This window comes from Camellia sinensis, chromosome 3 (genome assembly GCF_055761805.1).
Source record: "Camellia sinensis isolate YWXY chromosome 3, ASM5576180v1, whole genome shotgun sequence".
Taxonomy (NCBI): Eukaryota; Viridiplantae; Streptophyta; class Magnoliopsida; order Ericales; family Theaceae; genus Camellia; species Camellia sinensis.
The window spans coordinates 170024031-170096119 of NC_138963.1; the positions used below are offsets into that span (position 1 = coordinate 170024031).

General features: G+C 37.7%; 2 protein-coding genes across 3 annotated transcripts; one reads left to right on the forward strand and one right to left on the reverse strand.

Moving 5' to 3' along the window:
* Window positions 1-2745: 2745 nt before the first annotated feature.
* LOC114259170 (putative disease resistance RPP13-like protein 1) lies at window positions 2746-29615 on the forward strand. 2 transcript variants are annotated; one of them, XM_082921380.1, is made up of 7 exons: window positions 2746-3808; window positions 3901-3961; window positions 4077-4154; window positions 4258-4293; window positions 5612-5739; window positions 8677-11333; window positions 28220-29615. In XM_082921380.1, the coding sequence occupies exons 6-7, from the start codon at window positions 8742-8744 to the stop codon at window positions 29585-29587; spliced, it is 3960 nt and encodes a 1319-aa protein (XP_082777506.1). In that variant the 5' UTR covers window positions 2746-3808; window positions 3901-3961; window positions 4077-4154; window positions 4258-4293; window positions 5612-5739; window positions 8677-8741; the 3' UTR covers window positions 29588-29615. The 2 variants fall into 2 exon arrangements, with proteins under 2 accessions (XP_082777506.1, XP_082777505.1); XM_082921379.1 differs by having other exon boundaries at window positions 2746-3961.
* LOC114282737 (uncharacterized) lies at window positions 18446-22017 on the reverse strand. Its single transcript, XM_082921381.1, has 2 exons — window positions 19884-22017; window positions 18446-19795 (listed from the first exon to the last, which is right to left on the reverse strand). The coding sequence occupies exons 1-2, from the start codon at window positions 21054-21056 to the stop codon at window positions 19274-19276; spliced, it is 1695 nt and encodes a 564-aa protein (XP_082777507.1). The 5' UTR covers window positions 21057-22017; the 3' UTR covers window positions 18446-19273.
* Window positions 29616-72089: the final 42474 nt, after the last annotated feature.

Genomic DNA, 72089 nt, shown 5'->3' on the forward strand with positions numbered 1-72089 from the left:
AAAGTGAGGGAGGAATTATAATAAATATAAATCTCAAAGGGTGTCAGTGTAATTTATCCATATATATATATATATATATATATATATATTCTATTATTAAAAGCCAACACCAACTTTGGTGTCACGAAGCCTAGCTTAGAAGTGAGGCTTGAATTTGGTCTATTAAAGCCTCTATCATATGCTGCCATGTGGAATTTAAGTAATTTGAAAAAAAAAAAAATAGATCCCACGTTTTCCACTTTCTTCTATTCTATTATTAAAAGCTAACACCAACTTTGGTGTCACGAAGCCTAGCTTAGAAGTGAGGCTTGAATTTGGTCTATTGAAGCCTCTATCATATACTGCCACGTGGAATTTAAGTAATTTGAAAAAAAAAAAAATAGATCCCACGTTTTCCACTTTCTTCCTTAATCAACTACCCAATACTCAATTGGTGAGAAACGGTTTTGATTTCCGTCTCTCTCTCATACACAAAAACACAAACACATCAGCGATCTCTCTCTCCGTTTCTTCTTCATTTGTTTTCGTCTGCACTTTCTGTTTGTTTCTTAGCAAAATTTGTCGACTGTTTCGTTCCTTCTGGGTGTTCTTTGATGGTTGTTGTTCTACATATTTGACTCTCTCTCTTCCATTACTCTCATTTGTGGGTATACAAAGAGAGTTTTAGAGAGAGAGAGAGAGAGAGAGATATGAAGATAGAGAAATATGGACGCGAATAAGCAAATGGGTTCTCCTTCATCTTCCTCATTCACTTCTGATCTTTTCAGTTCCAAGGAGTCCTCTGCTTCATCATCTTTTGGAATTTTTGGGTCTATCTTTGAGCCTTCTTCCAAGGTATTCATTCCCTTTTCCCACCACTTTGAATTGTGGACATTTGGCGAGTTCTTTGCATTTTCTTTGAATTATTTGATTCAATTTTAGTTTTTATGGTATTGGGTTTTGTGCATTTTTCTCTGAGTTTTGTTAATGGCATCAGTTATTGTGGTTCTGTTCTTCTGTGGATTTGTTGTTTTGAAACTTTTTGAAGACTTTGAAGGTTGTGTGTCAGGTTCTTGTATATATATATTTCTGCACTTGTTTCAATTTCTCTATTTCTTTATTAATTTTGATACACAAGACATGTTTTACCAAAAATATTTTTATTTATCTATTTTTGAAAGTATTTTATAATAGAGCAATAATAATACATCCATATAATAAGACACAATAGGTTTTGAAAATATATAAAATGTATGTGAGATACATTTGATATTAACGGTACAGATCTTTTCAAACAAAAATAAATGGCTGAGATGAATTTTTTTCCCGCCCGTCTCTCTGTCTCCCCTCTTTCATCTCTGCCCCCCTCTTTCATCCATCCTCTTTCATACGCTCCTCTCTCTCTACCTCTCTTCTCTGCCTCTCCTCCCACGACGACACTGCCACTCACCGACTACCGACCACCTCTCCTCGCCTCTTGCTGTCCTTTCTTCTCTCGACCACCAACTCTCTTTTCTCACCCTTCTCCTTCCCTGACGCCCTGTCCCGTCGCCGCCGACAACGAAGCTGTTCTTCATAAGGTAAAAAGCCCCAATAATAGATTTGAAGAAAGTTAGAAGGTTGTTAACAAGTTGAATTTGTTAAATTTTTCAACAAATTTGTTGAATTTGTTAAAAAGCCCCAATAATAGATTTAATATAATTTTGATGTTTTTCATGGTAGTGTTTTGATCAACGTGAAATTTTTAGTTGAAGTTTTTGTGCATGTGGATTTTTCTGTGATGAGTTGTGTGATGTAAATTTTTTAGTCAGTGAGTTCTTAGTTATGTGATTAGATTGGTTCATGTTGGAAAGTAGAGGGTTATATTTGTTTCTTTTATGCTGTGTTTGGATCATATATGTAGTTGGGTAGGGTTTTGGAAAGGGAAAGATAAATTTGGAAAGACAATATGAATAAAATATTTTTTTTTATTTTCCTCTCCCTCCACTCAAATCCATGATTCAAGTATTTTTCTCATTTAGTCTTTTGGATTTTTAATTTGTATTGTTGTGTGCCCGAATTGATTTTTGACAAAAGATTGTAATAGTAGAGAGATAGTTACATTATTTTTTGGGTAATGCTACTCATACTATCTTTTTTCTACTCTACGTTTGTAAAATACACGAGTATACATGGTAATCCAAATGTGTTATAAAAGTGTGTTGTAGGGTAAATTACAAATACATTCCCTATTTTTGACTCACTCAAATTTTGGAAAATACATTCTACTTCTTAAGATTTCAAATCACATAACAACAATTAGTGAACTATTAACGAATTTTGCTAATGACAATTGTTAATTTTATTTTTTATTTTTTTAAATTTCAATTTAACCCTCAATAGAACACATAGTCCTCTATGTATATTTTTATATCCACAAACCAACTACCACCAACTCTCCCTCTCTCTTATTGATGTCGGCAACTGGGGGTGGCATTAAGTCAATTTGCTTTTAATCCATGTACTACCTCATCCTGTGGAGCCAATTTGTTTGTCCTCACTGGAATCTCTCATTGTGTTTACTTCTCTCTCTCTCTCTGTGATTTGCAAATGTGTTTGGATGGGCTGGGTGGGAGAGGGGTGGTGGGTTGGCGGTTGAGGGTGGGTAAGGAATACAAATATTTAGACATGAGAATTAGATAAGTCGAACGCTTAAGACACATACTCACATCTAACTCCTTTCTTCAAGTCCATGTAACGTAGGTAATACTACTAAATGCATTCAGTTGTTAGTACTTTATTGTGTTTAAAACAAGCCTAAATATGCATTTTTGTAAATTATTTGTGAAACTAATGGCTAGATGCTTTGGGGTTTTTTTGACATCACACATGTTGAAGATCCATCACGATTTGGTTTATTGAGGGAGTTGTTTCTTCAAGAATTTGTGTAAAATGGTGCATTTGGAACAATTTGTTGCAGGTTGATGTATTTGATTAATAGTAACACTAACAAGCATGCATATGACATACAACATGAAATAATTGAAATTTTGCAATGTTTTGAATGTTTGTTATCAAGTTTTGAAAATTTCTAGTTGTTTGAATATATAATATTAGTGATTTTGTTGAATCATTGATAGAATTTAGGGTGTTGAATGTTTTAATATGTTATTTTTATAGTAAGTTTTGGGGCGAAGTTGACATTGTTTGTAATCTGAAAATTGCAGCTGCTAATGCACTTGAGATTTTAAATTTCACACAAATCAATGGAAAGCCAATTAGAATAATGTTTTCTCACCGAGATCCTACCATTCGCAAAAGTGGATTAGCGAATGTTTTCATCAAGAATTTGGATGCATCCATAGACAACAAAGGATTGCATGAAACTTTTGCCGCTTTTGGTAGTGTGTTGTCTTGCAAGGTAGCCATTGATGCCAATGGTCAATCAAAAGGCTATGGGTTTATGCAGTTTGACCAGGAAAAAGCTGCACAAAATGCAATCAAACGGTTAAATGGCATGTTGATGAATGATAAACAAGTTTATGTTGGCCTTTTTGTCCGTCGCCAGGAAAGAAAGTGAATGGATCACCAAAGTTCACTAATATTTATGTGAAAATTTTTTCTGAGACTACTACTGATGAGGACCTTATGAAAATTTTTGGGCAAGTATGGTCCGATCACCAGTGTAGTTGTTACGAGGGATGCAAATGGAAAGTCCAGATGTTTTGGTTTTGTAAATTTCCAGAACCCAGATGATGCTGCTGCTGCAGTAGAGAACTTGAATGGGTCCTCTTTAAATGATGACAAAGTTTTGTTTGCGGGGAAGGCTCAAAGGAAAGCAGAAAGAGAGGTAGAATTGAAAGCCAAATTTGAATAGGAAAGAAACGGTAGATTTGAAAAATTACAAGGTGCTAATTTATATCTCAAAAATCTTGATGACAGCGTTACTGATAAAAAACTGAAGGAGTTATTCTCCAAGTTTGGAACCATAACATCGTGCAAGGTATATTTGGTTCAAGTGAAATTCATGTTGGTCTGTTTGGTGTACTATTCTCTTTATTTATTTATTTTTCCCCTATTTTATTTATTATTTATTTAATTTGTGATTTGTGAATCAGATCATGCTTGATCCACAAGGGGTGAGTAAGGGTTCTGGTTTTGTGGCCTTCTCAACCTCCGTGGAAGCTACAAGAGCTGTAAGACTGCCTTCTCTTTTTGAACTTCAGACCTCTCTTTCCTATCATTTAACCATAGAGTTTGTCTAATTCATTGTGTTGATTGTTATCCATGATTGGACAGAAACCTTTATATGTTGAAAGGAGGGCACAATTGCAGGTGATTTTCTTCATTGCATCATTTCTTAGTAATGTAATGTAATATAGTCTCTCTCTCTCTCTCTCTCGTGTGTGGGAGAGGGTCATGTATGTTGTCTATGCTTATGTCATTGATAGATATGATGATAAAAATGGTAATAAGTTCATCATTTTTATGGTTTCTGTTCATCATTTTTCAACGAATTTGCTAAATTTTTTTTTTTTTTTGGTTGTGTTCTTCAATTTTTATGTAGCTTTTAGCTTAATGTATTGGGCTTTTTGACCCAGTGATGGTACAGTTAACAATGATTTAATATTTCTGTTATTTTTCTTGGTTTGTATGACTTTAATTCCTGGTTTTCTGCTTGAAAGCTAGGTAAAAACTGTGCATTGCTGCCATATTGTTTTCTGCTTCAAGATCCATATTGTTAAAATTAAATGGGTAGCCTTGGATTGAACAATTGGAATAAGGTGCAACGGTTAGGCATTACAGAACCAATCTCTTGGAGTGGACCCACGGAATAAGGTGCAACATCCATACGTGTTCACTAACATGGATGAAAAGCTTATTGTCAACCAAAGCTTTAGTTTATCTGTGACTGGCATATCCCCTGAGGACATCTTATTGCGAGTTTTGTATGCTATTTGATGAATTTCCATGGTGATCAGATTTATCAGTTCTATGACAATGTTTTTTTTTATTTTTTTATTTTTTGGCTTTGTTTTCTTAAGCTTGATAAATATTTCTTTAGTTCTATGTTAATTTTGCTACGATCTTCTGTGCTGATGGACTGAATGAAATTCAATGATGCAATCATCTTCCTATTATGGTGTCAACATCTATCCACCGAGAATGATAAATTGGCGTTATTTAATTTAGGGTGAGCAACAGTTTGAGTTCTTTACTGGTTGCTTGTGGTCATATATGTCCACGCATATTGGCAAATATGTTGTTTCATTCCTATTTTACTTCTTCAAAATCTTTGATGCATCAATATTGAAGTACCGATAAAGGATTCTACAAACAGTTCCTCATGCAAATATGTCTCTGTCTCTGTCCGTCTGTTGTCTGTTCTCTCTCGCTCTCTCTCAATGATTGAGTAAATGGATTCTTTTATAAAAAAAAATGTTTCTGGTGGTTGTATAAGTATTCACCCATTTGCTTGTGATCAATTTAAATACTGCATCGGTTCAGGAGTTTTTGTTGATGTTGTATGGCGACTGTGGTTTTAGTAATTGAAGGAATTTATACTTCTTTGCAATGTTTATAGTTCTATTCGAAAAGTGAGAGTGCAGAAGACTGAGTCTAACATTGTGCTTAATTTGTCACCTGAAAACAGTCATAATGGAAAGTTCAGCTATGGTTATGCAAGCTCCCTTGGAAAAAGGTCTACAATGGAATATTTTTATGAGACAAGAATTGATGGTGTGGATGGAGAGATAGTTGGTCTCTTTGGAGTTTTTGATGGTGGGTATTTCTCTCTCTCTTTGCCATCCACATAACCTTTGGTTTCCTTGAAGAAATAATGTTATTGATGCATAGTAGACTATGTTTGCTAAATGTGAATAATTATAAGTTATATTTGTTTTTCAACATGAATGATTATGGCTTCATCATAGAAAGGTCAATTTTTGCACTTTTAATAGCCATTCATTTATTATTTGTTTTGTGTAGATGTTTCTCCAGTTTCATTTTGTCGAAGTATTATAATAGCAATTAGTTTGCTTTATCCATCTGAACATAGGTTTCATTGATTTTTTATTTTGTAGAGATAGATGACTTCCTTTAGGTAGTTGTGTACCTTTATTTAGTTTTTATTCTAACGTTTCACGAAAATCTGGAATCGATGTCTTTTATATGCTAATAAACACATTATGACTTCCTTCAAGCTTGAAAAGGTTTTCTTTCATTTGTCTATACACCAATCTTCTATTGCTTGCATTAGTTGAGTGGATACTAAATTGACAAGTTGGGTATTCAGTATTTGGCAGTTGTGGGATTGTATGAGAGCCAAGAGGAAGCAGTTAGTACAGAGGAAGTTAATAAATTTATTTTAACAAGTTGAATTTGTTGAATTTGAATTTGTAGTTTAACTTTGTAATTTGAATTTGAATTTGTTAAAAGTTAAATTACAAGAAGTTAAATTACAGAAAGTTAGAAAGTTAATAAAGTTAGAAAGTTAGAAGGTTGTTAACTGCTAAATTAACGAAGAAAGAAAGTTTGAAGAAAGTTAGAAGGTTGTCGCAGGGAGAAACACCATATGTTGTTAACTGCTAAATTACAGAGAGAAGGTTGAGAAGCATTTGGTTCCATGTGGGAAAAATATGAAACTTAGAGGAAATGGGTTATATTGGCATTCTGGAATTATTAGGAGTAATTTTAAACTTTATGACTTTAGAGATTTGAGTAAAAACTCAGGTAGTCCTCCAAAATTATAACTCACATACCCTTAGTTAGTTTCCTTTTATTTAATTTGTTCTTTATTACTTTCTAATTTTTCCTTGATACATTAAATTCATTTATAGAGTTCCAAAATACATTACTTTTTGAATTAAAAGTAAGTATATACTTCTCTTCCAGCTTTAAAGTTAAGTGATTAGATAAGACTGACGCTTTGCTTAAAATACCTATAGAATGTAATCTAAATGTAGACCAAGACTAAGATTAGGTTAATTTCCAAACATGCTATTCCAGGTTTGGTCTTACAATGCTCAATTTGGGTCTAAAGTGCTTCTCTAATAGTTATATCTTATACTTGAGATTGCATAAAACTTTCTTCATAAGGTAACATAGATTTGAAATAAAAAGCCCCAATTTAGATTCAGTTTAAATGGGCTTCATTTTTTAAATGAGTGTTTATTTCAGTTTGATTCCTGACATGGTTTTGATTTATGAAATGTTTGATTCTTTTATGGGAAATGGGTGCCAATTCATGAAATGGGTCCTAAATACTTTTGAGCTTCCTAAATACTGATTCTTTTTGTGTTTTTCTGTTCTTTTTTTCTTTATTTGGGAGTGGGAACTGGTAAGCTATGATAAAAAATAAATATAGTTTCAGCATTGCCTATTACTTTTTTAAGACCCTGTAAATAATTGTCCCCTTACTGTATGTTGTTCATTTGTTGTTTTATCCATTGAATTTTATCCCATACTATGGTATAATATATTATAAAATATCTATACTATATAATTTTAATCTATGGTATAATGGTATAATATGTTATAAAATATCCCGTACTATGGTATAATTTTAATCTATCTATACTATATACTTATAGATAAAATTTTATTTACGAGAGATTAAATATAAAAAAAATAAATATAATTATCATATTTTTAATTATTGAGAGGTAGACATTTGGAGGTGTTTGCTATTTAGATTTTGATTAAGAACACCATTTTCATATTGGCATGAGGTACTCTAAAGGGAGAACACCATTTTGTTGTTCCTCTTATTTTGAAGTTGTGTTTATAATAAAGGGAATCCTCTTGTTCAAATGTATGCTATCTATTTATTTTTTGTGTCCTGGGATAACAAAACTTTAGGTATACTTGATTCTCAATATTGCTAACTTAAACATTATTTAAATAAAACATTAACAACACACCACTTTGACAGCAAAAACTCCACCCATTTCCTGCAATAGCCTCCTTTAAAGGTTGATGTTGCTTTTGAAAAAAGTTCGAATAATTGTAATTTTTAACGAGCTTTTACTTTTTCTTAAAAACAAAAAACAAAAAAAAAAAAGAAAACTTAAAAAGCTAATAAAATTTTACAGATAAATTACATTCATCTATTCTGAAGTTTATATATAAAAATAAAAATCTTATAATTTTAATATAATTAAAGAAGTTGAAGTTCGAATAATTGTAATTTTCAACTAGCTTTACTTTTTCTTAAAAAAAAAAAAAAAAAAAACAAAACAAAACAAAAAAGAAAAAGTAAAACTTAAAAAGCTAATAAAAATTTACGGATAAATTACACTCATCTATCCTAAAGTTAAAAAAAAAAAATTATAATTTTGATATAATTATACTAATATTTATTTTAGTAAAATTAAAGTTTGGCATCATTAAAAACAATTAAAAAATTAAAAATTTATTATTCTATTTAAATCATATCACCTTATTTAAGTCACATCACATCTCTACCACATTATTTCAAACCTAACTTATATTTCATAAAATAATTAAAAAAAACACTTGTTTAAAACATTTAAAACAATCTTCAAATTGATCAAAATTAATGTAAATGGTACGAGTACACAAAAAATAAACAACGTCAAGAATTATTTCCCTTTTATTTATAGCTTTACAGCTGTGCTTGCGCATCCTATGTGATGGGAATTCACTTTCCTCTCTCATTCCTCAGTCTTGAAAGAAAGGTTGGAAATTAAATTGCAGAGGCCTCTGTTTTCCTTCCTCTTCGATCATAACCTCTTCACCACTGACTTTTCAAAGAAAAGAACATGGCCGACGCGTTGGTTGGGGGAGCATTTCTGTCTGCTACCCTTCAAGTGTTGTTTGATCGGTTGGCCTCTCGCGAGGTCATCAACGTCTTCCGGGGCCGAAAGGATGGCGATAGACTCCTCAAGAAGCTCAACCTATCATTGCTGGAACTTCGTGCTGTGCTGAATGATGCTGAGAACAAGCAAATCACTAACCCAGCTGTGAAAGAGTGGGCGGAAGAGCTTAAAGATGTCATCTACCACGCAGATGATTTAGTAGATGAAATTGCTACCGAGGCTTTGCGCTCCAAGTCCGAAGCCGACTACCAAAGCAGCAGCAGCACTAGCAGCCACAGCCGCCTAAGCCAGGTACTAAGTTTAATCCCTCTGACCTTGACATCCTCTGTCTCTACTACTGCTAGTTTCTTTGATGCGGGGATAGAGTCCAGGCTAGAGAAGATCATTGATGACTTGGAATATTTTGCACAAAAGAAAGATGTCCTCGGTTTGAGAGAAGTTCCTGGACATAATAACTGGTTTGTCAAGTCCCAAACCTCTTCTTTTGTCGATGAATCTGGTGTTTATGGAAGGGATTTTGACAAGGAGGATGTAATGAAGGTGCTGCTCTCCGGTGATGACGCAAGTGGTAGTAATGATAATCAGATAGGTGTGATTGCAATAGTGGGGATGGGTGGGGTTGGCAAGACCACCCTTGCTCAACTTTTATATAATGATGATAGAGTGGTTGATCGCTTCAAAATGAAAGCATGGGTTTGTGTCTCTGAAGAATTTGATGTTCTAAGCGTTACCAGATCAATTCTTGAGGCAGTTACTGGACAGGCTTGTGATGCCAAGAACCTAGATATGATTCAAGTCAAGCTGAAGGAGTTGTTGAGTGGGAAGAAATTTCTTGTCGTCCTGGACGATGTTTGGAATGAGAACTATGGTCACTGGGAAAGCTTGAGTCAGCCTTTTAGATATGGCGCACATGGGAGTAGGATTATTGTTACAACACGCAAAGACAGAGTTGCATCTGTCATGAAAACCGTTCATATTCATCGTTTGCAGAAATTACCATTTGAAGATTGCTGGAAATTGTTTGCCAAATATGCATTTGAGAAGGGAGATTCCAATTCACATCCAAACCTTGAAAATATTGGCAAAGAGATCGTGAAAAAATGTAAAGGTTTGCCTTTAGCTGCAAAAACATTGGCGGGTCTTTTGCGCTCTAAACGGGATGCTGAGGATTGGAATAATGTATTGAAAAGTGCCATATGGGATTTGCCAGAGGATAACATTCTTCCAGCATTAAGATTGAGCTATCATTATCTCCCTGCACATTTAAAGAGATGTTTTGCTTATTGTTCCATATTTCCCAAAGATTATGAATTTGAAATGAGGGAATTAGTTCTATTATGGATTGCAGAAGGTTTTGTGAAGCCAAGAAGTAACACAACAATGGAAGAAGTAGGTTATGAATGCTTCAATGAATTGCTGTCAGTATCATTATTTCAGCAAAGTGCTAGAGCATCTTGTTTTGTCATGCATGATCTTGTTAATGATTTAGCTCAATCTGTGTCTGGAAATTTTTGTTTGCGGTTAGAGAATGACAAGCCACATATTATTGCTGACAAAGTACGCCATTTCTCATATACTAGAGGCAGGTTTGACGACTTTCAAAGATTCAAGGTAATCAATGAGGCTAAGTTTTTAAGGACGTTCCTACCTTTAGGAAGTAAATATGGTTGGAGCTGGTTGAGTAAAATGGTTGTAGATGTTATTTTGTTGAGACTAATTTGCTCAAGGGTGCTGTGTTTGTCACATTATCGGATTTTTGAATTGCCTCATTCAATTAGCAATTTGATACATCTACGCTATTTGGATCTCTCTTACACAAAAATCCAACAATTGCCAGAATCTGTTTGTGACCTGTATAATTTACAAACATTGCTGCTGATTGAGTGCCATAATCTTACTACCTTGCCAACAGAGATTGGAAAATTAATTTTCTTGCGTCATCTTGATATCAGTGGAACTCGTAAGTTAAGGGAGATGCCAATGCAAATGAGTCGATTAAAAGATCTCCAAACATTAACTGCCTTCGTAGTGGGAAAGTGTAGCGGGTCAGGTATTAATGAGTTGAAGGAGTTTTATCATCTTCGTGGAAGCCTCTCCATTTCATGTTTGCAAAATATAATGAGTTGCATGGATGCAATGGAAGCAAAGCTGAAGGAGAAAAAGTTCCTAGAAACATTGGTGCTGAGCTGGGATAGTGGAAATCCTAATGATTCAGAAAGTGAAAGAGATGTACTTGACAAACTACAACCTCATACAAACTTGAAACACCTACAGGTAAACAGGTACCGAGGCACAAGATTTCCGGAATGGTTGGGAGATCAATCATTCTGTAATATGGTGTCTTTATCTCTGCATAATTGTGAGGATTGCTTTTTCTTGCCGTCGCTTGGTCAACTGCCCTCTTTGAAACATCTTACCATTTCAGGGATGCCAAGCATAACAAAGGTGGGCCCTGAATTCTACGGAGATTGTTCTTTAAGCAAACCATTTCAATCTCTTGAGAGACTTAGTTTTTCAGAAATGTTGGATTGGGAGGTGTGGGTACTTGTATCAAGCTCAATACGTGGCAAGCCCTACAGGTGCCACATCACCAAAACCCCACCCACGTGGCAGACCAATAAGGCACCACGTCGGGCATGTCGTATGTTTACTACATGGCGAGCCCTACGGGCGTCATGTGCCAAGGCAACCAAAACTATATGCTTAGCCTAAGCGGGAACATATATACAAGCCCAAATATATCTAGATATGAAGAGCCCTGCAACAGGCAGCACCATGGCCCCGCAGGGCCCATGGTCCTTCATACCTAGCTCCAAGGCCAAACAACAATACAATTAGCCCCCGGCTCACTTGTACTTGGATTGATAAACAATGGCTCTGCTAAACATTGAGATAGGCCTGCGGCCCATTCTCTTACTTGATCGCTCAGAAGCAAGCCCCTCTCTTAAACATTGAGCTAAGCCCGCGGCCCATTCTCCTACTTGGTCACTTGGAAGCGAGCCCTTGGCTCTCTTAAACACTAAGGTGGGCCCTGGCCCATTTATCTACTTGGATGCCTGGGTTGGGAGCAGGACCCAGGCACTACTGCTCGGGATCATCAGATGATACTGGACTGGCGGCTGAGGTCATGGGATCGTCGAGATAGTTGTCTTCTTGCTAAGACAACTCTATCTTGACCAGGCTTGGAGAAGAGGCAACAATGACCTTACGTTCATGTCATCCGATGCATATACGAAACGTTACTTTCTGCCTGCCACGAAACGTTGCTCTCCGCCTCCCGACAAGCCACAGACGGCAGAAGGGCTTATATCACTTCTGGCAGAGTTGAGGAGAACGAGCCACCTGTCCAACAGTTTGCTTGGGCTCCAATACTCCTGCGGCCTATATAACGTATCGTATATGCAGCGAGACACAACAACAACAATACAACCAAGTCTCATGCTAAAACACTCTCTCATACTTTACATTAGTGTTCAAAGGTCTATCACTGCCAACCTCTCCCTCTCCAAGCTTGCCTTGACCTCCTCCTCTCCACCTCCGGTGATCCTAAGCCATTGAAGTGCCCGCCATCTTCCCGGACTACATCTAACCACACCTCTCACCCACATTATACTCTGCTGGGGAAGAGTGGTGCTCGCTTCGCATGGCACCCAAAAAGAACACTGGAACTGGAGTAGCGACGTCCCAAGGTGGCGGTAGGGAGATCCTGGTGGAGACCTCGGAACATAACTCCGGTGGCTCTCCGGAAGAACAATCCTCCCAACCGGTTATAACAAATCAGCTACGTATATTGACTGAGAGCGTCACCTCCCTTCAACAGAACCAACAACTCTTAATGGACGCCATGCTGGCCTTACAAAGGGCACCTACGCTCCCATCATCATCTAACCCTCCTACATCATCTCAAAATGGCGTTCTGCCATTACCCGAAAATGGCTCAGAAGCCAACCTCGCTACGCAAAACGACTCGCGAACCCAAGTGAGAGGACAAACAGCCCCCCCGCTCCCTCCATTAGCTCCCAGCCAGACACCCCCACCACATGTTGGGTCCATTAGTGGAGCTCCCATCGCAGTGGCTTCGACTGGCTCTCCAGCTCTTCCGGCAAATCAGAACCCGTCCCAACCATTAACATTGGAGGTCGTAAAAGAGCACATACATAGCCTACTTCAGACAAACAAAGGTCATATCCCTGCCTCCCCAGAATTGGATCTCCGTCCTCCTTACCCTATTCACATCGCAAGTCTTCCATATCCGGCGGGATATACAGTACCCAAGTTTGTTCGCTTCGACGGACGAAAAGGGAACGCCAGGGAGCATGTTTCACGCTTTCTTGATGCCCTTGGAGCTCACCGAGAAGATCGAAACCTCCGCATGAGAGAATTCTCCAAATCTCTCACAGATCGAGCATTCTCGTGGTATGCTAACCTCGCTGCTGGCTCTATTTCTTCATGGGAAGACTTGGTAAAAAAGTTTTATATCAAGTTCTTCTATGTTGAAGAGAGGTTAACCACCCTTCATCTTATGAGGGAAACACAACGACTTGGGGAGGACATCCTCGTTTACGTCCGCCGTTTCAGGGAAAAAGCAGTAGACATTCAAGACCCAATGGAAGAACACCAACTGGTATCATTGTGCATTGAAGGAATGATCACGACTTATAAACTCCAGCTGGTCAACCACCACTTCCCTGACTTTTCCGCTTTATGCGCTGCGGCCCGAAACATAAGTGAAACAGTAAGATCAGGGGCACGAATGACAGCACCGCAACCCCACTCATGGCGACCAACAGCACCTCAACCTTCCTCATGGAGGCCTAACCGACGCAACCACGCTGTGTATGCAGCCAAGGGCTCCTCTTGGGGAAGAGAAGACCCGCAGGCAAAAAAGAGAAAGTTCGATCAAATTCCCCCGCCATTACCTATCTCAGTGAATGAGGCACAGGCACTCCTCAACGCCTGGGTAGAAGATGGAAAAGTTCACCTTCCTGAGCCAAGGCAACCTGTTAACAAAAAGGATCAAGCGCGGACAGACTATTGCATATACCATCGTTCCGTTAAACATCCTACTACGGAATGTTGGGCACTCAGATCCTTAGTTTGAAAGATGATGTCTGAAGATGCTTTGGAGTTACCTCGCCAAACAGAAGATGTCTTGAAAGATCCTCTCCCGCGCCATAAGGATAATGGCAAGACGGTCATGATGCTTTCCCATTATGACGAGATGGAAGAGCCAATGGTGTGCGAGCTCTCTGAACTCCCAGCTCCCACTTGTCCGGACTTTGAGACTAGACGCGTGATAGCACTTAAGAAATCGACAAAGTTCAAATGGTTCTTCGACCAATTCGGCCTGTCTGAAGCAACACGCTTTGAAGCCACCAAGGCCTTTTTAAGACTTGCAGAGCAGAATGGTGAAACGTGCATGAGCGTAAGCGGATCAGTAAGGAAAGTATTTCGAGATAACTCCTTGGCAATAACCTTTACCAAGGCCGACAAACAAGTACCATTTCCACATAACCGTCCCCTCTACGTCCCAGTATTCATCAATGGGATAGAGTTTCAAAGAGGATTCATGGATGGAGGAGCTTCACTCAATGTGATGCCTTATTCTACTTTCCAGGCGGCGGGGATCCCACAAAAGCACTTAGTCAGACAACCCATCTCCATCACCGGTTTTGGAAGCCAAAAAATTAAAACCATAGGTCATGTCCAGTTAGACTTAGCAGTGGGGCCAATTCGCTCTACTACTAAGTTTCATGTTATAGAAGCAGAGACGACCTATCAGGCTCTCTTAGGAAGAACTTGGCTTCACAGATATGTTGTGATTCCGTCCACCTACCATCAATGTGTCAAAGCAATCTACAACAATGAAGTAGTAGCCGTAGCTGGCTCTCAAAAGCCTTTTCGAGTAGATGAAGCTTACATGGCAGATGCAGTATTTTATAATCATGTCGACGAAGACGAACCTCCCCTGCCACTTCGAGGAACTCCTGTACCTGACTGGGATGACCTCTCTAAAGAAGGTTCATCACCACCTCGTAGAAAGACGTTCGCCAAATCAGAGCCCTCAAGAAAGCTCCCTAAAGTCACCAGGTTTCAAACAAAAGATGGTAGAGTGGTATATCGTTTATGACGGTACGAGGGGTTGGCAAATGTTACCAATGCCGACCCCCAGCTAGACGACGTAGCAATTGCCCACCGTGAACTAAGTGGAGAAGATCACTGTTGCTACACCTTGTCTGCGCTGGCCCAACGCTCGCCAATGGCAAAGAACAAAAAAAGTAGAGACAAGAAGAGCAGAAAGAGAAGAAAAGCTGTGGCTTTTCCAGCAACAGATAAACACTCCGACAAATCCTATTGTCCCGCGGTAACTCATTTGGATGGAGCCGAAGGCTCAAAAGCTAAACTCCTCAAGGCAGCCACTTCATCTCTTAACCAAGTCCCTGCCAAGCAAGATGGATTGCAAGAAGTCCGACCGGCTCCGGAGTGTTTACAAGACGGCCCTAGGCCCCAAAAACAAGAACTGGAAGAAAACAACATAGCCTCTGAAGGAGAACCCAGGCGTCCTATCTTCATTTGCAAAGATCTTCCAGCAGATCAAAGGGGGCCCCTCATCGAGTTGATCAGGAAATATTCGGACGTTTTCGCATGGACATATGAAGAAATGCCAGGATTAGATAAAGATGTTACCATGCACCGGTTGAACATCATCCCCCTGGCTCGACCAGTCAAGCACGGAGTAAGATTTTATAAGCCCGAGGTGGAGCTCAACATCAAGGACGAAGTGGTGAAGCTGCTTGGAGCAGGGTTTATCAAACCCATCCAACATCCCACCTGGCTTTCTAGTATCGTCCCAGTTATCAAAAAGAATGGTCAAATTCGAGTGTGCGTCGATTTCAGAGATCTAAACAAATCTTGCCCCAAAGATGAGTTCCCACTCCCAAACATAGACACCTTAATTGATTCAGCGGCGGGTCACCATATGTTCTCATTCATGGATGGCTTCAGCGGCTACAACCAGATCAAGATGGCTCCAGAGGATGCCCCAAAGACAGCATTTCGCACTCCTATAGGCAACTTTTTCTATACTGTAATGCCTTTTGGGTTGAAAAATGCGGGAGCAACATACCAGAGAGCTATGACAGCCATTTTTCATGATATGTTGCACAAGTCCTTAGAATGTTACATTGATGATTTGGTGGTAAAATCCAAAGAGGAGACTAGTCACCTCAAAGACCTCCAAAGAGTTTTTGAACGTTGTAAGAAATACAGACTCAGAATGAACCCGCTTAAGTGCGCATTCGGAGTCACTGCCGGCAAGTTCCTTGGCTGTATCGTTCATCGCCATGGGATAGACCCTGACCCAGCAAAGGTCGCCGCCATCAAAAATATGCCACGACCAACCAGTCTAGACGAGTTGAGAACCTTCCTTGGTCGGGCATCTTACTTGAGACGGTTTATCCCAGCTATGGCCGAAATAACACAACCCTTCAATTCATTACTAAAAAAGGATGTCAGGTTCATTTGGAATGAGGAACACCAACAAGCATTCGAAGGAGTGAAATCAGCTTTAACATCCCCTCTCTCCATGACTCCTCCTCAGCCGGCGAGGCCCTTACTCCTCTACATCTTTTCCACGCCGAAATCAGTCGGCGCTCTACTCGCTCAGGAAATTGACGGACTTGAACGGCCCGTATACTACATAAGCAGAGTCATCCAAGGGGCTGAGGTCCGATATTCCCCCATTGAACGACACTGCCTCGCCCTAGTATTCGCAGCCAAAAAGCTCCGCCATTACCTTCTTTCTTATCCCATCCATCTCATGACCAGGAGTGATCCTATCCGCTTTCTCCTCACTAGACCAGCGCTCTATGGCAGGCCAGCTCGTTGGCTCCTATCATTAGCAGAATACGACATCACTTGCAAAGCTCCCAAGGCCATCAAGAGTCAAGCGCTTACCGACCTCTTAGCTCACTTCCCTAGTGGAGAACATGAACCGCCTTCGGATGAATTGCCAGGTGATGAGTTCCAAGCAGCTGAAGTAAACACCGAAGGAGAATGGAGTTTGAGTTTCGATGGATCGTCCACCTCTAAAGAGGGAGGAGCTGGAATAGTCCTTATTTCCCCAAATCAAACTGAAGTCAATTTGTCATACAAACTGGATTTTAAATGCTCTAATAACGAGGCTGAATACGAAGCCCTGATATTAGGGCTTATGGCAGCACTCCACCTGGGAGTAAGTCTCCTATGCATCAAAGGCGACTCTAATTTGGTGGTCAAGCATACCAATGGAGACTATGCTATCAAAGAGCCCCCTTTAGCCTCATACAGAACCATTGTCCAAAGGTTGACAGACAAATTTGACACGGTAAGGATAGAACACGCCCCTCGCTCCAACAATCGACACCCAGACGCCCTTGCTACCTTGGCTTCTAAAGTAGAATTCGCCGAAGAATCAACTAAGATAGAAGTTCTGAAGCGCTCCATGCCGTGCTCGGTAACAACTATTTTTCCTGAAAAAGAACCCGCCGACTGGAGAGCCCCAATCATCGATGAGCTTCGCACCCCCTCAGGTAAACTACCTTTGTGCGAAATCAAACACTTCACGATTTACCAGGGAGTCCTTTATTACAGAGGGCCTGGGGGTCTGCTAGCACGATGCATCGACTTTACCGAAGCCAAGTCTAAGCTAGAAGGGGTTCACAATCGTTCTTGCGGAACAGGAGACGTGAGCCTCTACAGGAGGCTACAACGACAGGGATATTATTGGCCTACTATGGCCAAAGAAGCAAACGACCTTCAGGGAAAGTGCACCAAATGCCAGGAATTCCCTCCAAAAGCTGAATGTAATTTCACAGAAATCACCTCCGACTGGCGACAGGTGTATATAGACTACCTCAAAGAAGCATCATTGCCGCCAGATCGTTCTGCAGCAGCAATAATCAAGAAGCGAGCTTCGAAATTCTTTTTGCACGAAGGGCAACTTTTCAGGCGTGGCTTTGACGGGAAGCCTTTACGCTGCTTATTGGGAGCAGAAATCCATAAAGTTTTAGAACTTGCTCATGGGTCGGAGCACCAAGGCGAAGCCAAGCTATTCCAACATCTTTTGCATATAGGTTATTATTGGCCCACCATGGAAGCGGACGCCAAAATATATGCCAAACGCTGCAAACCTTGTCAAGTCCATGGTAACCTTATTCACGCACCAGCCACTGATCTGCATAGTTTGAGCTCACCATGGCCTTTCCACACATGGGCTATGGATCTTATTGGCCCCATCTCTCCACCGTCAAAGGGACACATATGGATCGTAGCGGCCACAGAGACTTACACTAAGTGGGTAGAAGCCATCCCCCTGAAGAAGGCAACAGGAGCCGCTGTCTCCCTCCAATTTCATTCGAGAATTCATTATATGTCGTTTTGGCATTCCTTGAGTAATCCTGTCGGATAATGGGACCCCTTTTGTCAACCGCCAAGTGGGAAAACTCTTAGCCTCCTACGATATCACACACCATAAATCAACGCCTTACTATCCCCAGGGGAATGGACAAGCTGAAGCAACCAACAAAACACTCCTTAGAATCCTTTCAAGGACTCTCAAGGATTATCAAAGGGACTGGGCACATGTGCTTTAACTCGAAAGATGACGCTTTAACTCGAAAGTCAAATTCATTAAGTAGTCGAAGATTTTCAATTACAAAAAAAAAGGGAGGCCCAAATCTCCAACATACAAAAAAGTTTTAGGCTATAAAGCTATCATATGCTATAAAGTTATCATATGCTACAAAACTATGATCCAACTAGTCAAGACTCTAGAAGCTTGATCTGCTTCTTCTTCTCCCGCCAATCTTGCTTCAAGAATCGCTTTCTTTTCTCTCAAGCTAGAAGACGCCAATTCTGCTTCATTCAAAGCTTTCTGTGCTCGTTCAAAAGATAGCTTACATTCCTCCTCCACTCGTACAGCAACAACCAAAGCCTTGTCTACCTCGCCTAGCTCAGCCTCAATCATCCTCCTCCTGACCTTGGATTCAAGAAGGGATAACCAATCATCCAACCAACCCACCCACCTCCAATCTGTTAATCCGGCCATCTCGAAATTCGCCCAAAACAGCACGTTGGACCAACACCTCATCAAAAAAAGCTGTCTCTGGGGATAACTTTTAAAGCTCCTTAAGGAATTCTCCAAAACCATCCAAAAAATAAGTCCGGAGATAAGAGCTACCCAAGTGCATGAAAGTGGTCGGTTTATAATGAAGAACAAAGAGCAGTCGAGGAAGTAACTCTGCTTTGACCCCGGCAAACAACACAGCTGGATCTAGTAGCTTTTCCTTCCCATCGATCCCCTTAAGAACCACACTGCCACGGGGAAGATGAATAGGAGAAAAATCTCCATCAGTAGCATGAATGAGGGAATAATCTCCATCAATAGCTGGCAGTGATGGTCTTTGAAGGCTACCCCCAATATCACTAGCACCTTTCTAAATGAAGCCAAACAACTCGCGTACGAGCACACCACCCAAGTTTGCACCAACTGAAACAATAGGCGAGTTGATTCCAACTTCGGAGCTCGAAGGAATGGTGGGCACATTACTCTCTAGGCCCGCAGAGGTCGTAGAAGCATGTAAAGAAATGGGCGCAGAAGAGCCTATGCCGCATGACAAGCTCACGGATGTACTGGCACCTCCAACTCGTGAGCTAAGCACATCGCTATGTGAAAAATTACAACCACCTTCAAACAAGCGAGCAATAGGGACACCACCTCCAATCTTGTCCCGCAAAGGAACCAATGCATCCCTAGAACTTGATGTATCTAACAAAGAAGGCCTAGCACTAACCATATCACATCCAACATCGTCTTCAACATCATCTCTTGCCCCCATAACCTCAAGACTCTGATCCGAACCCTCTTCATCATCATCTGAATTTTCTACATCGTCCTCAGCACCTATGGGCAAGACTTTATGCTGTACCAATTTTATTTGACACGCGCCAGCCGACCCCTGCAAACAACACAAGTATTTTAATACAAACGTATTGGAAACGCCACAAACTCATAAATAATTCCAAAAGTACAAGATATGAGTTTACCTGTGACGAATCAATGGTGTCAGTCGAGCAACCCCTCGCTTGGCGGGCAATCCTAGTTTTAGTAGGCGGACCTATACATCTAATCTGTGGAGGTACTCTCCCAGGCACTGGAACAAGAACGGAGGAAGGGGGTGGCCTTTTACGCTTGGCACTAGATGGTCGGTCAGGAGAAACTATCTGGGATTGTTCCAAAGCAATAGTCACCTTAGATAAACGAGCCAATGGGCTGAGTTCCCCCCTATCTGCAGCTGACAAGCCCCGATCTCCGCGAGCCATACATAACTCAGGGTCATCAGACGGAATGAGCTCAACATGGACAGGATCAAGATCACTACTCAAAAAAGCCCGAAATAATGCAAGATTGCATCTCCAATACTTCTTCCAACTAGGGGTGGTTCCGCCAATTCTACCCTTACTTGCTAGCACAACTCGCCCCCGACGCCTTAATTCTTCTGAAAGAAAAGAGTATACATATAATTGCATACAGTCGGCGGCCGAAGGCGCAGGAGAAGGAAGATGTTGAGGAACCCCTTGGTCCAAACCAAACTGTCGAGCAACCCTCAAAGGATGATAGGCCACCACACCGTATGTGCCATCCAGAAAATAACGTAAATACCCAGAAACGGTGCTAAGAACCATCGCTGAATCCGCATCCCCCAAATAAGACACACCCGGCTCGAGAACAAGCTCGCAATCATCTAGGCGATAGGCAACGGTGGAAGATACTCCACAAACTGGCATAACATAAGGACGAGCAACAAACTTGTCCTCAAAATCAAAAATGCTGGCCAAACTCCCCTGTACACATCCCTCAGCCCACCTAGCTGAACGCGGCTCACTTTCTTCAATGGAAAACACCTTTGGCATAGGGGCCAAGCTGGGAAATCTCTCATACAAAAACAACTGTAGAAAGGTAGTAGGAAGGAAGCTGGTAACATCGTATCGTCCTTTGGAACGATCAACACCCTCCTGATACATATCTAACCTCCTATACAGTCCCCCCAAAAATAAAGGAGCCAACGGAATCGGACGGCTGGAAGCAAGAATGGCAGCAAGAGGAAAGAGCGCATGGCAAATACCGTCTTGGGGTCTACCCATCGAGACATACCGCGACAACCAATATGTAATGAAAGCAGCTAAATGCTCAATACTCCCCCACTTGTCCCCTTCCATCCCTGGACCTATGAATCCATCCTCCGCATTTCCTTGCACCTGATGGCTAAGATCTCAAAACCAGTACCGAAGCCATCCCCCGAAAGTGTTTTTTGGACGTTTTCGTGATCGAGATGTTACTAACACTTTATTTTGATAACGACTTAATAACTTCCCTGCCGGTGCCACGGCCTCCTCCAATCTCCCAACAATAGCCATCTGGCTAAGGGACAAACATCCTACGCTAGGGTTCGCCGATCCAAGATGCTCTAGCCCCGTCAAAACAACTACATCCTCTAGAGTAGGGGTCGTCTCGGCCCACTGTGCAATAAAAGTATGAGAACTTGAACTCCAACGTGACAATGCGAACTCCAGCCAAGATGGCTCCCGTCTAATTCGCATGCACTGAGAAATAGCAGTAGCAATCTTAGCTCCAACAAGCACCTCACAATATGAGGGATGACGGAAGATAGCTGCGCTCCAGATATCAAAGTCATCTTTAGGCCCTATATAATCCTCAAAAGCTGGAAAAGAATACGGATAAGTGCCCCTCTCCACATGAAAACGTACGATAGACTCTGGAGGAACAAAAGCTTCAACCCCTTTTTCTGGCTCAACCCCACCAAGAAGGAAATCAGTCGAATCAGTCGGGACACCGCCATTGTCATCAAATAAATCCACCCTCGCCCAAAACAAATCCATGGCACCAAAGAAAGGTGCCCTACACCAATATTCCACTGGAGGGACGTTTGGAGGATCCGTGTCTTTCTTGGCGTTAAAAAGATTCTTCTTGGATTTACCCTCTTTTGACTTGGAAATGCCAGAAGAACCTACTAGTGATTGTTGCGGGCTGCGACTGGACACAACACTTCCCCCTTTTACTTTAGCCATATCACAAAAGCTCGCCTTTCCTGCATCAACACAAGATTCACAAATCCGAAATGTCATTTATTTTTGAGGTGCATTTAAAAAAAAAAAAAAAAGAAGTTCGGCCTCTTCCCCTCGCACCACTTCTCCCTCGCTTCAATTTTCTTTATTTCACCAAAAATTCTTTTGTTTAAAAAAAAAATAAAATAAAATAATAAAAAAAAATTGAGTTAAACACAAAACTCATATTTTGAAAATAATCCCCTCCCCTCGCATCACAAAACTCATATTTTGCATCACTCCTTTCTCTCGCATAACCAAACCCATATGTTGGATAGCTCCTTCCCCTCGCATAACCCTTCCCAAAAAAAATCAAATTTTTGAAATAGCCTCTCTCCCTCGCATAACCAAACCCATATGTTGGTTAGCCCCTTCCCCTCGCATAACTCTTCCATCAAAAAAAAAAAAAAAAAAAATCAAAATTTTGAGATAGCCTCTCTCCCTCGCATAACCAAACTCATATGTTGGTTAGCCCCTTCCCCTCGCATAACTCTTCCATCAAAAAAAAAAAAAAAAAAAAAATCAAATTTTTGAGATAGCCTCTCTCCCTCGCATAACCAAACCCATATGTTGGTTAGCCCCTTCCCCTCGCATAACTCTTCCATTCCAAAAAAAAAAAAATCAAATTTTTGAGATAGTTTCTCTCCCTCGCATAACCAAACCCATATGTTGGTTAGCCCCTTCCCCTCGCATAACTCTTCCATCCCCAAAAAAAAAAAAAAAAAATCAAATTTTTGAGATAGCCTCTCTCTCTCGCATAACCAAACCCATATGTTGGTTAGCCCCTTCCCCTCGCATAACTCTTCCATCAAAAAAAAAAAAAAAAAAAAAAATCAAAATTTTGAGATAGCCTCTCTCCCTCGCATAACCAAACTCATATGTTAGTTAGCCCCTTCCCCTCGCATAACTCTTCCATCCAAAAAAAAAAAAAAAAAAAAAATCAAATTTTTGAGATAGCCTCTCTCCCTCGCATAACCAAACCCATATGTTGGTTAGCCCCTTCCCCTCGCATAACTCTTCCATTCCAAAAAAAAAAAAAATCAAATTTTTGAGATAGCCTCTCTCCCTCGCATAACCAAACCCATATGTTGGTTAGCCCCTTCCCCTCGCATAACTCTTCCATCCCCCAAAAAAAAAAAATCAAATTTTTGAGATAGCCTCTCTCCCTCGCATAACCAAACCCATATGTTGGTTAGCCTCTTCCCCTCGCATAACTCTTCCATCAAAAAAAAAAAAAAAAAAAAATCAAAATTTTGAGATAGCCTCTCTCCCTCGCATAACCAAACTCATATGTTGGTTAGCCCCTTCCCCTCGCATAACTCTTCCATCCAAAAAAAAAAAAAAAAAAAAAAATCAAATTTTTGAGATAGCCTCTCTCCCTCGCATAACCAAACCCATATGTTGGTTAGCCCCTTCCCCTCGCATAACTCTTCCATCCAAAAAAAAAAAAAAACAAATCAAATTTTTGGGATAGCCTCTTTCTCTCGCATAACCAAATCCCCCCTCACTTCATCTTTCTTTCACGAAATTCTTTAAAAAAAAAAAAAAATAATTTATTTAATTACTTTTTTTTTTCCTCCCTCGTCTCATTTTCTTATACTTCCCGAATTTGTTTCATGGGCTTCATCTTTATAGCTCCCTTTTATTTACAGTCCTCTATTACCTCATCAATTTAAAAAAATAAATAAAAATAAAAAAAATAATAAAAAAACAAAAAATAAAATAAAATTAAATTAAATAAAATTAAATTAAATCTCCCCTTCATCATTTCATTTATTTACCTTATTTTTATATTTCTCCAAATTCTTTTAGAGTTTCCCTCGGCTCAGCTTTTCTGTTTACAACCTATAAATCATAAAACAATACAACTCCATAACTCGCAATACAATACTAAAATTTTGCCAAATAGCTCTCCGATATTTATTCTAACAGTTCTTTTCTTATTCAGCATACACTTCTCCATTTATTCGTTATTAATTACTTTCCAACATTTTCTCTTTTTATTAACATTTTATTATAGACCTCTACAATTCTCCAAAACACAACTTTTTTTTTTGATCTGCCTCATGCTAAATTAAAAAAAAAAAAAAAAAACCAAACAATATTTTTATTGCGTGGCTCACCTCTGTTTTTCACAAAACCTCCTATTTTCTACAAAATAACACCATATATATATATATATATATGAATCTATACATGAGAACATAATTCAAATCAACTATGCACAGACCCATACCTTTACAACCTTAGGAAGCCCCAATCGCGACGAGCGTCTGCCGTTCTTCTTCCTTTCCCTTCCCGCAGCTCTTCTTTTTTTTCCTTCCTGGTTTGTTTCCTGTTTCGTTGCTCCTCTCAGAATCCACCCATAGAAACCCAACTTTACCGAATCAAACAGATCGAAACCCAACCTTGCTGCCGATGGCTCACGCACAGGTCCTTCAATCAAGACCCAAACAGAACCCAGCCCTAGCAACCGCACCAGAATCAGAATTCAACTCCCAACAGCCCAACCGATCGCCCCACAACACCCCTGCGGCTCACCTAACGGCGCCTTCTGTGACTTGCAACACTCTTCTTCCCTCCTTTCTCTCTCTGCCCAACTCGTCTCTCTCCCCCTTTCGCGACTTCAAGGTTCGATTCACCACCCTCAAACAAACAACACAAAAATCTAGCCCCTCACCATTCGATCCCGTAACAACAGTGTGAGAAAAGCCGTGATGCCTTCAGGCGCTGTCAGACCTCACTTTGGCGCTCGTCGACGGCAACCCTTTTCCTCCTTCGTAGCTGTCAACCTTCCTCTCCCCACTGTCAACCCTTAGAAACCCAACTTTACCGAATCAAACAGATCGAAACCCAACCTTGCTACCGATGGCTCACGCACAGGTCCTTCAATCAAGACCCAAACAGAACCCAGCCCTAGCAACCGCACCAGAATCAAAATTCAACTCCCAACAGCCCAACCGATCGCCCCACAGCACCCCTGCGGCTCACCTAACGGCGCCTTCTGTGACTTGCAACACTCTTCTTCCCTCCTTTCTCTCTCTGCCCAACTCGTCTCTCTCCCCCTTTCGCGACTTCGAGGTTCGATTCACCACCCTCAAACAAACAACACAAAAATCTAGCCCCTCACCATTCGATCCCGTAACAACGGTGTGAGAAAAGCCGTGATGCCTTCAGGCGCTGTCGGACCTCACTTTGGCGCTCGTCGACGGCAACCCTTTTCCTCCTTCGTAGCTGTCAACCTTCCTCTCCCCACTGTATTCTGGATTCTCTAGTCTTTCCCACTAAGTTGAATTCTAGATTTTCAGAAAGAGAATAGAAAAGTCTACCCAAACACAAACTTGCCTAGCCCCTCCCTTAATGGTATAAGAAACCCAGCTACGGGTAACCAAGTCCATAACCCACCCTTCTGTACAATGGGTAAAAGGAACAAACAGAGATCTTGATTCAAAAAAAAATATATATATATATATATATCTCTATATATATCTGTATATATATAAAGTCCTTGTTTCTCTAAAACGGCAAGCTCACTTTTGGAATGATTCGAACAAGTTCAAGTTATACTTAGAATATACACAATCTTTTATGTGGCAGTAAAGCAACGTTCAAGCAGGACGAGAAGTTCCCAAAAAAAAAAAAAGATTAAATAAATTTATGTACACATTGAGGCTGTACCTTCCCAAGGGAAATTCTTAAACCAATCAAAAAATTCTCTTTGCTTGTTACAAATATTAAAAGCAGACTGCAACAACCTTAGACTCTTCAAAAAAAAAAAAAAAAAAAAAAATCGCTCAAGCTATCGTACGCTACCTAGTAGCTCCAAATCAGTTACTATTAGTAGTCTGCTCTAAACCTATAAGTCTAATTGATGAGTCTCCATAGATCGCTCTCTCCCAACAAAAAGCTGCAAAAGTCAATGAATTCACCCCCTCTTCCCCGTCTTTATAAGAGAGCACAAATGCAGGATAACAACAGACAAAAAAAAAAAAAAACGCGAGCAAATTCATATCTAATTGCTAACACTCTCCTTTCAACCCATCCTCTCTAAATGGCTTCCGGCGGCCAGAGGCACCGAGATAACACCGTTTGGCGGCCGGTGAACAAGGCTCCAAACCCAAGAGGCCCAAGCTATAGAGCTTCAAGCTCCAGCTCTAAAGTTTCGAGCTCCACTCCTACTCACCGCCGCCCTGTGTGTGAGTTTTTTCGAAAGATGCTCTCCATGCCTCCATGGCAATTCGAAGATCAACTATTCGAATCCCCTTGGATCCAACACCCAATATCTGCTCATACAGTAGTAGAGGTGCCGGAAGAATTCCGGGGTAAAATAAGAGGATGGTACAAGGCACTAACCATTCCAGAACTTTACACAATACCACTGTTCCACACTTGGTTTTTGCTAAACCAAGAAATCAACCTCACTCTCCAGGGATCCACCTGCCAAGCAAATCAGGTTTTAGTCCCACATTTCGAGAGGATCCGTATCAACATCCTCTCACAAAGACCGACAGAGAGAGATCTAGACCACCACATCTCCATCATGTCAGCGCCATTGGTAAACCCAGATGAAGATTTGGGACTTGGATGGGACATAGAGAGCCTTGCAGATCTCGACATAGGAGAAAAAAGCGTTTTCCGTAGTGCCCGGCCAAACATCCCACTCAACATTCCACTTAACATCCTCTTCTTCAACACTGAGGGTGTCGCTCGCCCCAACTTCCTCCAACACTACATGCACCTACACTCTAGCAGACGCTTCCACCTCGTCATCATCACAAACACAAAAAAAGAAGGAAGCGAGGCCCAGTTCATGAGCCAAATCATGGGCTTTCCTAACACCAAGACCATTGCCCCCCCTCCTAGCGGTATGGAAAGGGTGAGAGGCGGAATCTGGTGCCTATGGAATGAAGCCGAAATCTCCTGTGAAGTAGTGGAAATTCCCCGGAATCAAGCCATCGCCCAACAAGCCCACATCTTTATCCGGCCGGCTCACACCGGATGAAATTTAAAATGTAAACTCTCCATGAGCAATCCAAATGCCCCCATTATATCAAAAGCTTAATTTTAGACGGCTTTATCTGAATACTTGTCTGCATGAGTTAATATTTTCCAAAACTTTTTAACATAGTCATGCACAAATACTCTCATCAGCTATAAGAGTATCTGTACAGGGGGGCATTATTGTGGGTACTTGTATCAAGCTCAATACGTGGCAAGCCCTACAGGTGCCACATCACCAAAACCCCACCCACGTGGCAGACCAATAAGGCACCACGTCGGGCATGTCGTATGTTTACTACATGGCGAGCCCTACGGGCGTCATGTGCCAAGGAAACCAAAACTATATGCTTAGCCTAAGCGGGAGCATATATACAAGCCTAAATATATCTAGATATGAAGAGCCCTGCAACAGGCAGCACCATGGCCCCGCAGGGCCCATGGTCCTTCATACCTAGCTCCAAGGCCAAACAACAATACAATTAGCCCCCGGCTCACTTGTACTTGGATTGATAAACAATGGCTCTGCTAAACATTGAGATAGGCCTGCGGCCCATTCTCTTACTTGATCGCTCAGAAGCAAGCCCCTCTCTTAAACATTGAGCTAAGCCCGCGGCCCATTCTCCTACTTGGTCACTTGGAAGCGAGCCCTTGGCTCTCTTAAACACTAAGGTGGGCCCTGGCCCATTTATCTACTTGGATGCCTGGGTTGGGAGCAGGACCCAGGCACTACTGCTCGGGATCATCAGATGATACTGGACTGGCGGCTGAGGTCATGGGATCGTCGAGATAGTTGTCTTCTTGCTAAGACAACTCTATCTTGACCAGGCTTGGAGAAGAGGCAACAATGACCTTACGTTCATGTCATCCGATGCATATACGAAACGTTACTTTCTGCCTGCCACGAAACGTTGCTCTCCGTCTCCCGACAAGCCACAGACGGCAGAAGGGCTTATATCACTTCTGGCAGAGTTGAGGAGAACGAGCCACCTGTCCAACAGTTTGCTTGGGCTCCAATACTCCTGCGGCCTATATAACGTATCGTATATGCAGCGAGACACAACAACAACAATACAACCAAGTCTCATGCTAAAACACTCTCTCATACTTTACATTAGTGTTCAAAGGTCTATCACTGCCAACCTCTCCCTCTCCAAGCTTGCCTTGACCTCCTCCTCTCCACCTCCGGTGATCCTAAGCCATTGAAGTGCCCGCCATCTTCCCGGACTACATCTAACCACACCTCTCACCCACAGGAGGAATGGTATATATTGGATGATGGAGAGTTCTCTCGTCTTCAAGAGCTTCGGGTAACCAACTGTCCGAAGCTGATTGGAGGCTTACCTAAACACATTCCATCTTGGGTGAGAGTTGAGATTAGGGACTGCCCAGGGCTTATGGCTTCACTTCCTAGGACATGCGCTGCAAATCAATTAGAATTGCAGGGATGCGATAGTGTAAAATTGGGATGGCAAGGTTTGTCTTCTCTCGTAAAGTTGGAAATTTCATCTGCAAGTTTGAAGGAACTGACACCTGAACTATATACCTTAATAAATCTGAAGAAATTGTGGATAGAGCGATGTCCAGACCTATTGTTATTTCCAGACACAACGTTGCCGCCCATGCTTACAGACCTTACAATCAGTGATTGTAGGGCTATACGTTGTTTGCCGGAGAGAGTGATGTGTCTCAACAGTTGCCTTAAACGTTTGTATGTTCACGCCTGTCCGAAACTAGTTTTCCCACTATCTGAGGAGATGGAGAACTGCTACACATCCTTGGAATCTTTGCTCTTTTTAACCTGTGATTCTCTCCCTTCCCTGCCACTAGAATTGTTTCCGAAGCTTCAATCTCTAACAATCGAAGACTCTGGAAATTTTGAGACTCTTTTGACTCTAAACAAGCTTGGATTCCACAATTTCGCATCACTCGAACTGCTTTACTTGGATGGGTGCTCTAATATGGAATCTTTTTCCCAACAAGTAGTAATCGCTCCCAATCTGAAAACGTTTGAACTCCGGAACTGCAAGAAACTCAAGTCGTTACCCGATCGAATGCATAGCCTCACATCTCTTCAATCATTGATGATAGGGAACGGCCCAGGAATCGAGTCATTTCCGGAAGGGAGCCTGCCCTCCAGCTTACATAGTCTTCAAATCAGGAATTGTGCGAAACTTGTGGCTCGGAGGAGAGAGTGGGGTTTGCAAAGACTCCCTTCTCTTACACGCCTTTCAATCGCAGGTGAATATGTAGAAGATGTGCTAGAGTCGTTTCCGGAGGAGGGTCTGTTGCCCTCGACTCTCGTATGGCTCGAGATCAGCGACTTATCAAATCTCAAATCGCTGAACAACAGGGGCCTTCAACATCTTGGCTCTCTCAAATACATGAGGATTGCGGAGTGCCCTCATCTCCAATCCTTGCCGGAAGAAGGGCTTCCAACATCCCTCTTTCTGCTGGAAATCTTGGAGTGTCCATTGTTGAAACCTCGTTGCCTAAGGGAGGAAGGACAAGACTGGCATAAGATTGCTCGCATCCCCTTACTACATACGGATTCTGAACTCAGCTTTGATCAACGCACTCTCGCTCCAACACAACATTACTCTCTGTATTCCGAAAGCAGTTGGTAGTCAGAAATCTTCTCAACGTTCTAGTCAGGTATTTGCTAACATGCTATAAAATATTTTCAACAATTAAATAATAGAAAATGTTATATATAATTTTATTTGTCATCTTTTCTTTTTTTTCTTTTTTTCCCCTCACTTCTAGATCCAACTTAATGATTCTCACGTGCAGTTATTGATGTGAGCCCCGATTATTTTTATGTTTTAGAATGAAAAGAAAATGACGTAGGAAATGAGATTATTTGTAGCATTGCTGGTAAATAATTAATCTGCCAATAATTCATTTAGGCCTTGTTTGGTTAGTGGTAATTTTAACTAAAAAATCAAAAACTCACTAAAAAAAATTAAAAGTCAACAATTTATACTAAAAAGTTAAAGATTTTATTTTCTTTTTACTTTTTGCACATCTTTTCATAAAAAACTAAAAAGTCATTCTAAATATACTAGTTTTTTTTTACATCATATTTTAATTAAAAAGTCAAAAAATTACTAAAAAAACCTATTCCTAAATGAGGCCTTAATTCCTTCCATTTGGAAAAAGGTTCTCCTCTAACTCATTTAAATCTGTTCATTTGCCACCTCTAAATCCAAGTAGAATAATATTAGGGATCATGAAAAAAATATCATGAAAATTTTTCATCCCTTGACTAATGTGTAGTGTTTTCTTGTACGACCCCGCTACGTAGCTCGAAATTTGGTGGCCCGAATTTGGCTCGACAGTCGTTTTGGTGTTTTTGTTTTTTTTTTTCTTTTTTTTTCTTTTTTTTTCCTGTGTTTTTTGTTGCAAAAGAAAGAAGAAGAAGAAGGGTGGAGAAGAAGAGAAGGAGAAGAGAAGGAAGGAGGAGGACTGGAGGGGGCATAATCACAGGGGAAGGAGGAGGCGGAGACGGGGCCGAAGTGTCTCACTCCATCTTCGATGTGCCTTCCTTTCTTCTTTCTCAAATCTGCAATTCATCACCCTCAAAACTCCTTTCTCTCTCCAAACAATTCCAACTCCAATCATTCTGATTTCTAAAATCCGAAACTCCAGATCGGTGAAGCTCGATCCGCCATGGACGGAGAGGGAAGCTTGATCCGCCATGGACGGAGAGGACGAAGCTTGATCCGCCATTTCTCTCTTTCTCTCTGTTTGTTTGGGTTTGGAGTGGAAGGGAAAGAAAGAAAGCAAGAAAGAAAAGTAAAGAAAAAGTCAAACGACGTCGTTTCCGAAATCGAGCCATTCGGGGCAAATGAATTTCGAGTTACGAAACATTTTCCTTTCTTATATGTATAATCTAATGATGGAAAATCTTTCATGATTATTTTCATGATATTTTTTTATAATACCTAGCATTGGAATCCTAATTATTTTAGATGACTTGTTTATCTTTTTTTGTAATTGTTTTTTTTTTTTTTTTTTAACTTTCAAATTGTTCACAATAGTATTGTACCATTAGTACCAGCTTAAAATTTACATACATTAAACAACATTGTGTGCCGTAGAATTTTGTTAAAAAAATTAGTTTATTTGGTTTAATTTTTATAAAATATGTTTTGAGTTTTTTTTATCTCATTATTATTATTTTTTTTTGTCTTTAGAAACTTTTTGATATTTTAGTCAAATTTAAAAAAAAAAAAAAAAAAATTTAGATGCACCTAAAAATTAAAATATTTGTGAAAAAATCTACAAATAAAAAATAATTTTTTTTACTAAAAACAAATAAAAAAATAAAACAAAAAAATGATTTTTTTATTATATATATATCTTTAGGGAATTTATCCAATATTTCTACGTCAAACAATATTGCCAAACATATGTAAATTTTTAATTGGTACTAATTGTGCAATACAATTGTGAAACAATTTAATCATGCAAAAAAATATATATATATGGATCGTTCAAAAATTGACAAAATTATATTATATATTTTTAAACAAACATTTAATTTTTAAAAAGTACACAAGTTATCTAAAATAATTAAGTTTTCAAATACATGGTTAATCTCTTAGTCAATCATAGAGTGACATTACCTGAGTTGTAAAAATTCCCATATCCTAGATTGGTGGAAAATCTCTTTCATTCCATTCACCTCTATTTATTAAGGGTGATGCTATTTAGGCATCAAAATTAAACCTATTTTTTAAATTTAATAATATGACAATTTATTAGAATATTTAAGACAATTCTTTTTTTCATATTTTCTTTAATTATCAGTCAATTATTTGACTTATACATCATTGAGTATAGAAAATGAGTTGTATATCATTTTTCATTCCATTCACCTTTATTTATTAATAATTTTCACTCAACCGCTTCTCTCTCTCTTTGCTTGATAGAAAAAAAGGTCAAGTGTTTGAATATTTTGTGTATCAATAACAAGGTTGCTGCCTCCTCACTCAATCAGGTACGCGCTTCCGCTTTCATTTCATATGGTCTTAATTTATTTATTAATTCTTTTTTATGCCCAAAACATCATCCTTAAATTTATCCACATGTGGTAGGAGGTTAGATCTTAATTGATTGATTTCTGGGACTATATTTGGATTAAGAATTTGGAGAGGAATTTATAAAAGGAAATGAAATAGAAAGGACTAAAAGTAAAATGAAATAGAAACTAATTTTGTTGTCCCATTTTCATTTTCCTTTTCAAATTCCTCATCAAATCATTGATCCAAACACAACTTAAAATAAATCAACTTCTTATAATAACAATCATTGATCTTAACATTTTTTTTTCCACGAAGCCTCTATGTTTTTTATTTTTTTATTTTTATCAAAAAAGGTGAAATTTTATTGATGTGGCAAAAGATAACAAACTTATATCAATAAAAAGCTAAGCTCATTAGCATCATTGGAACATACCACCTGCCAATCACAATGACCAAGGCCTAGAGAACAAACAAAAGCAAGTTGGCATGACACCAACTAAAACTCCCTCTTTAAAACACAAAATCCCCAAGATAATACTAACTAAACAAACACCCCCAGTACACAGCAGCCCAAAATAAACAGGAAACAGCTCCTCTAGATATTCAACAACTATAAAGCTGTTGGAAGAAAAACACTACTGTTTGTGTGTTGTTGTAATGTTTAAAACAAAATTAAAACAAATCAGAAATCCAACTGTGTTTTGTATAAACCAGAAACCAAAACACAGGAACTCTTTGAAGCAGAAAACTGAAAACCAAAATCTGTATTAGAAAGAAAAACACACACAGTATTTTGTGATTCTATGACAGTGTTGAAACAGAACAGAAACAAATATCCAAAAAACAACTCTGTATAAATCAAACGGAAACAAGAAAATCTGACAGTTTGTATGAATGCAAAAAATCAGGTTGATCAAAACTTAGTGTTTGGCACTATGTACAAAATTTTGTCCCTTGCATTGGTTCTCACGAACTTCTTGGACGCATCAACTTGGCATGCAATATGTCGCCGGCCGTAACTGAAGATTTCTGCTGCAAGTAGAAGAAAAGATGTTCTGGTGCAGTATAAGTTCCTTTTTTGTGACATATAGTTTGATTGCAAGCAGCCTCTTCCAGTAATAAAAAAGATTGTAAGTGGTTCTGATCACTATTACAAGCTTACTTGTAAAATTCATTGAGGGTACTGTAAATTTTCCCTAGTACTCTATTTTTTAAATGAGCACACTGACATATGTAAATTCTAATTTGTGCAGCTTTGTGGATTGTGTTCTTGTTCTATCGAATTGCTATTCAGATTTTCTTCATGACTATTTATGTCTTGATGTTTCCTACCAGCAATTGTTTCGATTACAGAAGAATTAGATATCATAAGCTTTTCCTTGTTCACTCTTTTAAAACTGTGCAGTTTATTATTGAAGTTGGTGCTAATTGCGCAGTTTGCCTCTAAAATGTTCTTGCAATATTGAAATACTCTACTTTTGTTCTTCATTTTTTGGAACTCTTGGCTTGTTTAGATTTTTGCTAGTTGAAATACTATTACTGGTTCCTATTACAAGTTAGATTTTTGCTTCATTGTTGTACATCCATTTGGCTGAACACTTTTTTTTCACTTTTCTTAAGCAATATTTGCTTTCATCAATCTAAAACTTGTTATGTTCAAGAAAGTATGATTATCGTTGTTTTGGCAATAGGCAATAAGCAATAGTCAAGAAGCCACAAAGGCAACTCTTCTCTTTACTTATTCACCCAAAAAAAAAAAAACTCTTCTCTTTACTTTTTTGTATGTTTTCATAAAAGTCAAAAAAATAACTAAAATAGTCAATTTCCAAAGTCATATTTTTTTCATTCAATTTCTGATGGTTTGTATAGCGCTTGATTATGCCTCCTAGAAGTTGAATTCTTCCTCAAAGTCATGTAGTTTGATTCATTGATTTTTATTTTTTTTCTATGTTTGCTGTATTATTGCATTTCACTTGGTGATCTGATGAGTTACAAGAATTCTGGATTTGTTATAGAATTCACTCGAATTTGGCACCAACCAAACACTATTTTGACTTTTAGTCTTGAGTACCTATTTGGTTGAGTTTTCAGAATCTATTTATGAAATTTTTTCAAAAATATTACAAATTAATTTCACAAAAATAAACACAAAAAAACTTATGAGTTTTTTTTTTTTTTTGTATATTTTTTCTTTTCCCTAAACTAGTTTTTGAAAAGTTTTCAAAAACAGATTATGCAAACTTAACCGCCATGACATAACATTGTACTATCATGTATAGATTTTGTGTAGCATTGTAAAAGTAAAGTCTTCTATTACAGGTCAATAAAAACATTGAATGTGAAAATTTTGCGAGGTCTTTGGCTTTCTATGAGCCGGAAGTGAAAAAACTACTTATTAAAAAAAATAATTAAATAAAGTGAAAAAACTATTTATGAAAAGGCAGGTTTCAAGTTAGAAAGGGCAAAACAATAATCTCTTTTATTTATTAGAATTGATAGAAATCTTTTCATCAAATTTGATTTAGTAGATTGCTCAATGCTAAAAAGGTTAGGCTTAGGTTGCTTAACCTAGGGTCATAAATGAACTGAGTCGAGTCGAGTTTTGTGGGGCTCAAGCTTAGCTCGATAATTAGTCCAGCTAGAGTTCCAATCGAAACTTGATAATGAAATTTTTTAATAGTATTTAATATAATTATCCTATTATTTATACACATTTTTATATTATTTGATATATAAATAATATATTTATCTTATTATATAAATCTAGTACTATTATAGAAGTGTGAAAAACATGCCATATTTTCTATTTTTTTTTAAAATTTCAATTTTACCTTCTCAAATCTACTATATTTTTCTAAAAGTTATGAAGAGTTCTAGATAAACTAACTATTTTTTTATTTTTGGAGTTGAACACTCAAAAATAATATATCTGTTTCCAAAAGTCCTATATAAATATTTTCTAAAAGTGTGAACAACCTGCCATGTTTTCTATTTTCTTTTTTAAATTTCAATTTTATCTTATCAAATCTACTATATTTTCTAAAATTTATGAAGAGTCTTATATAAACTTATTATCTCTTTATTTTTGGAGTTGAATACTCAAAAATGATATATCTGCTTCCAAAAATCTTATATAAATATGAACAAACTGTCTCCTTATCCAAAAAAAAGAAAGTATTCTCCTTATTTTTTACATTGGCAATGATTGAAGAACAAAAAATAATTACTCTTTCTTATTTCCTGTATCTGCTTCTATATTGATGTACAAAATATTTACAATTGTCCATCATGGATCAAATCACTGTGAATAATTTTGGTTAAATCTTGAAATTGTATGCATTCGTTCGAATCTAAACAAAGGAAAGCGCATGCATTTTTAAAACAAATATTTGTGCTGCATCTCAAAAATTCACGAGTTATCTTTATACACTTTCTTTTTGTTTAAATTATATTTTATGAATTATAGTATTTTACATGGTACTTTAATAACCAAAGTATGATATCAAAATTCTAAATAAGAATCACTTTCGTTGGGTTTATTTTTTAAATATGTTTTTTAGATTTTAATTTTTCATATTTTCTCAGGTTTGGTGATTAAAGATACTGAAATTTCTTCATATTTTATATTTAAATTATACTTTTACATGAAAATCTAACATCTAATAATTTAAAGAGAATTAAAAAATTAAAATGTTTGTAAAAAAATTTATAAATTCAAACATGTACTGATTTTTTATTATTATATATTTTGTTGTTGTTATTATTGTTATTATTTAATATTAATATTTTTTTTCAAAAAGAATACACAACAAATTATTTTCTAAGTGTATTTAGATTAAATGAATCTAAATCTAAAAGTAAAATTAAAAAATAAAAAAATTATTAAATTAAGTGAATCTAAAAAGAAAGTAAAAGGGTTATTAAAAAAAAAAAACTAGTGTTAAAGACAAAAAAACATGATAATCAAAAGATTCAAAACAAAATTTTCAAAAAAAAAAAAAAAGAAAAAGAAAAAAACCAAACCAAACCAAACCGAACACTATAAATTTCTATTTTTTTAAATATTTTTTTCACTAATCTCTAATTTTACACAAATTATTCACAAATCCCTTTCAATTTTTATGTGAATTTGATAATCTAATTAAAAAATGGTGCATACACACAAAAATGTAACGCTAAACATATATATATTATGACCAACTATTTAATTATGAATAATTAACTTTTCATTATTACTTGTATTATATTGTTACAAAAGATTTCACATATTACTTTTGTGAAATCTTATATATGTCAATGTCTACATATATATAAATATAAAAAAATATATATAAATTTAAATTTATATATGTTACTATATTCATACATTGTGAATCTGTAATGTTATATTATCATCGGATTCTTTAATTTTCTAACATGTATCGCTTTAATAATATAGGTATATTTGTTAGCAAAAAAACTATGGAATTGTGTAATGTTCTTCTATCAATTTATATTCAATACATATATATATATATATATATATACATATCATACAAACAAGTGTCCACAGCAAACACTTTCAATAACAAACTAAGATTTTGCAAAACACTTCCATCACGACAATAATTATATATTTTTTTTCCCTCACAGAAAAAATACATTATTGAGGGAAAATAGATTTTGAGATTTATAACAATATAATATCATCTCAAACTCTTACTCATCAAAATATTTTTATTACGATGAGTTATAATGGTGAGTAAGAAGAAAAATAAGAAGACGTGAAACAAAAATTATAGAAGATCTATTGCAACATGCTCTCCAAGCAAAGTTAAACGAGCTGATGTAAAAATTGTTCTATTTGATGTGAAATTCAATAAAAACAATGTACGTCATACATACATACATTTCAAAATTAAATGATGTCCAAACATTATTACAGTAACTCAATGATGCAGAAAATAAGTACATCAAATTTCGATCAATTTTTTCTATATGCTGATTACTTACAAATGCCATAATAAATTATGCAACTTGACAGTTTCATGAAAGTGACCTTATAAATACTTATAAATATGGATTTGTAAATATCGTAAAAACAATTATGAAATTCCTATATAGATCGAAATATTAAGTTATAATATCATTCTATTTTTTTAAAAAAATTATTCCACATTTTCTACATAAATGAAAATATACTAATGACTAATTTATATTTTTCATCATGCAAGATATTCACGGCATAAGAAACGAGACTCAATAACTCTTGATATATAAAAATATATTACATATTGATATTAATGCATTCTTACACCAATAGTATGCAAATAATAGGAGTGTTCAGCGGATATTCTGATCTGCCTAAACCGAGCGAATTGAACCAATTCGCCTCATTTTGAACGGATGCGTGATGACGAGCAGACGGTTACAGATTGATTTTTTCCAATCCGCCTAGTGTTGTACAGATGGCAGATTTAAGGTTCCTTGGGTCGCAACCGAACCGCCAAACCGCAAGCACTCCTAGTAATTTGTAAGACTTTGTGTTTTCAATTTGTTTAGCAATTCTGTTTGTGTCTTCAATTGAAAAAGAGTTTAGATATTCTGTTGTATTTTCAATTTGGAAATCTTTTTATCAAATGACAAGTGTTTATCAAATGAAATAGTTTTGATAATGCATGGTTTTCTTATATGTATTTATTATTGATATTTAACAATTTACTTGATAATTTTTTGATTATATTGAGTTGGATTGTTATCAAAAAAACAAATGTTGACAAGTTGTTATATTAAATTGATTCGCATCCATCCGCTAACACTAAAAAACTCATCCAACGTAACATACTAAAAAACTCCTTCAACGTAATATACTAAAAAATTCCTTAGCGTACTTTTTTCAAACGTAACACTCTAATACTAAAAGACTTCTTAGTATATTTTTTTCCAAACATAATACTCTAAAAACGTAATACACTAAAAAATTTCTTAATGTATTTTTTTCAAACATAACACTTCAACACTAAAATAACTCATTAGTGTACATTTTCTAAACGTAACACTCCAATAATGTAACACTTCAATGCAAACGTAACACACTAAAAAAACTCCTTAGTATACTTTTCTTAAACGTAACACTCCGATGTAACTTTTCAAATGTAATACTCTAATGCAGTGGGCAAATGCATCATTACACATCCAAAAAGAATAAATGAATCACAAGAAAAAATATAGGACTATATGCATCACAAGTATAAAATATAATTGGGGAGGAATATTTCATTAAATTTTCCTAAAGTCAAAGTAAAAAATGGATTTGCCAGAGGATAATATTCTTCTAGCATTAAGATTGAGCTATCATTATCTCCCTACACATTTAAAGAGATGTTTTGCTTGTTGTTCCATATTTCCCAAAGATTATGAATTTAAAATGGAGGAATTAGTTCTATTACGGATTGCAGAAGGTTTTATAAAGCCAAGAAGTAACACAACAATGGAAGAAGTAGGTTATGAATGCTTCAATGAATTGCTGTCAACGTCATTATTTCAGCAAAAGGCTAGAGAATCTCATTTTGTCATGCATGATCTTGTTAATGATTTAGCTTAGTGTGTGTCTGGAGAATTTTGCTTGAGGTTAGAGGATGACAAGCCAAATAATATTGGTGAAAAGGTACAACATTTCTCATATGATAGAGGCAAATTTGATGACTTTCAAAGATTCAAGGTAATCACCGATGCTAGGCTTTTTAAGGACGTTCATACTTTTATGACGTAGACATATTCACCACTGGTTGGCTAAAATGGTTTTGGATGATATTTTGTCGAGACAAATTTGCTTAAGGGTGTTGTCTTTGCGATATTATGAAATTTTCGAATTGCCTCACTCAATTGGCAATTTGATAACATCTATGCTATTTAGATCTCTCTGACACGCAAATCCAACAATTGCCAGATTCTGTTTGTAACATGTATAATTTACGAACATTGCTGCTAATAGATTGCTACAATCTTACTACCTTGCCAACAGAGATTGGAAAATTAATTTTCTTGCGTCATCTTGATATCAGTGGAGCGAATAAGTTAAGGGAGATGCCAGTGCAAATGAGTCGATTAAAAGATCTCCAAACATTATCTGCTTTTGTTGTGGGAAAATGTAGCGGGTCAGGTATTAATGAGTTGAAGGAGTTTCATCATCTTCGTGGAAGGCTTTCCATTTCATGTTTGCAAAATATAAAAAGTCGCACGGATGCAATGGAAGCAAAGCTGAAGGAGAAAAAGTTCCAGGAAACATTGGTGCTGAGCTGGGATAGTGGAATTACTAATGATTCAGCAAGTAAAAGAGATGTACTTGACAAACTATAACCTCATACAAGCTTGAAACACCTTGAGATAAATAGGTACCGAGGCACAAGATTTTCGCAATGGTTGGGAGATCAACCATTCTGTAACATGGTGTCTTTACATCTGTAGGATTGTGAGTACTGTTTTTTCTTGCTGTCTCTTGGTCAATTGCTCTCCTGAAACATCTTACCATTTCAGGAATGCAGAGAATAACAAAGGTGGGCCATGAATTTACAGAGATTGTGCTTTAAGCAAACCATTTCAATCTCTGGAGACTCTTATTTTTTTTTCCGAAATGTTGGATTGGGTGGAATGGTATATATTAGACGATGGATAGTTCTCTTGGCCTCAAGAGCTTCACGTAACCAACTGTCTGAAGCTGATTGGAGGCTTACCCAAACACGTTCCATCTTGGGTAAGAGTTGTGATTAGGGACTGCCCAGGGCTTATAGCTTCACTTCCAAGGACATGTGCTGGAAATGAATTAGTATTGCGTGGATGCAATAGTGTAGAATTGAGATGGCAATGTTTGTCTTCTCTCGTAAATTTGGAGATTTCGTCTGCAAGTTTGAAGGAATTAACAGTCGAACTATGTACCTTAACTATGTACCTTAACAAATTTGAAGGCTTTGAAGATAGAGCGATGTCCATACCTATTGTTATTTCCAAACACAAGGTTGCCGCCCATGCTCACGCTCCTTACAATCATTGTTTGTAGGGCTATACGTTGTTTGCCGGAGAGAGTGACGTGTCTCAACAATTGCCTTCAACGTTTGGAAGTTGAGGACTGTCCGAAACTAGTTTTCCACTATCTGAGGAGATGGAGAACTGCTACACAATATTTGTCCTTGGAAACCTGTGATTTTGACTGTAGAAATTTTGACTCTTTCAACTCTAAACAGGCTTGGGTTCCAAAGCTTCGATATCTAAACATCAAAGACTGTAGAAATTTTGACTCTTTCAACTCTAAACAGGCTTGGGTTCCAAAATTTCGCATCACTTGAATGGCTTTCCTTGGATGGGTGCTCTAATATGGAATCTTTTTTGCAACAAGTGTTAATGGCTCCCAATCTGAAAACATTTTCGGTGGGTTTGGTTTGTGTTTTGAGATAAAATTTTTTTTAAAAAAATTGGGAAGTTAGTTTAAATTTTATTTTTTGATTTGTTTAGTTGTATATTTTGAAAATAGTTTTGAATTTTAGAATGATTTGATATTATGTTGTAATTGAGTAGATGTGTGCAGAAGAAAAAATGATTAAGAAGAAAAAAGGAAAGAGAAAAGTGATTGATTGATATATAAGAGAGAAAAAGTGATTTTAATTTTTTTTTTTTTCAAAAAATTTAAACCAAATAAAATTTTAAAAATTTTTCTCAAAAATTATATTGTAAGATACAAACCAAACAAATCCTTTTATCTCTGGAGCTGCAAGAAACTCAAGTCGTTGCCCGATCGAATGCGTAGCCTCACATCTCTTCAATCATTGGACATATATCACTGCCCAGGAATTGGGTCATTTCCAGAAGGGGGTCTGCCCTGTAGCTTAAATCGTCTTGGAATTGGGAATTGTGCGAAACTTGTGGCTCACAGAGAGAGTGGGGTTTGCAAAGACTCCCTTCTCTTACACACTTTATAATCTTGGATGAAAATGAAGAAGATGTTCTAGAGTCCTTTCCGGAGGAGGGTCTGCTGCCCTCAACTCTCATAACGCTCTGAATTGAAGATCTACCAAATCTCAAATCGCTGAACAACAGGGGCCTTCAACTTCTTTGATCCCTCCAAAACATGGGGATTGGAAGGTGCCCTCAACTGCAATCCTTGCCTGAAGAAGGGCTTCCAACCTCCCTCGTTGTGTTGGAAATCTTGGAGTGTCCATTGCTAAAACCTCGTTGCTTAAGGGAGGAAGGACAGGACTGGCATAAGATTGCTCGCATCCCCCTTCTGCATACGGATTCTGAACTCAGCTTTGATCGACTCACTCTCGGTTCAACACAATCTTACAGTCTTTTTCTTCATTATGCTTTTCAGTAGTCACAAATATTCTCAACTTTACAGTCAGGTATTTGTTCAAGCCCTACAAAATATTTTCAACAATTAAATAATAAAAAAATGTTATATATAATTCTATTTGTTATGGGTCCGTTTGGGAAAGATCAATTGGGATAAAATAGTCATATAAGACAAAATATACTATTTTAGTTGAATAAGATAAAATATCACATCTAATTCATACTCATTTCATTTTTTCTCTCACAAAAGTTAAAAAAGTCAAAAAATTTATTCCAAACGAGACTTTTTAACCCCAAGTTAAAATAGCCAAAAAATCAACCCATATCTCAAACAAAGGCTATGTTTCTTTTTTGGGAAAATCGGTTTAAGGTCCCTATCCAACTTTTAGTAATGGATTAGGTGCACAATGTGTTCTTTTGTAGCCTAAGGTCCCTCAATGTTATTTTAGAGTGTAAAATACCTGTCTTACCCTTATTTATAATATATGTTGTTTTGAATTTGGCAGCTAAAGATCATATTGATATTTTGTGGGAGATTACGTGAGGATGAACTTGACGATTCAGATTTTTGTGGAGATTTTCTAGGGTTTTTGTAGGTGTTGAAATCCTGTTCGTTGTTTGTAGGTGTTGAAATCCTATACGAGTTGAAATCATGTTCGTTATTTGTAGATGTTGATCGATCGTGTAGGAGTTGAAATCTGGTTCATTGTGTTTGATTTGATTTCATGTGGAGTTGAATTAGATAAGTTTTCAATTTTTGATTTGATTTGATCGTGTAGGTGTTGAATTAGGTTTTTGTTTTTAGTTTTGATCAATGTGAGAGAGACGAACTCAGTGTTGTTGTTTTTGATTTTTTAAGTTAATTTTTCATTATCTGTTATTGATGAATTTTCGATGGAGTTGATTTTGATTTTTGGAGTTGCTTTTTCATTCTCTGTCAACATGGTTATGAGTTGTTTTTTGGTGCTCTGTTTTTTTACGTTTTTGTGCTCTGTTTTTTGTTCACTTTGCATTTTTTGTATAGTGCAGAGAAAATTGCAGGTTTGTTACTATAATTGAACTCAAATCACAGAGAAAATTGTAAACTTGTAGTGCAGTGAAAATCACAGAGAAAATTGTAAGTAGGCAGAGAAATTTACAGATGTAGCAATAGAGTAGTAAGTGTTTTGTTTTTTTTTTTTTTTAATTTTTTGAATTGAATGTTTTGTGAACATAACAGATCTTCTTTGTGATTTTTTTATGTGCTTGTGTTTGATATATTTTTGTCTCTTGATGTTAATGTGTTTTTGTTTTTGTTATATTGAAAGTGAATATGAGTTCACAAATTTCTCTGGACTTTTCTTTGTAGTCCAGAGAAAATCATATGATTGTATTACAAATGATAAGTATTACAAATTTCTCTGGACTTATATGTTGTGTTACAAGGTAGCAACATAAACATGACAGAGAAAATTACACAACAGACAAATTTTGAGGAAATGGAGCATTAAACAAAATAAATATGCCAGAGAAAATTAGACACAAGACATAAACATATTGTGGCCAGAGAAAATTATAAATGCTGCCAGAGAAAATTAGACACACAAGTAAGAAAAGTAATTTGGCCAGAGAAAATTATAAATGCCAGAGAAAATTAGCCACACCAATAGAGTAGTAAGCCACAGATAATTTGCTTGAGAAAATAATGCAGAAACATAAGCATGCCAGATAAAATTACACAATAGAGAAACACAAATGTAACAAGCCAGAGAAATTTACAAAAACAAGAACACAAGAAGCTTCAATAAGAAGCCCCAAATGCACAGAAAGCAGTTCATTTTTGACAGTTGGAAGGAAAGCAACCCATCATCAGTTGGAAGCAAAGAAATTCTGGACTTCCAAAGAATTTCTCTGGATTCAACCCAGAGAAAAATTTCTCTGGTCCAGAATTTCTCTGGAATGATAAAACTCTGATTTGATCAATTTGTCATTGGTTTTGCTGCTGCTGATTCAATCACAATTTCCTGCACAAACAAATTAATAGTTCTTCTATGAGTTTGTGATAGATTTTCTTTAAACTTAATGGTATGAATTTCTCTGGGTTGAATCCAGAGAAAATTCAAATTTCTCTGGATCACTTTCTCTGGGTTGAATTTCTCTGGGTTGAATCCAGAGAAAATTCAAATTTCTCTGAACCTGAAGATATTATATTCAACACTGGATATATATATATGTGCTGACATTGTATATATATATGTATGTATGTATCATATATATATATATATATATATGTTTGCAACCATAGATAAGATAACTAAGAGTGACTGTTTGATTATGGTTGCAAATGGTCTTAATTGATTAATTATGATATATATACTAGTCAAGACAGTAAGCAACAGATTGTATATATATATATATATGTATGTATCATATATATATATATATACATCTATCAACTCCACTCCACTCTGTTTGTTTACCCAGAAAATCAAATTTGCCAAACTTAGTACTTTTGTTTTGCTGAATTTGTTTTCGTACTCGCCGGAAAATACCCAACACCAGTACCAGCATGACAAAGGAGAATATCCAACAGACGTAGGGTATTTTGGTCCAAGAAATTGATAAAATGAGCTGGTATTTTGGTTAGGGACCTGAGGCAGTATTAGATTTTGTAATGTCCTTTATGCAGAAAATTGTTATTATTAGGGAGCTTAAAAAAAAAACCCCTTCTTTTTTTCCCCACTCCTAAACACTAGGAAAATGGGTGTCGTGCATTTATTAATGTGAGTTCACTTTGTTTGGTTTTACAGTTTTCAAAAATAAATTTTGACTTTTCAATTAGTATTGTCACTGATAGTTTAGGGGTAGAAAGTCACTGAACTATCATCAAATTGTCTAATTTCACTTAAAATTATAAAATTTATGGAAAAAATCACTAAATAATAAATACAAAAAATTCTACATTTTCGAATTTTTTTGTATTTATTGAATTTTTTAAAAAGTTCTTCTTATTTTTTAATTTTTTTTTAAAAATATATCTAGATTATATGCATCTAACAAAAATTAACCAAAATATTTTTTAAAAATCACTAAATATAAAAAAATACAAATTGTAAACTCAAAACCAAATAGAGGAATTAAATTTGTCTAGGAGTGAAATGAGATTACGTATATCATTGTTCATAAATAATTAAGAGTAAATTACACTTACCATCCTTGAAGTTTGGAAAAAATACATTTAACTCCACACATTTTTGAAATAATTACCCTTGCCTCCCTTGAAGTTTTAATTCACATAAAAATTAGACTATTTTTCATCGATAATTTGTTAGTTTTATGAATTAAAAATGATGTCATATTTTTTTCAACTAATATATATATATATATGTATATATTTATATTTATTTATTTCAATTTATATCCACCATTTGTATTATTTTCAGTTATTTTAACCTTACTAAAAGAGAAGTCAATCTAATTATGTGAGAAGTGTTGGATTAATTATATTTTTATCAAAGGTGAGTGTAATTTGCCCAATAATTAACCTATACCAATAATTCATTCAATTTCATTCACCTTTATTTATTAATAATTTTCACTCTACCGCTTCTCTCTCTCTCTTTGCTTAATAGGAAAAAAAGGTCAAATGTTGGAATATTTCGTGTATCAATAACAAGGCTAATGTCTCCTCCTCGCTCAATCAGGTGCACGCTTGTGCTTTCATTTCATATATGCTCTTTGTTTATTAGATAAATTATAAATATATCATTTGAGATTTGTTTAAAATATTAATTGTTTCTTGCGATTTTAGAAATTACGTAACGTCACTTCAAATTTTTAATCGCATAGCAAATGACCTCTTTTATTAGTCAACAATTACGTCACTTAACAGTTTTAAATGATGTTAGAAATATATTTCAATTAACAGTTGTGGTAATTTTATTGTTGTATAGGAGAGTAGTTAGGAATTTCATTTTTTTTATTAATTTTGTTAAATAACAAATTAGTGGTGCAACTTGGGCAAGTTCGGTCGGGTTGGGAGGTTGTCCAAGTCCAGCCCAAGTTGTGCTGAGATCTGTCTAGGCCCACCCAAGCCTGAATTGTAATCCGAGATTTCCTGCCCAAGTCCAACCCGAATTGCCCGAATTGTGTATATATATATATATATATTTTTGCAGCTACATTATTAAATTATTAAAATTTGACTTTATTTACATTTTATTTATTTATTATATATATAGAATCATTAATACCATTAAAACAAATAATTTATATAATGTATAGAGAGATGCCGTTATAGTAGTCTTTATAATTTATGAGTAAAAATTAAAAAAAAAAAGTAAGATTTTATGTTATTTGTATATATAATATATATTCAATATGATTTAATAATCTAAATTACTTTAATATCATGTAATGACTAATAATATATATATATATATATATATATTTAATATTTTTATATATCTATATATGTATAATTCGGGTTTCGGATTGCTCGGGCTGTTTGATGTCTTTGCCCAAGTTTGTCCAAATTTAATTTGGGTTTCTGAATTTTGCCTAAGCCCGTACCGAATTTGAAAATATCTTGTCCAAGGCCTAAAAAAGTTCGGTCTGGGTTCGGATTGCTCGGGTTGAGCCCACCCAAGTTGCACTCCTCTGACAAATTCTAATAATGGGAAATTTGTAATTTCCAGAACAACAGGGGCAAGTTCGTTCTTTAGTAAACTTGAGGGAGTGCATTTGTAATTTATTCTAATTTATATGTTGAATAAATTTATTTATTTATTTTTTACATCCAAAAAATCACTCTTAAATTTATCCACATGTGATAGGAGGTTAGATCTTAGTTGACTGATTTCTCAGATTGTGTTTGTATGAGGGATTTACTGAGGGAAATGAAATATGAAGGGAAAAGTGAATATGCAATAGAAGCTAATTTTTTAGTCATATCTCCTTTTTTTTCCAAATCCCTCCTCAAATCATTAATCAAAACAGAGCTTAAATAAATCAACAACTTACAATAAAAATCCACGTCATTTAGAATAAACTTAGTAGTGATGTTTTAGGGGGTGTTAAACATTTTCTTTATTTATTTTGTCTACATTTGTTATAAGGCTGGTTAGATCTTGAAAGTTATGTTGCATACACTATTCTAAATTGGTAAAATACTACTTAGGATGGCGTATGAATATGTCCTTGGACAAGCATACAATAATCAAGGTTTTGTTTGTGTTAACATAAAATATTTTACATCGGAATATATTTTTCTTGTAAATTGATTTTGCACAACCATATATATTTATATTTCTTTTTATTTTCTGTGAAACAAAAAAATGTCCTAAGATAATATTAACAAAACAAACACCCCCAGTACATATCAGCCCAAAATAAACAGGAAACAGCTCCTCTAGACATTCAACAACTACAAAGCTGTTGGAAGAAAATTACTGTTTGTGTGCTACTGTAATGTGTAAAACAGAATTAAAACAAATCAGAACACAACTGTGTTTTTATAAACCAGAAACCAAAACACAGAAACTGTTTGAAGCAGAAAACTGAAAACCAAAATCTATACTAGAAAGAAAAACACAGAAACAGAAACAGAAACAGAAACAGAAACAGGAAAATCTTACAGTTTGTATGAATGCAGAAAATCAGGTTAATCAAAGCTTAGTGTTTAACACTGTGTACAGAATTTCGTTCCTCGCATCGGTTCTTATGAACTTCTTGGGCGCATCAACATGGCATGCAATATGTTACCGGTTGTAACTGAAGATTTCTGTTGCAAGTACAAGAAAGGATGTTCTGTTGCAGTATAAGTTTCCTTTTTGTGACATATAGTTTGATTGCAAGCAGCCTCTCCCAGTAATAAAAAAGATTGTGAGTGGTTTTTGATCACTATTATAAGCTTGCATGTAAAATTCATGGAGGGTACTGTAAAATTTTCCCTAGTATTATACTTTTTAGATGAGCACATTGGCATGTGTAAATTCTAAGTTGTGCAGCTTTGTGGATTGTGTTCTTGTTGTATCGAATTGCTATTCAGATTTTCCTCATGACTATATATATCTTGATGTCTCCTACCAGCAATTGTTTCGATTACAGGAAAATTAGATATTATATTATAAGCTTTTCCCTTTTCTCTCTTTCAAATTTGAGCAGTTTGTTATTGCAGTTGGTGCTAATTGTGCTGGTTGCCTGTAAAAATGTTCTTGCAATATTGAAATACTCTCCTTTTTGTTTTTCATTTTTTGGAACTCGTGGCTTGTCTAGATTTTTGCTAACTGAAATTCTATTATAGGTTCCTATTACAAGTTAGATTTTTGCTTCATCGTTGCACCAAAACAAATTTGTTTATTTTCACTTGGCAATATTGCTTTCATGAATCTAGAACTTGTTATGCTCAAGAAAATATGATGATTATTGTCATGATTAAGTAATCAACTTCTGATGGTTTGTATAGTGCTTGTTTATGCCTGTAAGTTGAATTATTCATCAAAGTCATGTGGTTGAATGCATTTATTTATTTATTTAAAGTTTTTTGTGTGTTTTCTGTATTAGTGCATTTCTGATAGAGTTTAACAAAGAGATGATGTATTGCTCAATTAATCAATATACAACTGTTTTGGCATTATATGGCAAGAGACACCTTTAACCATAGTTCTAACTAACTCTAAACCATAGCTAACTACCTCTAGTTATCCTAACTACTTAACCAAATCAGTTACAACAGATGAGGCCACTTATGGCTTGATTGAGTGTGACTGAGGCCATGGTTGTGGCTGCGGCTGCGGCTGCAGCTCATGTATCTCATTGTAAAGTATTGCCTTGTATAAAGGTGTTTTTTTGCATTGTAAAAGTTAGTCTTCTAAACAGCATAATAAAAACATTGCATGTGAAAATTTTGCAAGGCCTTTGGCTTCTTCGATGAACCTGAAGTGAAAAAAAACTATTTATGAAAAAGGTAGGTTTGAAGTTAGAAAATGCAAAACAATAATCTCTTTTATTTTTCAGAGTTGATAAAATCTTTTAATCCAAGTTGATTTAACAAATTGTTTAATGATAAAAAGGTTAGGATTAGGTTGCCTTCAACCTAAACAAACCAAGTTGAATTGAGTTTTGAAAGGCTCGAACTTGACTCCTTTGTTTATCAAGTTCAAAAATTCAACTTGAGTTTGGCTTGACCCGTTAATATTGATCAAACTTGAGTTCTAACTCGAAACTTGATAATAAATTTTTTTATTTATATAATCTATACACATGGTTACATTATTTAATATATGAATAGTATATTTAATTATTGAAATAAATTATAAACAACAAGCAAAAACTTGTTCGAGCTCAAATTTGAATTATTTATTAGATAAACTTAAAAAAAATTAACTAGAACTCATTTATTGAACTAGGCTAAAACTTGGAAACAACTCGATTTATTTGTAATCCTACTCTGACCTGAGAGATCGACTTAGGACCTTGTTTGTACGTTGGAGTAGAGAGGTTCAAAATCATTCATTAGGTCTCCAAATGTGTCACCCATTCACTTCCTAGATAGAGGTATAAAATCGACCCACCATCCTGCGGCCCACTTGAGCTTGCCTGGCTAGGCCCGCCCAAGCCTGAGTCCAAGCCCAATCTGTGACCTTGGATTTGGGGATTGGGCTGTGTATGTGGAAAAAAATTAAATTTTGATGGAAAAAAAATAAAAAAATGATTAGGTCCAGCCTAAGCCCGCTCCCAAGCTCAAGCATGGATTTAAGCCCGCTCGAGTACCCCTGGGCTTGGGCCTTGGCTACAATTTTATGCGAGTGGACTGACCTGGCCTGACCTAAATTTTGGCAAGAGCCTGCATAGCCGACAGTGGGCCGGTCCAATCCCGAGTCGGGCCAAATTTACACCCTTATATAAAGTCCACTATCCATATCTATATTATTATGTTTTTATTTTTAGGGAAATTCTAATATACACAACCTTCAAAGAGGTGCACCATATGCACCCTTACGTATGTTGTTCTTTTTTTTAGTTATGATCAATTTTCTTATTTAGTTATGATTCATGAATTTTTTAATTATGTCTTATGTTATGTTTAATTATCATATTTTTTTAGTTATAACTCATAAAATATGAAAATATATCATTGTCTGCTTTAATTATAAGAGACATATGGTAGACACATTTTCAAGCCAGTGAACATAGTGTTTCTTTTTTCTTTTATTTTTATTTTTAAGGTAAATTACAAACACATTCCCTGAGGTTTGCTTAAAATACAGATTGCCCTCTGTGGTTTAAAAAATTACAAATACCCCCTTACTAGAATTTTTTATTTAACAGAATTAACTAAAAAAATGAAATTCATAATTGTTCTTTTATACAATAATAAAACTATTTAAATTATTAATTGAAACAAATTTTTAATATCATTAAAAACTGTTAATTGACTTGATAATTTATTAATAAAAGGGGCGATTTGTTATGAAATTAAAAATTTCAAGGGTTGAAATGTAATTTTTTAAAACTATAGGAGGCAATTCGTATTTTAATCAAACCTTAGGATGTATTTGTAATTTACCCTTATTTTTAATGTGATTGGACAAAATATAGATTTGGAAGGAGAGCCTTTTTGTTTCCCTCTTCCTCTTCTCAAATCATCGGATCCAAACGGGTTGCTTCAATCTGGTATTTCTTCAAAGTTGAGTAAAAGGAAGAAAAAGAAAAAAATGGAGATGAGACGGAGCCAAGACATCGGTATTGGCCAAGACCTAACACGCTTCCCTCGCTTTCTCTCTCTCCGCCGCTTCGAGCTCCTCAACCTCATTTCCCGCCAAAACGACCAGTTTGATGAGCAATCGCGATAAATTGGTGTCTTCCCTGAACGAAGAAGACGACGGCGTCGTTTTGGCGAGGATTAGGGATGGCGAGAAGGATGCGAGACGGCTTGGTTTTGGAATGCTCTGTAGCAGCAGTAATGGAATTGAAATGATGGAAAATGGTGATTGTCAAAAATGTGATTTAACAGAAGGTAAATTCATTGTTAATATTTTGTCGAAAAAAGAGGAATGAATGAACTTGTCTTTCAAATTCAGTATAGTTCAGTTTTTGTGTTAATTATTATGATGCACTGGGTACTAAGGAATATCATATGGTCCCAGAATAATTGTTGCAAGTTTCAAGCCCATTAACAAGGGTGAGGAGGTATCTGCAGTTGCTTACACTGATTTGTTTCAACCTAAGGTACTTTGGTCTTCTCCCTACTAAATTTTATACAAATGTGTAATTATTATTATTATTATTTTCTTTCGGTGGAATACGTTGATCTTTTGAAGTTTTAACTAAATGCATAATTAGATGGTCACAAATTTTGGATTCAGGTGTTATTCACTTCAATGTAGTTTGTATTGTAACTTGGGATTGGGAAAAATTGTAAGACTTCTGTTGGCTTTTTTGGCTTTCGAAGATTATTTTGTAATTGTGAGAGTGCTAGCAAGGATCAATCAGTCCTTATAGAATGTTAATTGCCAACTAATTATCAGACGATTGTGTTTTAGTTCTTTCAGCCTCAATGAAGAGGACTTTTACTGGTGGCTTTGTTTAGGAGAATTAAGTAAACAATGATTAAACGAAGAATAATTGCAGTTTTTCATTAAGTAAAACGAAAGACTTACAATGATTCAATTCAGCCTCGTAGAGGTTTACAGCAACAATCTACTTGAAACTACTCATATGAACGAAATGCAGTGCGGAAATTTGAAGTACAAAAATGTAAAACTGAAAAAGAAATAAGGTAGAATAAAACTGGTTTTCTGGATCTGAGTCTGGGAGTTTTTCTGGGGCCTTCTATGCTATTTATACTTCTCAAGGTTAACCATCGAACTGCACTTCTAACCGTCGAAACGCTCCTCCATGATCGCTGATCATGTTGCCTTATAGTCAGCTCCACTATGCCAGTACCTGCAGTTGGGCTTCCCTCCTGATTTTGAATTTAAATGTGAGTAACTGTTGAAGCCACATCACTTTGCATCTCTTTGCTGATCCAGTACTACGCAGATCTTATGAAAACCAATACTAACTGCCACGTGGACGATCATGATCGAAGGTTTGAATTGTCTTCTCGTATTACCCTCAACCTGCCACGTGTTGAATTGTAATTGACTTATACAAAATATGTAGCCAACATTACCCCCCGCACTAATATACCCAATACTTGTGATATTAGTGGATCAAGGTTTTTTCTCCACGCTTTAGAACGTGCATGGGCTTTTGCATTTTTAGAAACACAACTGTCATTCATTGATGAACGCTAGCATTAACTCCTCTTTGATCCCTTAAACAAGCTCACTATCTCAGTATTCGAAAAGTCAAATTCAATGGATAAACAGACATTTTCTTATCTCGATCAAGCATATGAAGAGTTGTTTGATAATACCGTTCGTCCTCGAAAGAATCTTCATGCATTGATTAGCCACTTTTACCTACCTTCCTATATTCAAGTCATGAAAGCTTTCACAAATTATCAACCTTTGGATTACGAACACACTGTCCACAATCCTCTGATTTAGAAATTTGCAAATATGGATATAGGAAGTTCTTCTTCTAATGCACAATCTTCTGCATGAGATGAGGCTGTAGCTTCTTCTTCCTCTGGGGCTTCTGGTTGGAGAAGCTGGTCGAAACCTGAGGCATGTGAGTTAAGGGAGCGAGTTAATCATCACTTTGTCGAGTTCACTGATCCTCTAGAATTCCCTTCTGATGCTCGAAGTTCGGTGGTTTATCCTTATGTGCCTATCAACCGCTGACGCAGTTTAGAGGACAATCTGCTTGTAGCATGGTACACATCCTCCATGCCTACAAAGATAGTACAAGCTACCCGACGCCCAAAAGAGGCACAAGGGTATAACCCATCGTTCTTAGCTTAGAAGGTGAAGTTTTACTCTTTTGACTGGCTTGATTGTGTTAATGCCCCTCGGTTTCCTCCTTCTTTCGAAATTAAAGCCTCTATACCTCCTTCCCCGTAAAATCCCTGCTGGATAGAGAGACTGAGGCTTACCCTCTCTGCGGACAAGGTTTTTCCTCCTTATAAGCCTCCACCTCCCCCTACTCCAGCTCAGCAAAAGTAAGCCCAAATTCTGCTTGCATCCTTTTCTCACTTGCCTTTCATTGTTCTTGCAGACGATGTTCCTCTCAAGAACCTTCGATGGGCTTGTAATATTATGACTCGGGGTCACGTCCTCAACCCCATCGCCTAAGCAAAACTCCAAATATTTTTGGACCAACTCCTGTTGCTTCTCCATTGGCACCGGACTTCTGTGGCCACCACGCAATCTTTGAACTAACTCTCATCCCTTCGAGTTCATACCCAGTACGAAGTAGAGAACTTCCTCGAAGAATATGATGACTTCAAGAATAAAGACTCTGCGTACTGGGATGACTTGGATATGGACGAGCTGGAACAAGGGTTAAAAGAGACAGCGTTTGAAATAAAGACTGAAGAACTTTTTTATCAAGTGAGAGCACATCAACTTCAGCAGCCAAGCCTGGAGGAAATAGAGGATAGAATAAAAAAGAAACAGAAATTTATTGACCATAGCTGGACCAAATTTCATGATCTTGTTAACTTAGAAAATATGAGGAAGAAGTACTCCGAAAATATGAGGAAGAAGGAATATATTTCTGTTATATTCAAAACTTCTTATTTTACAAGACCAAATGACACTCCTTATATAGGAGATATTACAAACATCATTATAACCCATTATATGCCACTTACATATTATATATTACCACTATCTACCACTATCATATTATATACATGCCACTATCTACCACCAACACCACTATCATATTCTATACATGCCACTATCTACCACCAACACCACTATCATATTCTATACATGCCACTATCTACCACCAACACCACTATCATATTATATGCATTAACACAAATTTCCAGCACTCCCCCTCAAGCTGGTTTGAAGATATCTTCCATAGCCAGCTTGCTAGTCAGCTTATCAAATTGCTTCTTGTGTAGTCCCTTCGTTAGCACATCAGCTAATTGTTCACCTGTTGGAAGGTAGGTCATACAGATTATGCCAGCATTGATTTTCTCCTTGATGAAATGTTTATCCACTTCTATATGTTTTGTGCGATCATGTAGAACTGGATTATGAGCTATAGATATAGCTACTTTGTTGTCACAATAGACCTTCATAGGTGTCGGGTGAGAAAGCTTTAATTCTTCAAGAATTCTTTTAATCCACATTACTTCACAGATTCCATGGGCAACAGCTCTGAACTCTGCTTCTGCACTACTTCTAGCTACCACATTCTGTTTTTTACTCCGCCATGTAACTAGGTTCCCACCTACAAAGGAGCAGTATCCGGATGTTGATCTCCTGTCTGTAACACTTCCTGCCCAGTCTGCATCTGTGTATACTTCAACTTGAAGATGTCCATGTTTCTTGAACAGTAAGCCTCTCCTTGGAGTTCCTTTCAAATATCTTAAGATCTTATAAACGGCCTCAAAGTGCTCTGCCCCTGGTGAGTGCATGAACTGACTTACCATGCTGACTGCAAAGGCAATATCAGGCCGCGTATGAGACAAGTAAATCAATTTCCCGACAAGTCGCTGATATTGTTCCCTCTCTTTGACTTCTTCAGCCTTAGCAGCTTGTAACTTCAAGTTAGGCTCGATCGGAGTCTCCACCATCTTACAACCAAGCATACCTGTTTCTCCAAGGAGATCAAGAACATATTTTCTCTGATTAACGAATATACCTTCCTTGGATCTTGCAAATTCCATTCCGAGGAAATACTTGAGAGCTCCCAGATCCTTAATGTGAAATTCTTTTGAGAGCGTCCCAACTGTCGAACAGCGGATCATTAACAGCAGGAGCCTTCTTGTCACCAGTGATGTAACCGATCTTTCCTTGCCCACGGATATACATCCGGACAGATTGTGACCAGCGGAGAAAATTATCCCCATTTAGGCGGATGGTGGTGATTTGGATAGAGTGAGAGTTGGACGTTTTCACCAGAATGGCAGCGGCAGGGGTTGAAGTGGTTTCGGACGTGACTTCCGACATGGCTATGACGGTTTTAGGGCTGCTGCGTTTTTTGTTGCTCTGATACCAACTTAGAAAATATGAGGAAGAAGAACTCCGAAAATATGAGGAAGAAGGAATATATTTCTGTTATATTCAAAACTTCTTATTTTACAAGACCAAATGACACTCCTTATATAGGAGATATTACAAACATCATTATAACCCATTATATGCCACTTACATATTATATATTACCACTATCTACCACTATCATATTATATACATGCCACTATCTACCACCAACACCACTATCATATTCTATACATGCCACTATCTACCACCAACACCACTATCATATTCTATGCATTAACACAAATTTCCAGCATGTTATTTATTCTATTCTTTACTTTTATGAACTCGAATTTGTACCCAAAGAGGACCTTTTGATGTAATTGCTTTTGTTTCAATACAGCTAAGGCTTTTCTCTTTGTTTAACATGATTTGACTTTATCTCCGTTTGTCTTTACAAGCAAATTTAGGGCTTCGAACTCAACAATCTTATCCTTCGAATTTGGATTCAATCGTCTCAAATGAAAACACTGAAAAACCAACATGAACTTTTCCAATTCATGGAATACAGTTGACAGCTCTTGCTGATTTAGAATCAGTGCTTCGAATTTAACAATCTTGCCCTTTAAAGCTTGTTTTAATCATGTCCAATATATGGTCATATGGTTAGTACGATTAATCAGTTTTAAATTGATCATTTTTGCTTAGAACAATCAGTCCATACTTTCAAAAGTATGGAAGCCCCTCTTAAAGGCTGCACTGTTTTAATTCGAAAGAGCAATCTCTTCTGAATACTATCAAACCAACTATTGGTTTTGATACTTCGAACAACAATTTCCATCCTTAAGGGATCTCAAGTTTTGCTTTGAAGGATTTATTCTCACTAAGAAACCATAAAACAGGTTCTTAATCTTTTTGAAGTACACAAATATCTAAACACTCTTTCACCGTGAGGCATGGAATGTGTTTCGAAGTAGGCTTTCGACATTCGAAGCCGTTTGCCATTTCATTTTGGCGCTAAAAATTGGCTTCGAAGCCAAATACTTTATTTCGAAGCTGACATTAGTATTTGAGATGTGTTTCCCTCTAGAAATTATCAATATTGAGGGAAACTCTTCGCATCCGTACTTTTAGTACTTCTTTACGAATTCCACGGTATATTTTCCGAGCACAAAGGTTTAAAAACCCTTTTATTTCGTGCTCCGAATTCACTCGTTTGCTCAACACACAAACCCTTCCCCTCTATTAACCCTCTCTTCCTTGCTGCTTGCCACCAATGGATTCTTCTTCTCTGAAAACACCAACTGGTGATCGTATAAGTCCAACAATGGCCTTGAAGAAATGTATTGAGGAAGAGATCGCCAAATTTACAGCTGATGGGTCAAGTGCCATATACGGACGCCTCTTTGTTCCTCACCATAGCGACAAGCAAGAATATGTCCTAGGTCCCATCTTTCAAGAAGCTCCCGCTCAACTTCTAGCTTTATACCCTCATTTAGAGGACCACTTTCTTCTCTATGAAGGGGGGCTCGATTGGGAAAATTGGAGAATGAACCAACCTCACCGTTGCTGGCCGACATTGAGGGCTGAGTGGGAGGAATGGTATGACAAAGTTGTGCCTGCAAGAGAATGTGACCTGCAAGAGCTCTGTATTCTCGACGCCCTTCGTCTTTCCAGGTTTATCATCCCTGAAGACCCTTTTTTGATTCCTGCTACTCTTTGCTTTTAGAACATGGCTTTTAATTTTTTGCAGTTTCGGTGTGGCATGATGGCCCCCACCATTCTTGATATTTGCCATCTCTTAGGGCTTTCACCACTTGATACCCCTTTTACACCCAGCTACCCAAACCTTTTTGTTAAGTTTTCCCTTCCATCATTAAATTCTTCCTTCAGTGATTTTGTAAAGGCTGAAAATAAAAGGGAAGGCCCCGTGAGAGATTGAGAACTCTTTTCCTTTGTTTTATACTGGTTGTGTAAATTTCTCTTCTGTCCATCATCTTAGCGGATTATGCCTGAATTCGCCCCACTTGCGAAGGCTCTTGTTTTGAAGAAACGCATAGCCTTGGCCCCTTATCTCTTAGGCCATGTTTATAGAGCCTGCTCCCAATTTTGTGAGAAACCTCTTGATATCAACCAATGAGGTCCCCTTTGGGTGCTCTAACTCTGGCTCTTTGCATACTTTACTGGCCTGCATCCTAAGTGCTTGAAGTTTTTAGTTCAAAACCCTAGTACTTACGGAGAAAAGTATGCTCGAGTTGTTCTTTATCCTGCTTCCTTTGCCTATTACCTCACATTTTTTCACCAACTTCCTATTCCTCCATCTGCCACCTTCTTTTATCCCTTTGATGCCAACAAAGGACCAGCTTGGCTGCAAACATTCTTGGCTGATAAAGAGTGTTCCACCTCACCACACAAAGATATGTGGGCATCCATTTTGTTACCGAGGGCACTGTTCATTAGTACTTTAAATCCTCGAGCTTATAAGTGCATATCTGAGGTATATTGCCCTTCTCAATTTGCTAGGCAATTTAGGTTTACTCAAGGGATTCCCATTCCACTTTGCAGCCTCTCGAATGTCCATCTTATAGCCAGAGACCTGAGAGTACCCAAATCAAAACTAGAAGAGGCAACATTTAAACTGTTGAAGGATTTGAGCGAGTTCAAATTTGTCCCCTTCCTTCCCTCTGGCTTGGCTTTGAAAAGATTTCAAAACTGGTGGACAGCCAATATGGAAGTGCGCCTAGCAATACACCCTTATGATTTACTAATAGGGCTAGGAGTGCCTTCTAAGGCTAAACCAATAGCAGTCGAGAACATTCCCCCTCTTTCCACAGCTGCCAAAACTGTTCCTGCAGTCTCACCCCCTTTTTCTAGAGTTACCAGAGCTGCTTCGAAAAAAGGTATGTATCTTGAGGTTTCTTTTCTTTCAGACTTTTCTGCTTGTTTTCTTTACATTCATACTTCCTAGTGTAGGATCTCCACAAGAAGATTCTCCTAAGAGAGCTGAAGCTCTAGCTACTCTCAAAGATAAACATCAGCAGAAAAAGAAAAGGAAGTTAATACTCACTCCTGAAGAGTCTGAATCTCAGACTGAAGAGAGAGAAATTGAGAAAGAGCAGGAAGTGCCATTACAGAGGAAGAAGAAAAAGAAGACGGCTGTCTCTCCTTCTGATTTGGTCGAAGACCCCACTCATGAGGCAGCTGCCAAAGTAGCATAGGAGGAACTCACTTCTGAAGAGTCTGAATTTCAGACTAAAGAGAGAAAGATTGTGAAAGAGCAGGAAATACCATCACAGAGAAAGAAGATGACTATCTCTCTTGCTGATTTGGTCGAAGACCCCACTCATGAGGTAGCTGCCAAAGCAGTAGAGGAGGAACATTCCAAAGAAATAATTGTTTTTCAAAGAGCTGAGAAAAGGCGACAGCAACAATTACTAAGGAATGAAGCAGTTGCCACCGATGTAACCCAAAGGGAAACAATGAGAAGACAACATATTGTCGAGCATTATTCCCTCCGTAATTCTCCCGTCATTGCCACCACCTCTGAAACCAGTAATTTTCTTTCATGTCTCCACTTTCTTTTCCCAAATTGTTGATATTGAGACTTTAACATTGTTTTGTACTTCTTCCTTTACAGTGACAACTACTGAGCCTATTCTCTCAATAAGGACTCCCTCAGTTTCGGTTGAAGTTGATCAATTGCAAAATGTGGAGTCTATTCAGATAATACTCCCACTTCCTAGGCCTATATTCTCCGTACCCTCCTTGAGGCCAAGTATTCCTGCTCCTTTCTCTTCTGGCTTAACTCCATATCTCCCTCATTTGTCTTTTGATTTTTCTCAATTTAATTCTCTTTCGAGCCTTACTTTTCCTCCCCCTCCTAAGGAAATTCCAGTTGACACTTCATCTTTGATGGTAGCTGGTTCCTGTAGAGAAGGCACTGGTAGCTCTCCAACTCATGGTCCATTATCTATGCCTAGCTCCAGTCCTTCTTCTCTTAACCAACTGGTAGCGAAAACCATAGAGACTGCTAAGGATACTCCATCTTCTTCTCCAATTCCTATGCAGTCATTTCTTCCTTTTACCAGAGCTCTTTCTGTACCTTTCATGTCTACGGATGAGGTGGACATCTTCGAAGCTAGACTAGCTAATCTCTTCGACATACCTTCCACCTCTCCAATGGCTAGCAATGAGACTGAGCCATTAGTTCTGGCTGATTCTTTGCTAGAAATTTTTGAGAGCTCTTTCACCAGTAATAAGATTTCCCTGCCTTCGATAAACTTGGACAGCTGTCTGGAGCTGCTAGCATCTTTTTCGAGGATTCCTTTTGAAGGCTTACAGAGGCCTATAATAAAAAATGGCTTCCTCCAATGTTGCAAGATTGCTAAGCAATCCGGCATAGCTGCCTCTAGTCATTTATCTCAGGCAGCAGCTACCATAGAATTTTACATCAATATCTGTCATGCTGCTAACGTTGTAGAGGAAAAATTGCTGAGAGATCAGAGTTTTGTTTCTAAAGTTCATGCTGAAATGTCAGAACTGAAAGAATAGCATTCCTCTGTCTCCCAATTTCAAGCTCGGCTGTTGGAAAAGAAAGCTCAACTTGAGGAAGAATTATTGGCAGTCAACCAAGCTTTAGATCGGACTACTATCAAGCTACAAATCACTAACCAAGAGCTAATTGATCGAAAGCAAGAGATGACTACAGCCATTCAATTGTTTCCATCCCTCAAGAACAGAGCATCTATTGTAAAAGAACAATTTAAACATTGTACTGACTACTGGGCCAATCTATGGCTACATGTATTTGACTCTTTATGAAATAAATTCTTATTTATCATTGAAATGTTCTCATGTTCTTTTATTTAGCACTTATTCTATTCCTTGTGTTTCCCACACGGTTGGATAATAATGCTTCAAATATCTGCCATTAATCTTTTTGGGATGTACATATCCATTCAAATTTCTCAAATGGTATGCTCCAAAAGACAGGACTCTATGAACTTTATATGGTCCTTCCTAGTTAGGTGACCATTTGCCAAACTTATGGCTTTTAATCCCTATTGGGAGTATTGTCTTTCATACCAAATAACCTTCATCAAAGCCAATGTGCTTGACTTTCTTATTATAGTTTTTGGTTGCTCTCTTCTTTTGGAAAAGAATGCTATTTAATGTCAAAATTCTAACTTCATCTATACTTTTTAACTCCAAGCACATACTTTAATGGTATTGCTCAAGATCTAACTGGTCTTGGCATCTCACCCTCAAGAATTTAACATTAATTTCTACAAGTAGCACTGCATCATGCCCATATACTAAGGCATAAGGAGTGATTCTTGTGCTTGACCTTGGAGAAGTTCTATAAGCCCACAATACATCCAACAATAAGTTATGCCAATCCCTAGGATTGTCTTCCACAACTTTCTGTATTCCTTTTTTCAAAGACTTATTGGATGATTCAGCCTGACCATTGGCTTGTGCATAATAGGTAGTGGAATTAACAAGGCTAATTCCAAACTCTGCCACAAAAGATTTTACCATTTTCCCATCAAATACAGTCCCATTATCAACAGTTATAGTCTGTGGGATACCAAATCTATGGATTAAATCCTTAATGAATCCAATGACTTCAGTCTGGTCTACAGCCCTGTATGGCTTAGCTTCGACCCACTTAGTAAAGTAATCAGTGGCCACTAAGATGAAACAATGATGCTTCGAAGAGGGTGGGTGTATTTTCCCTATTATATCCATAGCCCATCCTCTAAATGGCCAAGGCTTCACAACTGCATGCAGGTCAGTTATGGGCACGTGCCTTATTGTGCCATGCTTTTGGCATGCCTGATAACCTCTTGCGTATTCTATGCAATCTTTAAGGATAGTTGGCCAATAGTAGGAATGCCTTTGAAGCAGCCATCTCATCTTCACACCAGGCTGATGGGCACCATAGATACCTTCATGAATTGTCTATTACAATGATTCATGATTCCTATATATAGAAGAGGGTGAGTGTGCAGTAGGTAAGGAGTAGGTGAAGTGGAGGTGGCAGTGGTGTAGTGGGTTAGGTTTAGTGGAGTAGGTTTAAGTGGGTGAAGTAGGTGGAGAGTAGGTGGATTTTAACAGCCCCCCGCAAACTCAAGGGGGATAGGAACTAACCAACTTGAGTTTGGAGAGAGTAACAAAACAAGAAAATACATAAAAATAAAAGAGGATAAGAGACACTGTATGGTCGTGTCAGACTATTGGTGAAGACACTGGATGGTGGTGTCATAACGTTGTAGAGGACACTGTATGGGGGTGTCATAACGTTGTAGAGGACACTGTATGGTGGTGTCATAACGGTGTAGAGGACACTGGATGGCGGTGTCAGACCGATGTAGAAGGCAGTTTATGGGGTCATGTCGGACCGTTGTAGCAGACAATGTTGTGACAGTTGTTGTGACAGTTTACGGAGTCTTGCTGGACCCTTGTAGAAACTAACCGGAATCAATGTCGGGACAGTTTACAGAGTCTTGTCGGACCCTTGTAGAAACTAACCGGAATCTATGTCGGGACAGTTTACAGAGTCTTGTCGGACCCTTGTAGAAACTAACCGGAATCTATGTCGGGACAGTTTACAGAGTCTTGTCGGACCCATGAAGGAGCTAACCGGAATTAATGTCGGGACAGTTTACAGAGTCTTGTCGGACCCTTGAAAAAGCTAACCGGAATCAAATGTCGGGACAGTTTACAGAGTCTTGTCGGACCCTTAAAAAGTCGCACCCTCAAAAGGTGTGCCCAATTTTTCAAAAAGCGTGCCATCAAAAGGCGTGCCCAATTCATCAAAAGGTGTGCCGGACATGATGGCGAGGCACGTGAGTGTCTTGGTTGGCGCGCCCGTTTGTCGTCTAGCGTCAAGTGGCGCGCGATACGCGTGGCTGCCTTGGTTATTTAACCAAGACGAAGGCTGAGGCTGAGGCATACCATTCTGAAACCTCTAAAACCAACCCTTCTCTGAAAAACTCTGCCTCTGCGGAGAGAGAAACTGTGGAACACTTTGTAGCCCAGAAAAATGGCTTCGTCTTCCCGCGGGCTGCTCACCCTCTTTCCCGACCTCAACGAGTCAACAAGAGAGAGAACTGGTGCGGTGGCACTGGAACCTCAACCAAGCGCCCCGGAGTTTGCTCCGTTGAACTTTCCGATGCGGTCGGTGGAGCAAAGAATGGCAGTGCAGTTGGATGTGGAGGCCAATCAGTATACTTTGAAGTCATGTGTGGAAACCATGACGGCGGTCACAAATTTGTCGAACCGGCTGCAGAGTAAGACAAATGAGGTGCAGCAGTTAAACGCCCAACTGGCTCTGCTCCAACGCATGTATAAGGATGCGCGAGCAGAGATGAGTGTGCTAAAGGCAGAAAACAAGGAGCTGAAGCGGAAGGCCACCGTGATGTTCCGATTTGGAGGTCCACCATATGCTGGAGTGGAGGAGCAGGGAGGAGGCAACTTGCTTGGTGGTCTAGGAAGCAACACGGAGGCAGCACCGTCAAGGGCCGCCCAGGATGGAGGAAAGAAGAAGAGACCTGCGGCAGAGTAGAGAAGAAAAAATCCCGCCGGTGGATGTGTTTTTTTTTTTTTTTTTTTTTTTTTTTTTTTTTTTTTGTGTGTAAAAGTGTGATCGGGGTTGTGCCCTGAGATGAATAAAATATGAGTGGTGGTGCAAATTTGTAAATTGTTTGCAATGGTGTTTGGTTTTTTTTTTTTTTTTTTGTTTTTTTTTTAATAAGAATAATAATAATAATAATAATAATAATAATAATAATAATAATAATAATAATAATAATAATAATAATAATAATAATAATAAAAAATAGGTATGGAGTGGGCGGTGGAATGATGGGTTGGTAGTGGCAATAATAACCTGTCAAAAAGTAGAATAAACAATAATAATAATAATAATAATAATAATAATAATAATAATAAATAGGTATGAAGTGGGCGGTGGAATGATGGAGTAAAAAAATTGAGTGGGGAACATGAGTGTGTGGAAAGAATGAAAAAAATAAAGAAAGGGAGATGTATATATATATAAAATAAACATAGATATATATATAGAGAGATATATTAAAATAAGAGAAAGTGGAGTGGGTGCATGTGTGTCTGTCAAATCCCGTGGGTGTGTGTGTGAGTGTGGGCTGTCTTTGTAAAGTCCAAGATTATCATGAGAAACCTGATGTAAACAGTTTGAAACTCCAATGGCAAACCTGTAGCACGGCTTCCTCTATGAATGGTTTCATATTTAACTGACGGATTTCCTCCTGACTATAAATGAACTTGAACCAAGGGAGAAAGCCTTTTCCGGGGCACTTCTTCTGCACCTGAAAATCTACCAGAAGTGAAGAGATTCAAAGCCTGCATTTGCATGTCCATGGAGCTTGAAATCGCCGAAGACGGTTGATTCAAGTTGAAATATTTATGGTGGGAAAAATCTGGCTGAAGTTCCCTCTACTAGGTGGTGCTACAGTCGCCCCACCGCCACCACCGGAGTAGAATTCTCCGGCTGGAAGTTGAATCCCATTGATCTGACAACCTGAAGAGTTTCTGAGCAAGAGCTTCTCACTGAGATCATTCAAATCTCTCTGCTCATTTGTCGCGTAGCTTGTCGCCTGTTGTTGTAAGTGCAAATCTTTTATGCTTGATGATGATGTGGTGTTGCTGTGTATCATTTCAGTAAATTTTGGATAATGATCTTCTGGGAGGTCTCCTTTTCTTGCAAGGTGCAAGTCATGGGAAGGGGATTGAGAAGAAGTCATTTGACCCCAAGAGAGACTGGTCCAAGAAAGAGGTCTTGGTCAGATCCAATTTTGGGTCTTGGGTTTGGAGGAGAGAGAAGAAGTGAGGGTTGTGTAGAGAATTTTAGCGGACTAGGTTGAGGTCCGGCGGGCGGCCAAGGCGAGATTGCCGCCCGCCGGTGAAGCGAGAAATACTAAGGTCTTAACCTTGCTCTGATACCATGTAAGAATTTATGTATTATTGATTGATATATATTGTTGTCTATTACAATGATTCATGATTCCTATATATAGAAGAGGGTGAGTGTGTAGTAGGTAAGGAGTAGGTGAAGTGGAGGTGGTAGTGGTGTAGTGGGTTAGGTTTAGTGGAGTAGGTGAGGTGGTAGTGGTGTAGTGGGTTAGGTTTAGTGGAGTAGGTTTAAGTGGGTGAAGTAGGTGGAGAGTAGGTGGATTTTAACAGCTGTCAATGCTTCCTTTGGGCCTAAACACTCCAACAATAACCCATCTTCCCCTCTTTTGTAGAGAGCATTCTGTTGGCTTTCGAAGATAGGCCAGCCAGATACTGCATTATTGGATGCCTCCAATCTTGTTATTGTAAGTCATTATGATTGACTTCCATGACCACATTCCTTTTATTCAAGGGTGGTATTACTTTCTGATATATTGTTTGGCTTATATCTTTTCCGGTATTATTCCTTCTCTTGAAATTCGAAGCTTTTTGAGCCACATCATTAGCTTTATTATTCAAGAATCTTGGGACATGTGTTACATTTGCTATCTGAAAATTGAGAAAGCAGATGTAATAAAACAACATAGTATGGCAACATGCTTATACTTTGACATTTGAAAATCCCTTTCACCTGGTTAACTACCAATTGAGAATCTCCAAATATGTCAACTGCATGAGCTTGTAATCCAATAAGTATTTCTAGTCCCATTATTAAGGCTTCATATTCAGCTTGGTTATTGGAACAAGTAATTTCATCCACTCTGAAACCATGCGTGGTTTATACTCCTCGTGGTGACTTAATTACTACACCAATTCTAGTTAAACCATTGACTTTTGATCCATCGAACCACATTTGCCATGGTTCAACACTAGCCATACCAAGTTTCATTATTTCTTGGCTTTTTGTTTGACATAGATGGCCTGCAAAAAATTAGCTAAAACTTGTCCTTTTACTGCCTTTTGGGGGACATATTCTAGATGAAATTCTGATAAAGCTAGTATCCATTTGCCAATTCTTCCCATTAACATGGGTCTAGATAACATATATTTAACCAAATCTGTGGTTGCAATTACCAAGACAGTTGTAGGCAAAAGATAGTATCTTAATTTCATTGCAGCAAAATACAATGCAAGACACAACTTTTCTACAGATGAATATTTACATTCACAAGAATTTAGAAACCTACTAAGGTAATAAATAGCTTGCTCCTTGCCTTCTTCATTGTCTTGGGCTAAAAAAGCTCCCAATGAATCTTCTGCTACAGCTACGTACAACTTCAAGGGCTTATCACCCTTTGGTGTCATCAGCACTGGAGGGTTGGCCAAGTAGGCTTTGATTCCTTCGAAAGCAGTTTGATGCTCTGCTGTCCACACAAACTCATCTTCATCTTTTAGCCTTAACAAGGAAGAAAATACTTTAGTTTTCCTTATAATATTAGAAATGAATCTTCAAAGAAAATTAACCTGTCCAAGGAACTTTTGTAATTCTTTCTTACTTGATGGAGGTCTGGCTTCAATGATGGCTTTGGCTTTATTCTGATCAATCTGTATTCCTTTCTTGTGTACTACATAGCCCAAGAAGTTTTCAGATGATACGCCAAAAGCACACTTAAGAGGATTAAGTTTCAATTTAAACTTTCTCATTCTTTCAAAAGCTGCTTCTAAGTGAAACAAATGTTCCTCCATACTACAATGTCATCAATATAACACTCTAGATACCCTCCAATGAGGTCATGAAAGATAGTGTTCATAGCCCTCTGATATGTAGCCCCAGCATTCTTCAAGCCAAATGGCATTTTAACCCATTCGAAGGTGCCAATATTCTCAGGACATCTGAATGTTGTCTTATAGACATCTTCCTCTGTAATGCAGATTTGCTTATAACCAGAGTGTCCATACATCATTGATAAAATTTGATGCCCTGCTGAACTATCTACCAACAAATTTACTATAGGCATAAGATACTTATCTTTTGGAGTTGCTAGATTCAAGTTTCTGAAATCGATGCATACCCTCATTTTATCATTTTTCTTAACTACAGGCATAATATTAGATAGCCATTCAACATACCTGGCAGTCCTAATAAAGCCTGCCTTGAGGAGTCTAAGAATTTCCTCCTTAACTTTCTGAATCACTTCTGGACTCATTCTTCTTGGTTTTTGCTAGTATGGCTTGAAATTAGGCCTCATAGGGAGTTTAAGTTCTACTAATGACCTATCCAATCCTGGTAGTTCATTATAAGACCATGCAAAACAATCTTTATATTTCTTCAAAACAACCAACAACTGGTCCCTGTCAAGAGCATTCAACTAAGCACTTATATAGGTGGGCTGTTGTATAGAACCTTTCCCTAAATTTACTTCTTCCAATGGGTCTTGTATCTGAAAACTTGCTGATGCTCCTTCTTTGATTCCTTCTGACTTCGAAGCAATCTCCTTGCTTTGTTCTGCTCCCCGCTTCTTTGATTCAACATCTTTACCCTCCTCCTCATAGACAAAGTATGTCCACAAGGCTTCTTCCTCCTGTATCTCTTGGACTTTTGTTTCAATGTCCAAAGCACAATATTTATCTAAGGCCAAAAATCTGACCTGCTGTTGTTCCTTCTTACAACCAATCATCATGGCTTCTTTCTCTTGTTCTTGCATTTTTTGGACTATTGATTTTACATCCAATACTGAGAACTTAATTAGAGCCAAAGACCTGGCTTCTTCGGTTTCATCTCTTTGCCTACAACCAGGCATCATTGTCATCCTTAACGACAAACTCTTCATCAGCACTCTCTTGGACCAAGTGCTTTAGGTGTGCAAATTCTTTATCAGCCGTCACATCGGCTGATCCATCAGGTTTCCTCGGTATACTGAGTGGTGCCACTCCTTCAGTATATAATTTGGCCTCTGCGAAATCTACACAAGCTATGAAGGGTTGAGGATCTGCATTGATCTCCTCCGTCTCCCCATTGCACAAAGCCATCATGATTTTCTGATGTAAAGAAGAAGGCACATATTTGTTGGTGTGAATCCATTCTCTTCCAAGTAAAGCATTATACTTAGCATTACTGTCGGTAATGAAGAATGTTGTCATGCAGTCCCTGGTTCCCACACTCAGGTTGATGGGCAGAATACCTTGGGCCATCTGTTTGTCTCCAGCGAAACCGGCAATGGCTGTACTGGTTGGGATTAGCCTGGTGTTCTTCTTTCGTAATTTCTTCAACGAAGATTTTGGAAACAGGTTTACTGCTGCCCCATTATCCACCAGCACCCGATTCATCTGTATTTCATCGAAGAAGGCCTTGATATACAAGGGTTTGATATGCTGTGTCATGGGTGTCGTGGGATACTCAAAAGGGTATGAGAGGTTAATACTTACCTCTTCCTCACTCTCGTTTTCAGTTTCCATTGGTGTGGTTACTTCGGATTCGTCTTGCACCGTACTTACTTGCGAGTCTTCACTGGAGACTGGAATTGGGTCAATCTCCTGACCTTGGTTTTCATCTTCAGCTTGAAATTCCTGTGGTAATATAAGCACCATATTCACTGACACCAGAGGAAATGAGCCAAATTGGACGACTGGCTGTACCTGTTTTCGCTCTTGGTCAACTTGTTCGATTACTTCAGAAGCGTCCTCCATGCTGCATTCTGGCACTTCTGTATTAGTAACTTCCTTCGAATGGTTAGCTTCTGTTGTTTTTCTGACCAAAAATGTCTGTTCAGCCATAAAGGCTTCAAATGTTTCTTCCTCAACCATCCCCTTCCTTTGGCCTGGGACAATTTCATCTTCTATCTCACTATCACTTTCCATCAGAGCCTTTTCCAATCCTGCCAAGCTAGATCTTTCCTTGGCCTTTAGTTCGGAATGAACTTTGGCCAACTGCTCCCTGCTACAACTCCTTTTGTCTAGAAGAGTCGATTTCAGATTATGGTCTAACTTTGAATCTTCTTCTCCTTCTGCCTGGCTCTTTAGTTGAACCAATGAAGAACTTTCTCCACTTTCTTTCAGATCCTTCTGGTACTGAGTGTACCTTCGTTGGATTTTCCTTCATTGGGACCTAGAAATCATTGGGACCATGTTTGGTTCTTTTGTTTTCGGGTGCTTAAGCAATACCCAATTGTTTGGAGCTACCAAAGGAGGTTTGACCATCCTATCTAGGTTTCCAACAACACTCCTTTGGGTAGACATCTCCTTAGGTTTGTTCTGCATGACAAACCAATCTGGAACTCCAGGTACCCACGAACCTACTGACCTAGCTGTTGAACTATTTCTTTCTTCCTTCGAAGCCATCTTCGAAGCTGGCTGTGAAGGCCACTATTTGGCCCTGACTCCCTGCTTTGGGCCTAACTCAGGCCTTTGATGAAGGTGGCCACTTTCTATCCTGCGTGAGGCTGGTCTAAGAGGCTAATCTCTAGCTTTGATCCCATAAACTGAACCCTTCTCCGGCCTCCTTTCAGGATGACTGCTCTCCATTCTGTAATAATTAGGTGGTCTAGACTCATATAAAGGCCTCTTGCCTTTAGAATGCATTCTAGCAACTGTTGGCTCAGCCATTAATGGTTGCTGCCTAATGCTAGTTGGATATGGCCTTTTGTCATAAGCACTGGTTGGTTTAGGACGCCTCTGCACATCCTTGTAATATTGCTTCCCATCAATTGAAAGCCCTTTCAACCACTTGTAGCTCAGCCTGCATCTGGGACACATTCTTTGCATGACAGCTGCTTTTAAAGAATCATCATCCAGTGCTTCTTCATCAGAGTCTTCCTTCTGGTTTGAGAAACCTTGTCCAATTGTTGGTAGATTTCCAGTGTCTTTCTTGACAGTCGTCTGACTGGCAACATGCTTCTGCACATTGACTTTTTTCAATTCTTTCAAGGACAAGTTCTGGAAGTCTGGCGTGATAACATTGGCTGCCACCTCTCCAATCTCTGGGAATGGATTAGTATCAATTCCCATGGCCTTTTTTGCTTTAGTTGGGAATTTTAAACTCTTCTTTCGAATCTGCTATTGGATCCTGTCTCGAAAAACAATGCAGTTTTTAGTTGAGTGAGACCAAAAATTATGCCATTTACAATACACTTTTCCTTTAAGTTCCTCTGAAGATGGAATTTTGACTCATTTTGGTAACTTCAGGAAATTTGCAGCAAGGAAACGATCAAAAATGTCATCTGCCTTTGTTAAATCAAAAGAGTATTTCCTATGAAGGTCTTTCTTTTTAAACTGCTGGTCAATTGTTGTGTCTTTATGAATTAATGCTTCACAGATCACATGTTCTTTCCCTACAATCTCTGCTGCATCAATCTCATAATTAGGATCTCTATAATACGTCTTGTATGATGCATTTCTTTGATCTTGTTCTTCTTCCAGTAATGTTTCATACCTAGACACCTTATAGGTTAATTCCACTAAGTCTCTAAACTCAGTCGAGTCAAACTTCTTTCGAAGCCTAAACTCTAGACCATTTTGAGCCAATCTCACAAATTCAGGCTCTGGTAAGATGATCCTACATTTATTTCGTGCTCTTTTAAATCTGGCAATAAACTGAGTAGCCTTCTCATCAGGCCTTTGACTCAATCTTGCCAAGTCTGCCATGGACACCTCTGGCTCTGTTTGGAAGAATTAGGCATGAAATGCCTCTTCCATTTGTTGTCAAGTTTGAATAGAGCCAGGTGTAAGGTTAATATACCATACAAATGCTCCCCCAGTTAGAGAATTTGAGAATAATCTTAACTTCATATAGTCATTATTGGTAAATTCACCGCATTAAGCCGCAAACCTAGCAATATGCTCAACCGTTGACTGGTTTCCATTCCCATAAAAAGGGTAAAATCTAGTATCCTGAAACATCTTGGGTATTCATGTACCCTATCTACCCATTCTGGGTATGGTTTCCTGTACACAAGAGTCTGAACCCCCCGAGCCATTGATCCACACATCTCTCTAACAATGTCAGCAATTTGGTCCCTAGGGACCATATTTTGTGCTTGTTGAACTACTACTGAAGGAACAAACACAGGATTTGGTGGACCACCGTGTGCTTAGGGTCCTCTTGGTCCATAGGGTGGCATATTTGGGACTGGTTGTCCCTGTGGTGCTGGCTGCTGTTGAGGGTATGGATGACCTCTCTGAGCCTGTCCTGCAAAAGGACCTACGAAAGGTGCTGGAACAGGTGTTGTGTCTCTTCCATTTGTAGGAACCCCCTTGTGCCAAGTATGGCTTTGAACATGGGATTCAGAATCATCCTTATGCCATTTTCTTGTACTGGACCAGATCCACCAATTTGCATGGCTTCACTGTTAAGTAATGAGGCATTTTGACTTGCCATAGGCCTCGAAATAGGTTCATACCAAGACTGAGATGATGGTCTTTCATAGTTTTGATTACTAGTTTGACCATTAGAATGTTCATTAATTTGCATAGGCTGTTTATCTCTAGCCAATCTTTGCTGAGGGACATTTGGAATTTCGTCCATGTGTCTTGTGTTTGTTGGTTAGTGGGTATTCATTCGATCCAAAAAGGATGTTGCCCACCTTTCCATTGTGTTCATTAACTGTTGTCTCATGGCATCTACTAGGTCACCCCATGGATTCATTGGCTGAGTAGATGGAACAGTGGATGGTCCAATTCCTTGGCCTCGTCCAATATTATGAACATGTGGTACTTATTCCGAAGTGCTGGTCTGTTTGACCATAGGTTCTGATGAAATGGGGTTTCCACAGGATGTGTTATCATATTATCCTTTGGATTAGGCATTTCTATCTCTCCTTCCACGCCTTCTTCCAAGCATTCATTTTCTCATTGTCTCCTACGTCTAGCCATTTCAATGAGTCCTACTGGGTGTGCCAAAAATATATGTTTGCTTTTTTGGCTTTCGAAGGTTATTTTGTAATTGTTAGCGTGCCAGTAAGGATCAATCAGTCCTTACAGAATGTTTATTGCTAACCAATTATCAGACGATTGTGTTTTAGTTCTTTCAGGCTCAATGAAGAGGACTTTTATTGGTGGCTTTGTTTAGGAGAATTAAGCAAACAATGATTAAACAAAGAACAATTGCAGTTTTTCATTAAGTAAAACGAAAGACTTACAATGATCCAATTCAGCCTCGTAGAGGTTTACAGCAACAATCTACTTAAAACTACTCCTATGAACTAAATGTAGTGCAGGAATTTGAAGTACAGAAATGTAAAGAACAAGAAATGTAAACTGGAAAAGAAATAAAGTAGAATAAAACTAGTTTTTCTAGATCTGAGTCTGGGGGTTTTTCTGGGGCCTTCTATGCTATTTATACTTCTCAAGGTTAACCATCGAACTGCACTTCTAACCGTTGAAACGCTCCTCCATGATCGCTGATCATGTTGTCTTATAATCAGCTCCACTACGCCAGTACCTGCAGTTGGGCTTCCCTCCTGATTTTGAATTTAAATGTGAGTAACCGTTGAAGCCACGTCACTTTGCATCTCTTTGCTGATCTAGTACTACGTAGATCTTATGAAAACCAATACTAACTGCCACGTGAACGATCATGATCGAAGGTTTGAATTGTCTTCCCGTATTATCCTCAACCTGCCACGTGTTGAATTATAATTGGCTTATACAAAATATGTAGCCAACAACTTCTTTTTTGATAAAGAAGATTTATCATTTTTTAACGGTCTTGAATTATTCAGGAACTTGAAATATGCCGGGCTTAATTCATAGTTCTCAACAGAACTTGACAAATCAATCTTGAAGAATAAGATGAAAAACAAGGGATTTATTGTTGATTTCTTTTGTATCTGTTACAGAGACATTGATTTATAAATATAGACTTGAAAACCAACTCCTAACAACTCAACTAACCAACTGATCAATTGTTCAGTACCTAACTTGGGGCTAACTACCTGACCTAGTAGTTCTTTTCTTCGATAAAAGTATTTGTATAAAATTTGGAGATTCTAAATAATAAATAAATAGAGGTTAATTAGTTTTCTTAGTTTGATTATGTAATTTAAGATAGAAATTAAAAGAATGAAGAATTTTGTTAATTCAGTCATAGAGGTTACATAATCCAACTCGCATATTATGGCAACACACACATGTATATACGTAATAATCCATTACAGATATACACATGAGCAATGTGATCCGTAGATATACATTCTACGAGGGTGTTTGTTTGGAAGGATTAGAAGGGGAGATTGGACTCCATGTCTATCATACCAATTAGTCCGTTGTTTGGTTAAAAAATTATAAGCTGGACTGGACTGTTAGTCTCCCATATGTGGGATGATTCTGTCCTAGGAGAGGGTGAGATAAACAGTCCGTACATAAGCCCTCCTCCGGATTAGTTGGTAAAAAGACAATTTTGTCCTCCAAGTATTTAAAATATATTTAGTTAGGTTTTCAAAAACAAAATTTTCAAATTTAAAAAAAAAAATTAAAATTTAGATTTGTGAAGAAAATAAAAAAAAAATTAAAAATTCAAAAATATATTTTTGATATTTATTTTTGTCAAACTAGTTTCTTTTTTATTTTTAAAATTCAAAAAATATTTTCTTTTGATATGGTCCACTTAAAAACAGTTGAAAAAATGTTTTCGAGAATCGAATGGTTTAAAATATTTTGGATTAAACTGATTTTTTTTTTTTAAATAATGCATCTACAAAATTTATATAAAGGTCTATTTTTAAATTTTCTGTTTTTGGATTATTTTGTAATTTTCTTTT

Bases quoted from the DNA above. Each gene is read 5' to 3' on its own strand.
- LOC114259170 (XM_082921379.1), top strand. From the start codon at position 8,742: ATGGCCGACGCGTTGGTTGGGGGAGCATTTCTGTCTGCTACCCTTCAA. The intron at 11,334-28,219 runs GTGTGGGTACTT...CACCCACAGGAG, and splicing joins CAGAAATGTTGGATTGGGAG to GAATGGTATATATTGGATGA.
- LOC114282737 (XM_082921381.1), bottom strand. From the start codon at position 21,056: ATGGAAGGGGACAAGTGGGGGAGTATTGAGCATTTAGCTGCTTTCATT. The intron at 19,796-19,883 runs GTAAACTCATAT...TGTTGTTTGCAG, and splicing joins ACACCATTGATTCGTCACAG to GGGTCGGCTGGCGCGTGTCA.